Consider the following 53838-nt stretch of genomic DNA (forward strand, 5'->3'; position numbering starts at 1 on the left):
CTAACTCGAAAGTCAGTATTTCTGTCGCCTTCTTTCAGTGATCGGTCAACTAAGATTTGGAGAGGAAAAGGGACATGCTGAGGGTGGTTCTAGGAGTGTGTTATTTCATTCTGTCTTCACAACAACCCCACATCAATAGCAAGAGGTGGAGGAGCTAAAGCACGCAGATTAAGGTTAAGGAACTTGCCTAGCCGGGCATGGTGGCTCACGCCTATAATCCCAGCACTTTGGGAGGGCGGGGCAGGTGGATCACCTGGGGTCAGGAGTTCGAGACCAGTCTGGCCATGGTGAAACCCCGTCTCTACTAAAAATAGAAAATTAGCCAGGCATGGTGGTGTGTGCCTGTAATCCCAGCTACTTGGGAGGCTGAGGCAGGAGAATCACTTGAACCCGAGAGGCAGAGGGCTCACTGAGCCGAGATAGTGCCACTGCACTCCACCCTGGGCAACAGAGTGAGACTCTGTCTCAAAAAAAAGGCCAGGTGCAGTGGCTCATGACCATAATCCCAGCACTTTGGGAGGCCGAGGCAGGTAGATCACCTGAGGTCAGGAGTTCGAGGCCAGCGTGGCCAACGTGGCAAAACCTCGTCTTTACTAAAAATAGAAAAGTTAGCCAGGTGTGGTGGTGTGTGCCTATAATCCTAGCTACTTGGGAGGCTGAGGCAGGAGAATCGCTTAAACCCAGGAGGTGGAGGTTGCAGTGAGCCGAGATCGCGCCATTGCACTCTAGCCTGGGTAAGAAGACGGAAACTCCGTCTCAAAAAGAAAAAAAAAGGAAACTGCCTGTACTCACATTCAGTTACTAAGAGTTGGAGCCCGAGCTGAGCCTGCGCCATTGGGCTCCAGGGCCCTAGTACTTCATGTCACCTCCATGCCATAGCTCCTGTTCCCGGCTATGATGCTGGAATGTGGATTGGAGCCAGGTCATAAAGAAACTTGGAGTTTGGATTTACCCTGTAGACAGAGAGAGGCCCTTAATGGGTCCTTAAGCATCAAAGCTGGGTTTTGCAGAGATGTTTCTGGAGGACGGGCCTGAGGGAGACAGGAAACAGGGAGGCGAGCTGGGAAATGCAACATACAGATAATGCGATCGACAAAGAGGGCTCGCACAGATGCACACGTGCCTGTGGTTGTGGGAAGCGGGCAGTTGGGAACACTGAGGGTCTCAGAGGCCTCCCACCATGCCCTCTTCACTGAGCAAAGGCCATTTTTATCTGCTACACGTCAGGCAAAACCTGCGTCAACTGCCAAAGCCTCCACCTCAAATCTAGCAAATAAGAGAGAGGACGGTATGGATTACGTTATATTTAAAACAAGCCCACACAATGCCTGTAATTTTTTATTCTGACTCCGTAATTATAGCTCAAGACCAGTCAGATCATAGTTATCCCCACACCGACCTGCTGTTGGGACACATGGAATTAAAGGCTTTGCTCCCTTCAAATTCTATTTTGGAGGCCGAGCACTGGCAGGTAATGGGCCTTTCTCAAGGCCCGTCTTGTTGGAGCCCCTCCCAGCGCAGCCTCCACGAAGGCCAAGTCAGCAGCAGGGTTTCGGGAAGACCACGGATGGCGTGGGAGCAGTTGGGATGCTACCGCTTTGCCTGACCTGAGCCCTGGGCCTCAGGGCTGAGCCAGGGACCCGGAAGTGGAGGTGAACACCGTCCTTGGACCAGACCTTGGGCAGGCCTATCCCAGAGCATCTGCACCCTCGAAGATTCCCAAATGCTGCTCTCCCCTGGCCCTGACCAGGGTCCCAGGGTCTGATGGGCCAAGCCCTGGTTGTTTGGCACACGTGTCACAGACAGGCTGGTATTGCCCAAAGGGGCCTAAATTCAGAGAAGAAGAAGAAGAAGGAAAAGAAGAAAGGAGAAGAAGAAAAGAAAAGGAAGGAGGAGAAGTAGAAAAGAAGAAGAGGAAAAGAAAGGAAGGAAGAAGAAGAAAAAGGAAGGAAGAAGGAAGAAGGGAGAAGGAAGAGGAAGAAGGAAGAGGAAGAGGAAGAAGAAGAAGAAGAAGAAAGAAGAAAAAGAAGAAGAAGAAGAAGAAAGAAGAAGAAGAAGAAGAAGGAGGAGGAGGAAAAGCTTGGCTTATCAAGGTGTAATGAAGGGAGAATGAGGAAGCTTATGGACAGCCTAATATGAATGAATAACTCAGGTTCCTTCCAGTGGGAGCACCACCTCTCATCCCCATGATGGCACCCCAGACAGAGCCAGAGTGGGACGGGGTCCCTGCTCGTGGACCTGGGTTACCAGCAGGAGTCAGGAAGGCCAACTGCCCTTTCTCCACACAGCCCTCCCAGGCCCAGTCCTGCCTCCCCATAGCCTTGCCGGGGAGGCAGAACAGCACCCATTCATCCAGGTGCTGCAGGACCCGCTCTATCCAAGCCCTTCACGTACCATCTCATTTACTCCTTCCGTCACTCTGCCCCGGGGGTGTGGTTAGTGCTATCACAATTTCCAGTTGAGACATGAACAGATAGAGCTCAGAGAGGTGGCATGCGTAGCTCGAGGCCACTCAGGTCATAAGTGAGGGGGTCAGAGCTGGGACTGAGTCGTCCTAACACCCCTGGACCACACAGCGCTTCCACAGGCAACTGGCCCGAGACCACCAGGCCTGCTCCTGGCTGTGCCTCAGTGACCTCTTGGTGGACCCACACCCTTGGGCAACTTGCTGAGCCCTTAGGCCTACGGAAGCTCAGGCCCAGTGCCTGTCTCCCAGCCCCCTCTTCTCCTGGTGCACACTGCACTGCTCTCTTGCCTCAGTCACACCAGAGGACAAACCCACTCCCTACACAGGTCCTTGTTCTCACATCCCCACATGGATGGTTCCCTCTTCCAGCCAATGGTACATCTTACCCATGCTTCTGTTTTAACCCTCAAGTCATTGTACTGTCACTATTCTTATCACTGTCTCCTGCTAGACTTCTCAAGGGCAGGACCTGTGTCCTGTCTCTTTGTTGCTAGTTTTATGCATAGCATGCAGTAGGTGCTCAGTAACTGTTCTTGCAAGAAAAAAAGGAAGAATCTAGAAAACTCCTATTTGTCTTTAAAACTCTGCCTAAAATAGATCCAATGAAGACTTTGCTGATTCACACAGACCAAGCTAACCCTGTTTACTAGGCTGTATCCTCAAGGACAGGGACAGAGCCTGATTCTTTTCGGTGACCCCATCTCTCAGCACAGAAGAAGCATCTACCAAGGGTCAGTAAATGTAGAACTGAATTGCTCTTTGCAGTTGCAAACACACACACACACACACACCTGCGTGCGCGTGCATGCACGCACACACACACATACCACACACTGCTTCAGCCCCAGATTAAGGGCACCATGACCTGAACCAGCCAAGTGCCCATGTTACTGGGCCGAAACCACCCCGGGCTGGCATGCCAGAGATGTTTGCTAAGGAAGAAAGCACTGAAATCCTTACTTCAAAAAAAGAAACACTGTGAATAGGTGTTCTATTTATATGAAAATCAGGTCTGTTTTTAGGTAACAGCCCTCCCTTCTCACCTCCCTAAGGTGGGTCCTGCCCTTGCACCAGTTCCTTCTACGCCCTACCCAGTAATCATGGCCCTACCTGCTCCACCTCCCCTCCCCTGTTTGCTCTCTGGGGTTTCCCTCGATTGCAGGGTTTGAGCTTTCAGACATTACAGGGGCCTGTCTCAGACTGGCCCCTTCCCTCCCTCCCTGATGCTGGAGTTAGTGAGAAGCAGGCCAGAGCCAGGGCCCTATGAGAGGAGAGGGGGCAGGTAGGGAGTCAGTCTGTCGCAGGATCTGTCGCTTACCTGATCCAAAGCACAGAAGATGCATGGCTGGTGCACAGGAGCCAAGCCCTGCTTCTCCCAGGCCTCTGTCAAGCCAGCAGGGTCCCACTCCCTAGCTCGGATCATGCACGGGGGCGCCCCATGGTGCAGTGCAAACAGCAGAGGCTTTTGTATCAGGGTTCCGGTCCTGGTCCTGGCTCCTGCATTTAGACAAATCCCTCCAAGCCTCAGAGTCCTCAGCGGCCAAAGTCATCACCTGCAAAGAGTGATGACTACATCACTCTCAGAGTCATCACCTGCAGAGAGAACCCACCAAGTCACACCATGAGGCAGGGATGGCACAGGACCAGCCACTCCAGCAGAGGAACTGTTTGTGAAACCCAGCAGGGAAAGAAATTCCAGTTTGAGAGCAGCAGCTTTGGCAACTTAGAAATCATTCGGAGGCTGCCTGTGCACACATCAAACCTCAAGCTCCAGGTAGCCTAGCCCTGCTTCTGTAAGCGGCCAGATAGGCCCACCTGGGCTCTTGCCAGCAGGGGAGGAGCTGGTGGCTCTGAAGACAGCACTGGCTGTGGCACCACAGGGGCCAAGAAGACTTTGTCACCTGGCTCCTGCCCTTTCTCTAGCCTCAGGACTCCTTCACCTCCTCCGACCATCCCCTTGCCTTCAGGAGTCCCACTACGGCCTGAGGAGCACCCCGCTCTCTGGCAAGGTTCCTGCGCTTGCTGGAACACCAGATTACAGCAGGGGTGCCGGGAGCCCCTCAACATGCTGACGGCTCCCTCCAGCCTCAGTCAGGTTCTAGGAAGAGACCCGGGCAAGCCTGAAGCTGCGGGCTGGGCCTCACTGTCCTGGGAAAATCCTGAGCCTCCCTCACAGCTCAGCGCTCAGGCAGGCACCCAACAAACCACAGCTGCGGTTTCCAGAGAGCCAGGCCTCCCACCGCAGGGACAGTAAGCTGAGAAGCACTGTAGCTATAAATGTGAAGTGGCGAACCGCGGGACACTGCCGCAGCCCAGCAGCGGGCAGGAGCCTGCTCCCAGCCTCCCTGCAGGGCCAGCCCACTAAGCTTCAGACCTGCCCTGCCCACGGGGTCTCGGAGCTCTGGGCTCTGAGCAGATCTGTTGTCTACACCCCAGCCGGTAATCTCCCATGGGGCCAGATGGAGGGGGTCCCAGAGACAGTGCAGGGAGAGGGGCAGGCAGGGCCCTAGACAGCATTTTCTCCACAGTCAGTGGTGCTGGTCTCCTCACAAGCATAGTCTTGTTTTCCATTGACTTGTGCAAGAAGGGGTGGGGGCCATATAATCATTTGGGTGCTTGGTGCTTCTAAAAGTCTTACTCCTTTCCTGGGAGGCACGAGCTCACAGCTACAGCCCCATCTGGAGGTTGCCTTGGGGTGGACCTGGGACTCTTGTGGTCCTGGTGGGCATCCTTAGAAGCACTGCAGAGAAGGAGAGCCTGGGGAGCAGCCGCAGTGGCTGACATGAGCCCCCAGAAGCTCAGAAGGCACATTATGCCCATTTCACAGGCAAAGAACTACACCCAGCGAGGAGAGCCCGGAGCTCAGTGATGCCTCCCGGTCTCCCAGACACTCCTGCGCTGTGGACAGGGGTGACCCATGTGAAAGAGTCAGGAAACAGAGGAAGGAAAGGAGAGCCGAGCCTTTTCCCCCTCTGTCCTCTCAGAGTCTGCCAAGGAACGGTCTTTCCTCCAACATCCTCCTCCACTGGACTGTGTAGGGAAAACATCACGGGTTGAGGGGTCATCTGGTATGGCCCTTCCCGTTAGGCTGGTAAGCTGGCCAGGTAAGGTAAGGTCATCTAAGCCTGTGTGTCGCCAGCCCATGGGAGAACTCAAAGATGAGATCAACCCTCTTCTTATGGGAAAGAGCCCAGAGCTGTTCCAAGGAGCCCCTTCCCAGATCCTGACCCTCTGGGGTTGGTAACAGGAGTGCACAAAACAGAAAAAAAATCCCTCTCCTCAGAGGGCTTACGTTCTTACAGAGGTGGGAGAGACAGACCAAATAAAAAGTAAATTGCATAGTATGTCAGAAGATGAAAAGTGCAATAGAGAAAAGTCAAGGAGGCTGTAGAGAGAGAGTGTGGAGCAGGTGAGGGAGTTGTCATCTGAACTAGGCTGAGAATGGACCACTGAGCAAAGACTGGAGCAGCGGGGGAGCAGGAGGAGAGCCCGCATGCTCTAGACAGCAGGGACCAGGGTTCTAGGTCAGAGTGAGTCAGTGGCTCTCAACCACAGGCAATTCTGCCCTCCAGGGGACATTTGGCAATGTCTACAGACATTTTTCACTGTTACAGCCGGACGGGGAGAGGGTGGATATTGGCACCTACTAAATATTAATAGAAGCTAGGATTCTGTGCGCCGTGCACAGAACAGCCTCTTACAACAAAGGAGTATTCGGTTCAACATGTCAATATTGCTGAAGTCAGGAAATCCTGGAGTGAGTGAGAGGAAGAGAAATAGGAGAGAGAGCCAGGGAGATAAATGCCAACCCATTTTTTTTTTCTTTCTCTCTTTTTGGAACTGAAGAAGCTGACTTAGAAATTCTTATGGAAAAATATGTGAAAATAGCTAGGCAAAAATAATGAAAAAGAAGAATAAACAAAGTAGCCTCAGCAGATCTTCACATATATTATAAAAATCCCTATGATAGCCAAATGACTAATTTCTTAAATAGGTAAAGAATTCTTACGAATTAATTAAAAAGGACTTTTTAAAAAAAAAAAACTCTTGGGGCTGGGCGCGGCGGCTTATGCCTGTAATCCCAGCACTTTGGGAGGCCAAGGTAGGTGAATCATTTGACGTCAGGAGTTCAAGTCCAGCCTGGCCAACGTAGTGAAACCCTGTCTCTGCTAAAAATGCAAAAGTTAGCTGGGAGTGGTGGCAGGTACCTGTAATTGCAGCTACTCGGGAGGCTGAGGCAGGACAATCACTTAAACTAGGGAGAGGTTGCAGTGAACCGAGATTGTACCACTGTACTCTAGCCTGGGCGACAGAGCAAGACTCTGTCTCAAATAAAAAAAAAAAAAAAACAACTCTTGGAAAAAAATAGGCAAAAGACAGGGAAGTCATGGAAAAAGATACAAATCAATTATAAACATGAGAAACAATATTCAATGTTACTTGCAATTTAAAGAACTGCAAATAGAAGTCATGAGATGGCTTTTTCAGCTATCGGATTAGCAAAGGTTGCTGGGGGTTTGTGAGAGCAAGTCTCATGAGCAGATCTCGAGAAAGTGTATTGGAACAGCCTCCTGGAGGGCAGGGTAGTATCGGTCTCAGATTTAAATACACATCCCTTGACTGAGCGTGTCATTCTAGGGAACTTTTTTTGTTTTTTTTTTTTTTTGAGGTGGAGTCTCGCTCTGTCGCCCAGGCTGGAGTGCAGTGACGCGATCTCAGCTCACTGCAACCTCCACCTCCTGGGTTCAAGGGATTCTCCTGCCTCAGCCTCTCAAGTAGCTGGGACTAAAGGTGCGTGCCTCTACACCCAGCTAATTTTTTGTATTTTTAGTAGAGATGGGGTTTCACCATGTTAGCCAGGATGGTCTTGATCTCCTGACCTTGTGATCCACCCGCCTCAGCCTCCTAAAGTGCTGCGATTACAGGCGTAAGCCACCACATCTGGCCAGAAACTATTCTGACATAAATACACAAAGATGTACGTACAGATATGTTTATTACAGCATTAGCAATCCCCTGGAAACAACCCCACGCCCATCAATAGGGGACTTGATTATTCTGTGACACATACTTACAATAGAAAACCTTGCAGCTTTTCACGCCTGTAATCCCAGCACTTTGGGAGGCCGAGGCTGGTGGATCATGAGGTCAGGAGATCGAGACCATCCTGGCTAACATGGTGAAACCCCGTCTCTACTAAAAATACAGAAAAAGTTAGCTGGGCATGGTGGCGGGCGCCTGTAGTCCCAGCTACGTGGGAGGCTGAGGCAGGAGAACGGTGGGAACCCGGGAGGCAGAGCTTGCAGTGAGCCAACATCGTGGCACTGCACTCCAGCCTGGGCGACAGAGCGAGACTCTATCTCAAAAAAAAGAAAAAGAAAAAGAAAACCTTGCAGCTTTTAAAAAGACAGGGGCTCACTCTTAGGTATGCCTCAGGATAAGTGAAAACATATGCTCACAAAAGAAACTTGTACAGAAATGTTTATAATGGCCTTATTTATAATAGCCCCAAATTGGAACAACCCACATGTCCAACAGAAGACTACACAAATTGTGGTATATTTGTACAATGGTGCACTATTTAGCAACAACAATAAAATGAACAGATATACAACAACAGGAATGAATTTCAGAAGGATTTCATTAAACAAAATAAGTCAGACGCAAGAGTACGTATTGTATGATTCCATTTATATGAAGTTCAACGGACACAACCCATCCATGGTGACAGAAGTCAGAATGTGGTTGCCTGCAGGAAGTGTTACTTGAAAGGGCAGAGAGAACTTTGGGTAGAGGCTTATGGAATTTGGATGTTGTTTACAAGATGTAAGCATTTGTCAAAATCATTGGATGGTACACTGAAGATCTGTGCAGTTTTCCAAATTTAATCTCGCCTCACTTTATTTATTTATTTAGAAACGGAGTCTCACTCTGTGCAATGGTGCGATCTCTGCTCACTGCAAGCTCTGTCTCCCGGGTTCAAGGGATTTTCCTGCTGCAGCTTCCCGAGTAGCTGGGACCGCAGGTGCGCGCCACCATGCCCAGCTAATTTTTTGTATTTTAGTAGAGACGGGGTTTCACCACGTTGGACAGGATGGTCTCAATCTCCTGACCTTGTGATCCACCCGCCTCAGCCTCCCAAAGTGCTGACATTACAGGTGTGAGCCACTGCGCTTAGCCTAATCTTACCTCAGTTTAAAACTAACATTAACTATTGAATAAAAAAATTTAGCCAAACTTAATATGTCCTGAAATAGAATGATCTGCAAATAAATTCTTAATTGGTGGAGGGGGATGTGGAAACAAGAACAGAAAACGTGTATAGTATGCTCCCATATGTAATACAGTTAATGGGTATCTATTACATAATCTTTCTGGATTATGTAATATTTCTAGAAGGATGTGTAACAAACTGTAGACAGCAGTTCCCTTTCGGTGAAGTTGGTTTGGGGACTCAAGGTCTGAAGTGAGAGGCAAATGTCTCAATACATTTTGTGCCACTGGAATTTCTTTTACTGTGTTCATATTAATTTTTTACTATAAAAAGTAGTTTAAAAATTTCTTGACCAGATAACAGGGTGTTCTGAGATTGAACTTTAATATTTCTCTGCCCTCGAAGCAGGGACACCCCTGCCGGCCATTGGTGGCCTGTGGCTCTGAGGCTGGAAGCGGGTATTTGTACAAGCGATCAGGGAAGCTGCTGGAAGATGCTCCTGGAGCAGGCAAGAGAGTCCTGGCTTAGGAAGCCAAGTGAAATAAATGGAATCTCGATTGCAGAGATTTCAGCCTGAAGTCACAAACTTCCGGTTGAGAAATATGAAAGCCCATCCTGTGGTATGGAGGATTTATCTTGATAAAACTTGTGTGTGTGCGTGTGTGTGTGTGTGTGAATAGATTTTTAAAAAGTATCTGGTAGGTTGGGACACAAAGGCTTTTCAGAGGCTGTGTAACTAGGGGGAGAAAGTACCTGGAAGAAGGGATTCTGGGCTAAGAATAGGACAGACAGCTGTAGTTAGTTAGTTAGTTAGTTAGTTTGTTTGTTTGTTTGTTTGTTTGTTTTTGAAATGGAGTCTCGCTCTGTCACCCACCCTGGGGTGCAGCGGTGCGACCTCGGCACACTGCAACCTCCGCCTCCCAGGTTCAAGCAATTCTCTGCCTCAGTCTCCCGAGTAGCTGGGATTACAGGCGCCCACTCCCATGCCCAGCTAGTATTTTTGTATTTTTAGTAGACACGGGGTTTCACCATCTTGGCCAGGCTGTTCTTGAACTCCTGACCTCGTGATCCACCTGCCTCAGCCTCCCAAAGTGTTGGGATTACAGGCGTGAGCCACCCGCCTGGCTGCCAGCTGTAGTTTTTAACTGGACAATACAGCTTTTGGGCTCTGTTTCCACAGACAAGAACATGCCATTACAGGTCTCACCCAAGAACATCCTGATTTGTTCATCTCAAGGACTGGGCTTTGTGCTAGTGAGCTGGTATCCTGCTTGGAACCCAGAGCAAAGACTTGTTTCGTTTATGCGCAAGAGATGGTGGGGAGGAGAGAAAACTTCACCTGTCCCAGGTAAATGCCAGACGGGGAGACCCCGGTCCTTCTCCAAGAAAGCTCTCAGCTCATGATGAACAGGGGAGGAGACCTGTGTCCTGCCCTCAGGAGCATCTCATTCAGAGGTCAGAGGCTACGGAGCCCAGGGACTTAATTTTGGAATGCAAAGAATCTTTGTGGAGCCGTAAGTCCCTGCCAAAAAAAATTACGAAAGCAATCCTGGTCAAAATTGTGTGTTCAGCTAACCTCAAGCCCAGATGTCTGATCCAAGCACTAAGAAGAGAGAACTCAAAGGCCTAGGGTGGAGCCTCTTTACAAAATGTCAGAGGCAACATATAGATGGGGGAAAGGCCTGAGATGGCCTTCAGTGAAGCCCCTAGGGAAGCAGGCAGTGGGACCTCGGACAGGCTCCAAGATGAGACAACATGGGAGATTGGGATGGGGGTGCTGCATCTGGCCCAAGCAGAGGGAGGGTCAACTAGGGTAAGAGGATCCGTGACTCTGGGAAAAGCCCTTAGAGACCCTCTGGTCCAGCGCCTTCATGAAGAAAACTGAGACCCAGAGTGCAGCATGACTTATTCAGTGTCAGATGTTAGGACGGAGCTCCATCTGTGGCTCAGACTCTAGCCTCCCAATCCACAGGACCCCTGCAGAGGGCCTACCTGTTGGGAATTGGAGGCATTGTTGAAGCTCTTGACCAGACAACCATGTACTCACTTCCTACCTAGCAACACGCTTCTACTGAATTCTGCGGAAAGAGGGTCATTCAGATCTCATGGAGTGATCACGCTGGACACTTATCATCGCCTACCCAACACCTCCTCCCACCGTTTTTTCCTGCCAGAGCCCAGATTTTGTAGTGGGTGGAAATAGCTCAATTTGGGGAAACATAGGCTAATTCCCCAACCCCAAGAGATGAGTCTTAATTGGTCACAGTATTCCAAGGGGGCTCCGATTCCCCTTTGTGAATGGTGGGTCTAAGGGTAGGCGTGTGACCCACTTATGGCCCGTAAGACATAAAGGGAAGTCTGCATGGGGCTTCTGAGGAAGCTTTTACTTTCCTAGTCAAAGAGAAAGATGCAGCTGACACCATCATGCCCTCACCCCCATCCACCTTTCTGCCTTGAAGGAAAGCAGCTGTGTATGTAGCCTGGGGATCAAGCGTGGGGGTAAAAGTGTGACGGCTTTAAGATGACAGAGTGGACTATGGAGCCCAAGTCCTTGGAGGCTGAAATGAGCTGTTGGGCCAATGCCAGCAACCACCTACCTACAGACTTCCCGAAAAGCAAACATTAAATGACCTTCTGGTTTAAGCCACTGTTTGCTGGGCCTTCTCTTATTTGCCATCCGAAGCAAATAAGAGAGCATGTATGGCCAAGTTAAGCATTCAAAACCACAAGTCAAGTTAGTGGCAGTTACAATTCCAACCTAGATCTTCCAACTCCATGCCCGCTGCTCCTTCCACTAGACATGAAGGGCCTTGGCCTCATAGGGCTTGTAGGGAAAGGTGAGTGACCAAGAGCAAGTCATGCCAAGGGAAGATCTCCGAATATGGGTCCCTCTCTGTTGCCTCCCCTGAGATAGGCTCAGGACAGTGATCAATGAGACAGAGTGGTCCTTACCATAAGAAGCAAAGTGTTTGGTTGGGGAGACCATACGTGTTAGTGCAACTCCAGCCAACTCCTAGAGAAGTTATTTAGAATTGGCCTCTGGTCAGCCTCTTCAGGTGGGAGCTTGGTACTCTGGAAGCCCTCCACCTAGCTTTCTGTCAGCCCTCAACCACATGGTGTCTGGAAGAGTTCTCCACCCACCCACCAGTTCCTCCCCCATTACCCCTGGCCATTCTACTCATCCTTCAATGCCTACCTTGGATGACCTTCATTGACCTTGCCTACTACCACCAGCTTGCACCTAACGGACCACACTGACCAATCATTTATTTATCCATCATACTAACTATACAGCCTGCCCTGGGTCAGTCATACTGCTGACACTACACTCGGTGGGCAGTCAGAGCCCTCAGTCTGGTGGGGCAGGCCAGTCAACAGCAGCAGCATGGAAGGCAGTGACAGAGGGCTGGGGAGGAAGAACAGTTGTACCTTGGTAGGGGGAGGTGGCAGCCTTTTCCCTACTTCCCTCCCCAACCAAACACTTTGCTTCTTAGGGCAAGGACCACCCCATCTCATTGATCACTTGTCCTGTGCCTATCTCAAGGGAGGCAACAGACAGGGACTCATGTTTTGGATCTTCCCTTGGCATGGACTTGCTCTTGGCCACTCACCTTTCCCTACAAGCCCCATAAGGTCAAAGCCCTTCATGGCTAGCAGAGGAGCAGGGGGTATGGAGTTGGAAGCTCTAGGTTGGAACTGTAACTGCCAGTAACTTGATGTGTGACTTCGGACACTTCCCTTGGCCTCTCTGAACCTCACTTTTTTTTTGACAGACAAAGCAGGATAATAACACTTTCCTATCTCACAGTGTTGCTGCAAAGATCGAATGAGATGGCTAGTGGATTCAAAAGGGACAGGGAGGCCTGACACCCAGTCGGTGAGCAGGGAGTAACCGTTCATTCATCCGCCTCCCTGGGTTCCCCACACTGCAGAAAACCAGAGACAAGTCAGGAGCACAGTGGAGCTTTCCATGGGAGACAGAGCATTTAATGAGAGCAAGAGCTGGACAGTGTGGTCAGGAATCATCCCACCCAAGAAACCAGACACATACTCGGTCCTTGATGGGGTTTCCTGAGGCTCTCATACTTTCTCCTGCCCTGGAAAATGCCATCCAGGAGCCCATCTCTTTGCTACTGCCCCTCTTCCAGAGCAGCACAAGAAGGAAATAAAACGGACTTGCGGGGAAAAGAAGGTGCTTGTCTCTCATGTCCGTCTCTTACAGGGGGGTTCTGAAGATTCCCACAGCCACTCTGGAGTTGTTGCCCCACTTTGGGGTCTTTGTCCAAGTAACTTCAAGTAGATTGGCCCACAGGCAGGGGTTGTTTGCTGAGAGATCAGCAATCCTGTTGGTCACCAGCCATGGCTGTGAAGACCAGTCAACAAAGGAAAGGCTTTCCCCAGAGGAGCTCAAACTCTGGCATGGAAGACTCTGAAGTGGCGTAGCCAGTGGAAATTAACAGCTGTGTCCACTCTGGGCCTCAGGTGGGGGAGGACCTAGATAGCCCACTGTGGCCCCCAGAGCACCATCACTGCCCATACTTGGAGTGTGATCCTAGCTATTTGGGGATGGCAGGGGAAGCATCTCCCAGAAAAGATGACCTGCCTGGGAGAAAAGGGGGACCCCCAGAGAGTGCCAGCCAGGGCAACTCGGCAAATGCTGGTCCAGACAACAGGGGACCAAGGAGTTGAAGGAGGCTCACTGGAGAGGTGGGACAGGGGTCCAGTCGATTAAAACAGAACAAGGTGACAAAGGGAGTAGGTCGGCCTGTGGTGCGCTGTGGGTGGGAAGCCAGGTGTCATCCTGAAGTTAGCAACTCAGATTCCTCATCCTTTGGTGGTGGCCACACGAGGAGTTCCCAGAGGCTCCAGAAGGTTCTGATTCCCACTCTCGCAGCAGGAGGTTGTGCAAGACCAGGCATTCTGTCCCTGGCTGGGGTGTCCCTTTCAGAGTGACAGAGATGATCTGAGGCTGCTCAAGGAGAGCCGGAAGGGGCATGGGCAAGGGTGGGTGGTTGTCTTACCTCTCAACCAGGGGGTCTGATTCCCATTTAAACTACCTAGGACGAAGCGAGTGAAAACCAGAGCCCCGTGTGGGGGATGCTTGAGGCAGAGCGGGTACAGGAGCCTGCATCTGATCCCTTAGCTACCTGCCCTCCCTCACAGAGATAATGGCAAGGCTTGGGAAAGATGGGTCCAGCACGCCACTGAGGGGTTCCCTTCATTTCTGAGCCTGCCCTCCAGCTGCCCATGACCATCTCTGCATCCGAGCCTGGAAGAAGAGGTGGCCCATTGGCTGGGTTTTGGTGGTGTGTGGACATCATTGGGTCGCTTTGGGGTGTGAATCCCAAAACTCTGTACAAGGTGTGCCAGAAGGTTCGGTAGTCCTGAGGAGGGCGAGGGCTGTGTGCGTGGTCTTGTGGCTCTTCCTAAGTCTCAATATGTGTCACATTAGCCCAGTCAGGGAAATGATCCAAGTCAAATATGGCCCGTCCCCAGGTGTTGACAGCCAAAAACACACAGAAGACTCCAATTATGTTCATTATGACTCCTGTTTTCACCTGGAAAAGAGACAGTGTCAGAGTCAGCACCCTGAGGCCTGCTGGGAACTAGTGCCCTCAAAGAGGAGGACAAAGCATTGGCTCACTGGACCTCAGTGTCCCCGTGCCATGCTCTGTCCCTGGCTGGGGTGTCCCGACCCTCAGGACAGAGCGACTTCATGTCCCCCAGGTATCCTCAGTGCTCAAGGCATCCCTGGGAAGTAGGCACAACAGATGGGTTCTCTATACCCGTGAGCATTTGGAAAATGACCTCAGAGAGGTGACAGGAGGCAACAGCTTAGGCCATTCAGGGAAACAGTGACAGAGCCCAGTGTGTGAGTCCAAGTTCGTTGCTCACCCCAATGCCTTAACCATCCTACAAGGATGTGCCAGCTTCCCCGTGGACCTCCTCAGGCTCTTTCTGATGCCCGCTCTGCAATCTTCCCTCATGATCACTAACCGTTGCTTCACTAGCCTGTTGTAGATATTTTACTGGGGACTGCAATCAAGTTTGCAGTTCATGGTTTCTGGGACCCACCCTATTTATGAAAACATTCCTTGGAGTCCCCGAGATACCCAGCCGAGGTTCTGAGATAACGAACATCAAATGTCCAAGGGACATTTCTGGCCTCCTGGGCTCATACACTTGCCCCTTTCCCAGCCCAGAGCTGCAAAGCTGCCCTTCTCCCAGCAAAGGCGACAGAGCCAAGCCAGGCATGAAGAGTTCTACTCCCAAGCAGTGGTCTCTCTCTTCCTCTCCCTGCTTCTGCCTCTTCAGACACCCCTACCAATCTCTGTGACTGTCACTAGCATCCCCTGCTGCCTAAGCCTGCCCTGCCTATCTTCATGGTTCTTGCTAATTTGTCAAGTCCATCCTTGGCCATGTGAGTCCCTCAGCCCCATCTTCACCCCTTCCAAGGACTCCCCTGGTGCCTGCATTGGCTTCTCCAGGTGGGAGAGTCTATAACCCACCTCAGAGAAAGAACAGTGTGTGAGGCTTGAGATCATCTCAAAAAAAGAAGAAAAGCTCCATTATAAATATCAGCAACGGCTACGGGTCTGGATGCTCCGCGGTATTCCCAAATCACGTGACATCGTTTCGAAACTCTGTCATTCATAAATGGGGCATCCCTTATGACAACAGCATTATAGTCCGATGGGAGTAAATAAAAACAGCTGTTACCATGTCAGCAACCTTGAGGTGCCCGTAGGTGAACACGATGGCATTCGGAGGGGTGGCCACAGGCAACATGAAGGCAAAGGAGGCGCTCAGGGTACAGGGCAGCATGACGTACAGAGGATTGAGGCCGATGGAGCGAGACTGCGGAAAAACACAGCACTGCAACATCACCGTACAGAACACAGAAGCTCTTGGGGACGCGATTCTGAAAAGGATTCTCTGAATGTGCCGGGTACGTTTGAACCTCTGGGCCTCTGTCTTGATTCCTCTCCCTTTTGCCACGTCTCTAGCAGATAATTCCACCTACAGAGCACTGAAGGCTGCGCTTAGAGGTTACCTGCCCTGGAAGCCCTTACCCCCTCAATTCATTCCACATGTATTTCTTGGGCACCTACTATGTGCCAGAGACCATGCTGAGTACTTAGACTGTGCTCAACCTTACAGTGCCACGTGTACTTGTCTGTCTGTCCTGCCACAGACTGAGACAGCCTAGAGGCCAGTGACCACATCTTCTCTGCTGCATATAAATCTGTGGATGTGTGTGTTTTTATACATGCGTGGGGTCATTTTGCACATGGAATTTGGTAGCCCACCTTTTAAATTCTACACTTTAAAATTTAGCCACATCTAACAGCATCTATCAGAGAGTAGGCACTCGTTAAATAGTTGTTGAGTGTATGAAAGAATGATGTAATTCCTAAAATCTATCAAATCAATCATGTATCATGCAGCTTTACATGCACATGAGGGCAGACACATGCAAACATGTTTCTTGCAACAATGTAATGGCAAAATGCAGGAAGCCAACTCAATGGTCATTAATAGCGGGATGATTAAATAAAATATGACACATACAAATGATGGAATAGTATGCAGCTGTAAAGAATTGGATTGGTTTTTTGTGTCAATAAGGAAAGATCTCCAAGACCGATGGTTAGATTTTTTAAAAATTAAGATGTATGGCCAGGCGCAGTGGCTCATGCCTATAATCCCAGCACTTTGGGAGGCCGAGGTGGGCGGATCACCTGAAGTCAGGAATTTGAGACCAGCCTGACCAACGTGCTGAAATCCCATCTCTACTAAAAATACAAAAATTAGCCCGGTAAGGTGGCGGGTGCCTGTAATCCCAGCTACTCGGGAAGCTGAGGCAGGAGAATCGCTTGAACCCAGGAGATGGAGGTTGCAGTGAGCCGAGATCACACCATTGTACTCCAGCCTGGGTGACAAGAGTGAAACTCTGTCTCAAAAAAAAAAATAAAATAAAATAAAAATAAGATGTGTAATGACTATAGAATGATACCCTTTATTTAAAAAGAATGTGTGTGTGTGTGTAAAATATCCAGAAAGATACCTGAGAAATTAATAACAGAGGTCATCTCTAGGGAGGAGGCTAGAGGATTAAGGTCTGTATACATCTTTGCATTATTAGCCACTTTTAGCCATATATCATCTGCAATTTTAAAAAACTATACTATGAGCATATTCCCATTTTATTACTCTTTGAAACTGTGAGTTTTAATGGCCTGATAGTGTTACATTACATGAATATATGATAATTTATTTTAGCAAACCCCCTTTTACTATGGATATATTTGTATAATAATTCTGTCATACATCATCATAACATATGTTGGTAGGGATCTCTGATTACTTTCCTAAGATATATTCCCAGACACGAAATTGCTGAGTCAATGGGTCTGAGCAGGTTTAATGTTTTGGTTCCCCGACCATCCTCATTTTCCTGGCTGTGGGTACCTCATGGTGTCTGCACCCCACACTCCTCTGCAGCCCAGCCCAAGGACCATCACCTTTTCCTTTCTCATAGGTGGGCGTGAGACAGGAGTGTGATGGGCCTTAGAGGTAGCTGGGGGAAATTTTACTTGGGGTTCCTGGTTCTAGAAAAGCTTGTTTTCAAAGAGCCCGTTAGGGCCTGCATTTTCCTGGTTGGGGCCCTCGGTGCTCCCAGTTAGGGCTGGAGATGACAAAGCCAGGGTCTGTGCTAGGAGAGAGGAGGCATCACCACCACGTGCCTTGCCTAGCATCAAGGGTGCTCCTCCTACCGGGCATCTGTTTGGACAGTCTGCTTAGGAGAAGAGGAGACAGACCACTTCGTTATTTTTAACACTTTCACCTCCTTGCTATTTTTAACACTTTCATCTTCACTTGGAAGAGAAAAAAAAAAAAAAAAAACACTTAGGTTTACTTTTTATACACACAGACACCCAGGCAGCTGAATGGAAATTCACCACCTTCAATCCTGTGTCCAGGCCCTCTGGAAATCTGTCTCCTAATTCCAGAATAATGACAGCGTCTCCCATGCTCATTTTGTAGTCTACAGAGGCTTTTCACAGCCCTCATCTTACGTGGCCATCAGCACAGCTCTCAGAGGAGAGAACTGAAGGGCCATGTTCAGAGATCCCACATCTTGAACTCGGGTCTTCTGACTGCGAGACCAGGGATCTTTCCATACTACCCTGAAGCTGGTGTGTCTTTGCAATGGATGACAGAAGGAAATGCAAAAAAAAAAAAAAAAAGCCACTGATTTTCCTATAAGCTCTCCTTTCTTCTCAATCCCAACCCAAAAACATGCTTGTCCATAGAACAGAACACTTTAGCCTGGCACTCAGCAGCTTTTCCCACGACCAACAGCTACCCCTCTCAATTCTCCGGGATCCCTTATCCCTGTGCTCACCAAGCAAGGCTTCCAGGAGTCCTCGGTCCTGTGCACCATTGCCTTTACTTGTGCTGCTCCATCTTCCCAGAATTCTCTCTCCCCTCCTACCTACGCCCAAGTCCCCACTCCTCCAAGGCCTCTTCCTGGGGGGTTCCAGCCAGTGGTGCTCCTGTTCTGCAGTCCTCCCGCACACCTGTGCTACATGCTCAGAGACCATGGCACTGGCCTGCTCCTCCTTAGCCCAAGTCCTGTCTCCCCAGCTTGAAAAACAATCCAGTTAGATTTATAAAATAAACTTGAGCACTTGGTCCATGGTTGGTGCTTTGGTCAGCACGAGGGGTACAAAGAGGAGTGGCAAAGCAGCAGAGGCCTCAGGGGCAGAGGCATCCAGGGTGCACAAATCCATGTCACAGCCAGACCCAGGTCTCCAAAGCCTGGTCTGACTCTGGCCTGGATATCGCTGCCTCGTCAGGGACCCACAACATGGCCATGGGTTGGCAGCTTCCTGTGAAGTGGAAGGGCCCCTCCCCACCATCAGGTTACTTACCATGGAGGCAAAGATGGGCAGGAACAAGGTGGTGGTGGCCACATTGCTTGTGCACTCAGTGAACACGGCAACAAGCAAGGATAAGATCAAGGTGATGGCTGCTGCGGGCACTGCATGCAAGGGCTCCATCTGCTTCCCCATCCACACGGACAGCCCCGAGGCCTGGGAAGCACCAGGAGGGCAGTCATCTGAGGGCTCCCAGCTTGCAGTTCCTTCAGGGCCAGAGCAAGCTTGGCCCGTCCTCCCCTCCCCACCCTGTTTCTCTACACCTCATAGGTGACCTCATCCATTCCCACCATTTTCATTCCCATCCTCACTCTGCTGTCTCCTAAATCTGTATTTCCAGCCAGCTGGCCTACTATGTGGATTTACATACCCCTACGCCTTCTGGAAGTGTCCACCCAGATGTCCCAAGAGCACAATAGACTCAAATGCTCCACCCTGCATTCATCCTCCATAGACCGGAATCTGCTTCTTTCTCTGGGCCTCCCAGTCTGGTGAAGGGACTCACCATTCACCAGCCATCCAGCCCAGTAGGCTGGGAGTCATGCTGCTGGTCTCTGTTCCCCTCCTTCCTTAAACCCAGTCAGTCACCAAGTCACCCAAACGTCTCACATCCATCTCCTCCTCAGCCCTCCACAGTTTTGGAAGCTCAGAAGAATGATTTCGGCCAGAAATTGAGGGTTTAGATTTAGGGCTTTAGGCTGAGAAGAGATTGTCCAGGGAGAGAATGAAGTGTGAAAAGAGGAGAGGCCAAGGACAGAGCCTGGGCAGACACTCTTATTTCAGGGAGAACAGAGGAGAAGTCAGCAATGAAGGCTGAGCAGGAAGAGTCCGAGTCCGAAGTAAAGCTGGAGACTGTGCTGAGCTGGAGGCCAGAGGAGGAGAGAAAGTCCACAGAGTCCAAAGTTCTGAGCTTGAGTGAGATGAAGGCTGCAGAGTCTCCGCTAGCTCTCCTCCAAGCCCTGACCATCCCAGGCCCCCACTCCAGACATCAGAGTGATTTCCTCATGTGCAGATCTGACCAACTCACCCCCTGGCCTCAGTCCTTCAGTGGATGTCTACTGCCTTCACAATCAAGTCCACACCCCCCTATCTTGGGGCCCTCAGAGAAGTGGTTTCTGGTAGCCTCACCAGCCTCCTCTTCTACTTCTTCTCAGCTAAATACCTCACATTTTTCCCTCGTTCATGTGCCACTTCCTGAAATGCCCTTCCACATATGTGCCCCTCCCTAGTCTGTGAAGTCTGTCACTAACAGGGACCATATCTCAATCTCCTCTGTAATCTCTGTGCCTGGCCTAACACTAGAGACATAATAGGAATGTTGGATGGATGGATGGATGGATGGATGGATGGATGGATGGATGGGCGGATGGACGGATGGCCGAAACGAGGGATGGACAGATTGTGACGTGGATGGATTTTATCGATGGATGATGGATGGGATGGATGGAAGGATGGATGGATGGATAGGATGAAAATGAAATGGATGGATGACGATGAATATGGATGGATGGATGGATGGGTGGATGGATAGATGGGTGGATGGATGGATGGTTGAATGGGTGGATGGATAGATAGATGGGTGGATGGGTGGATGGATGGATGAACAGATGGATGGATGGATGGATGGATGGATGGATGGATGGGACGGATGGATGGATGGATGGATAGATGGGTGGATGGATGGATGGTTGAATGAGTGGATGGATAGATAGATGGATGGATGGATGGATAGATGGATGGATGGATGGATGAAGACATGAATAGATGCATGGATGAATGGATGGAGAGGTGACTAGATAGATGGATTTGTTCACCCCCACAAAAACTTAGCACCCACTAGGCACCAGGCTGTGTCCTAGATATTGAAGAAACAGCAATAATAAGACCAAGTCTGTCTATTACACTCCTGGATGGCTGGGCGGATAGATGGTTGGTTGGAGGACAGCAGCAGCAAGCTGGCTCATCTCTCCTTCTGGTTCATTTCTATCCCCAGGAGGAATGGAAGGAGGTAAAGAAAGTTATATTTTTGTGTATTTTCCAACATGTTCTTCTCTTCCTATGCTGCTACATACTTAGCTAAAGAAAAATTTTGAAGTAGCTACCATGTTAACAAAGAGTTCAGCCAGTAGAAGGACCAAAGGTAGTAGCAAACAATATTGACAAGGACTGGAAAGAAAGATTTCCCTCAGACAAATCAAAGCAAAGATTATTGTGATCAAACCCCAGAGGGTACCTGACAGTGTCCTCTGCCTCTCTTGGCTAACCATGGTCACTCATTCCCTCATTCCTGCAATCGCTCAAAGGTTACTTTCTGTCTTCCAGGCCCTATGTGTGGCATAGAGTTCTTAGATTACAAGACAGAATCCATGTCCTCAAGGAATGTGCGATTATACGAAGGATGCAGGCATAGAAACACACAAGCCCATGGATGGAAGGGAGGAGAAACGCCACCCTCTTGACCAAGAAGAGGGCTCTGGGCAGCCTGTGGCTGGAGAAGTTACCTCGGATCCTTTAGCCAGAGCAAATCCGCCCCCTAGTAGCAGCACGATGCCCCAGGGCACTTTCTCCTGGGTTACCTTCCAGTCCAGCAGGGGAGGGGGATAAAATGGAGTTTTCCTTTCTGGGAAGAAAAATAAACACACACACATACACATACACACACACACACACACACACACACACACACACAAGAGCATCATTAGGAGACAAAAGAAATCCAATCAAGGGAGAATAAAGCCGTTAAGGACAATGAGGTACCATCTCCTACCTATAAATTAGCTAAAGTTTACAATAATATATACATTGCTGGTGAGGATATGGTGAAACTATTACACACTTTCCTAATAGCATCATAAATTGGTATAACCTTTTTGAGAAGCAATTTGGCCATACATTTTAAGGGCCATTAAGACTTTATATTCTATCACCCCAGCAATGTTACTCCTAGAAGTTTATCCTAAAGAAAAAATACCCTTAAACGAAAAGCTATAGAGAAGAAAACATTAATTTATGAAAATAAATTCAAAACAGCCAAAATGTTCTATAACAGCAGAATGATTGCAACCCCTCGGTGCAATATAATGCCATTATTAGAGAAAATATATCTGAAGACTGTAGCAATAGTAGGCAATGTTTATAGTGTAATATCAATCAAAAGCGGAAGAAGAAACAACAAAGAAATAGGATTCAAACGGTGTGTGTTTTGATTATAATGTAATAGATAGGCATATTAGCAAAGACTGAGAGGAAGAGAGAAAACAAAAAATTGCTGAATGGAAATCAGTGTTATGGAAAATTTGAAACATTTTCTGTTCCTGTTGTAATGTAGATAAAATTTCTTTTTTTTTTTTTTTTTTTTGTTGAGACGGGAGTCTTGCTCTGTCGCCCAGGCTGGAGTGCAGTGGCGCGATCTCGGCTCACTGCAAGCTCCGCCTCCCGGGTTCCCGCCATTCTCCTGCCTCAGCCTCCCGAGTAGCTGGGACTACAGGCGCCCGCCACCACAGCCGGCTAGTTTTTTGTATTTTTTTAGTAGAGACGGGGTTTCACCGTGTCAGCCAGGATGGTCTCGATCTCCTGACCTCGTGATCCGCCCGTCTCGGCCTCCCAAAGTGCTGGGATTACAGGCTTGAGCCACCGCGCCCGGCCAATAGATAAAATTTCAAATGTTAAATTCAAATGTTAAAAAGCAAAAAAAGAGATTTTGCACTAAATAATACCACCGGTAGCTTGAAAGCCACTGTTTCCCAGGCTTTATCTGGGAGGCACTGTCTCCTTCTAGGGCCCAGGGAATCCCATAATGACCCTTTGCTTCCAGGGCTCCAGTCCCGATGACTGGGCCATCAGAACAGGAGACTTACCTTCCTCAGTCTGGCTGCAGAAGTTAAACTTGGGCTTCTGTGAAGGCACAATGAATAGCAGGGTGGCCACAAAGATGGCCACAGTGGCATCAGAGACATACCTAGGTGGGGAAAAGCACAGCTCAGCTGCCGCAGAGACAGTCACTCAACAAACCCATCCGAACTCCGGCAGTTCTGTGTCCAAATGCTCCTATGCAAAGAAACAGGCTCACATAGCCCTAAAAGTCAAGGTCAAGAGTGGTGGCTGGGTGCGGTGGCTCACGCCTGTAGTCCCAGCACTTTGGGAGGCTGAGGCTGGTGGATCATGAGGTCAGGAGTTCAAGACCAGCCTGGCCAGCATAGTGAAACCCCGTCTCTACTAAAAATACAAAAAAGTAGCCGGACATGGTGATGGGCGCCTGTAATACCAGCTACTCGGGAGACTGAGGCAGGAGAAATGCCAGGAGGCGGAGGTTGCTGTGAGTCGAGATCATGCTATTGCACTCCAGGCTGGGTGACAGTGTGAGACTCTGTCTCAAAAAAAAAAAAAGAAAAAGAAAAGAATGATGTGGTAGACTGAATCCTGACTGGAAATCAAAATGCCCACACTCTTGACCACCAACTTTGGGTGATTCTAAGCAGCCTAACTCCCCCTCTCAGCACGCATTCTCCATAGGTGTATTTCAGGACCTCTTCTTGACCAGCTTCTCCAGAATTCTGGGTTCACCAGGATGACCACGAAGACTCTGGTGCTGACCCAAGCCTACCTTCCAAACGAAATGGCCATCATAGGCAGCAACTCCCTGCCCACATCTTCTGCCTTTTCTAGGATGTACATGTTTCTCATCCTTTCTTACATTCTGACAATGTCTTAGCCAGGAAAGAAACCACATGTACCCCCTTTGCCAAGTCTCTGTCTACGAAGCTCCCTAGATGTGTGTCTTTGGAGGGATTTGACCAGATGTGAAGATAAGAAAGGGAAGATGGCAGAGCAGAGATTTGGAAACCAAAGCTCTGGGAGCCCTACTCCCAGCCCAAGAAATCTCTCGCATCACAGCTCTGGACACCCCTGCCTGGCCAAGGATTTTCTGCTCAGCCTACTCAGGGAGGAGAGGAACACAGTTCCACAGGAACACAGTTGGGGTCTTATTGTGAAGCTTGGTCAGAAAACAAAAATAAGTCATGAAACCACAAAGTGCTCTCTGAAACCCAGCTCCCAAAAAAGGAGAAGTCTTGACCAAGCATGAGTGCCTGGCCCACATTCCTCTTGCCACCTGTAGCCGAGAACAGCAGCATTTAGGCACCAGTGCACTAAGCCAGTGATGTGGGTTTTTTAAAAAATTTTATTTTTATTTATTTATTTTTTTGAGACAGAGTCTGTCTGTGTCGCCCAGGCTGGAGTGCAGTGGTGTGATCTCGGCTCACTGCAACCTCCGCCTCCTAGGTTCAAGCGATTCTCTTGCCTCAGCCTCCTGAGTAGCTGGGACTACAGGCACCTGCCACCACGCCTGGCTAATTTTTTGTATTTTTAGTAGAGATGGGGTTTCACCTTGTTAGCCAGGATGGTCTCTATCTCCTGACCTCAGGTGACCCACCCACCTCGGCCTCCCAAAGTGCTGGGATTACAGGTATGAGCCACCGCACCTGGCCCTAAGCCAGTGATTTCTATTGAATCAAAGACTTACTTTGTCTCACCCTCCACCCAGGCGACTGTCAGCCAGCCGGGCATGAAGCCGGGGTCTCGGGAGAACCACAGGACGACCAGCAGGAAGAAGCAGATCAGGACGTTGATCTCCGCGAAGGACATGGGCCCCAGCTTCCGGTATTCCTCCTGCAGCACCTTGAGGGCAGCCTTCTCGTTTTTCTTGCTCTCTAGCCCGCAGCCCCAGGACTTTTTTAAACTGGAGAATGCAAAGATGAGAGAAGGGCAGGGCAGACTGGTTGGCTCAGGTGCTGGTCAGATGGAGCCTAAATGTTCTACAGCGGAATGTAGCAAAAAGACACATAATGCTGTCCTCGCCGGCTATGGGGCCTGGAGAAAGGCCCTTCCTGCCTCTTTCCTCCTCCCGTTCCTCCATCCCAGAATGTAGTAGGGAAAAGTCTCTGTAGAGAGGCTAGAGGGTCTTGGCAGGTGCCCAGCCACCTGGAGACTGGCTGCTCCAGGGTCACTTGGGGGAAGGCCATAAGAAGTTCCAGAGCCTGTGCAAGGTGGGATCAGGGCTCCCTCACATGCTCCCCAAGTCTTCCTCCTTCCACCTCAGCGTGGAGCTGCCTTCGATGGTGTTGGGATGCCAACCGCCATCACCAAGGTGGCTCAGGGAGACGCAGGAAGTGAGTATGAACCCTGGAAGACAGAGCTAGTCAGGGGCAGAATGGTCCTTGCGTTCCCTGGAGCTGGAGGTGCAGGATTAGGGATCCAGGAGACCCTGGGGTTAGCAGCAGGCATGGCTAGGGCAGGAAGGAAGCCAGCCCAGGATGGGTGCCCCCATCCTGGATGGGACCCTTGGGACTAGTATCCATTGTCCAGGGTGCCCTGCAGGGCCTCCCCTAAGGTGGTGTTGGCATGGGGAGGCAGGGAGGAGAGGAGGTTCTTGGAGGAGGTGTAGAGGGGAGCTCAGCTGTGGACAGGGGATAACTGGGGCCACTGTGCACAGGACAAAGGCCTTAAGGTATGCTGAAGAGTCCATTCACACATTCCAGTTCCAGCCACTGTTGGTTTGAAGGGGTGGGCAAGGCCAGGAGTATTGTCCTGGAGAGCCCTCCCTTGTGAGAGCCCTCCTGGGGGCCCTGAGACATAATCAGAGGAGGGCAGGGATTGATGGAATAGGATCTCATTCCTGGAGCCGGTGCTGGATGTGAACAGCCTTGGAGAGTGTGAGGGCCAAGTGTTGGTGTGATGGTGGCTTGGCCTGGTACATGGGGGCACCAGGACATCAGGTCACAGCTTTCTGGGGTGCTCAGGGGTCAGAAAAGGAGGCAACACTGATGGGATCTCAGGTCTGCACCGCTGGCTATCATTTCCCTGCTGGGCAAGGGGGCAAGGCTGTGTGTCCTGAGAGCCACCCGCTAGGGACACTCTCCCGACATCGGGCATGGGGATGGCTCCGCTGTGTAAGACGGGGCCTCTCTGCGGTCACGCCCTTGGCTTGGTAAAGTTTGTGCTCTACCAAGCACCTATCTGCTGCCACCTGTCGTCCTAGAGACTGTGGGGCTCAGCCAGGGGCTTCAGGTTTCCAGCATAAGGGGTGACCTTGGTATTACTAGTGGCCCAGGAGCCAGAGCCTACATTTGGTGCTGGCGGCTCATCCCCAGCACCACAGTAGCTGTAGACTCAGGGGCTGCATGGAGTATGTAACCGTCCAGTGCTGGTGCCCCACAGTGGGACCGCTAAGCCTTCAGAGCCTCTCGTGCTAAGCAGCTTTGCTCTCAGTCTCTGGGTTAATTTCATCTGGTGATGACCAGGCTGGCATGAGATGCAAGTGAATTGATCCAGTTGGCCTGTGAGAGGCCTAGGTCAGGGTCAGGGGGTGGGGACCACAGTGTCCTTCTGCAGCAGAACAGCCTTCACCATGATGCACCATGGTAAACTTGGACTGAAGGTGCTGTAGAGCCAAGAAGAGGGGAGAGATCCTTGAGCTTTGCATGCCTCCGCCCTGGCAGGGGTCCCAAAGAACCCTCATCGCTATTACAGGAGGTGAGCCTGGTTGGGACAGTTACATACAACCAGTAATAATATCCCATGTAGTTCTTGGGGGACCTGGGGTGGGGTCTGGCCCTTTTGGCTACATATAGCCTAGGAGGCTACACGAGGCTCCTCAGCAAGGTAGTTTTTCTGAATTAGGCTAGAGGCAAAGACCTTAACCCCGTTCTCCACAATCGTTCAGATGAGGAACTCAAGTGAGGGCAGAGCCGACAGTGGAGCTGCTTCCTGCAGCTGAGACAGGTGCTCCCTGGGCTCAGGTGGGGAGGCCCATGAGGCCACAAAGCCAGGCAGGGACTACCAGGTCCTAGTTTGTGGCAGGACGTGGCTTGGGCCAGAGCACTGCTCCCATTACTCAAACCGAATGTAAAAGCTGTCCTCTACCTTCCAGATCTGGAACCAAAACAAAACTCCTGTGAGCCACCCCGGCCAGCCACACTGCGTGTGTCCAAACCAGAGTGGCCCGTCGGGAAGGGGTGGGACTGGACTGCAGCCACGCACCCCACCACGAGCATGCTCAGAAGACCCCTGTGCAGACACTCTCAGGCTCCCCTGCCAGTCAATGAGAGCTGATGAAGGCCGTGCCAGGCTGGGTGGACTCAGCTTTAGGTTCTTGGCTGCGAGTCTCCAGGGGCCTGACATCCGCCTCTGGCCAGACAAGAAGCGGATGGTGCCCTTTTGGCCCCAGCGCCACGCTGTCTCCCTCCTCTTTCTCAGCAGGCCTTGGGGTTCTAGGGCAGCCTCGGGCCCCAACTAGTGCTTGTGACACCTGGTCATGCTTAGGTCTGGAGGCAACTAAGGGCAGCAACCCTCAGCCTCCCCAAAAGCAGATGCCATGCGCAGTGGAAGCCAAAATGCCTGGGTTTAAGTCTCAGTCCCCCTGCTTCCCTGTGACACACCCCTGTGTCGACTACATAACCTCTCCATGCCTCAGCGGCCTTGTCTGTAAATTGGGAATAATAATAATAGTGCTGACCTCACAGGTTGTTGTGAAAATTAAGTTTAAGAGTGCTTGGGCCAGGCGAGGTGGCTCACATCTGTAATGCCAGCAATTTGGGAGGCCAAGGAGGGCAGATCACCTGAGGTTAGGAGTTCAAGACCAGCCTGGTCAACATGGCAAAACCCCGTCTCTACTAAAAAATACAAAAATTAGCCAGGCGTGTTGGTGGGTTCCTGTAATTCCAGCTACTTGGGTGGCTGAGGCAGGGGGAATTGCTTGAACCCAGGAGGTGGAGGTTGCAGCGAGCTGAGATTGCACCACTGCACTCCAGCCTGGGCGACAGAGCAAGACTCTGTCTCAAAAAAAAAAAAAAAAAGAAAAGAAAGAAAAAGAGCACTCGAACATTCGAAATCGTGTCTGGCACATAATGAGGACTCAATAAATGTTTGTCATTATTTTTCTATTGCCCCATGAGGAGATATACATGGTCACCTGCAGCAGGTCCAGGACCATCTCCTGAGCGACCTGTTTGATGGATGTGAGCAAATGAACAGGACTTTGGCCCTGGTGCAGATCCAAGAGGCAGGGCAAAGACAGCTACTGTCAAAGTCAAACTGGGTGGCCAGGCAGCCATGAGAACAGTTTCCCCTGCCCCGTCCACGGGCAGGACAGAGTAGGGTTTGGGCAATGATCATTAATATTGTTATTCTTACTATCATTATTATGATTGTTTTGAATGTATATAGCAACTTTTTTTTTTTTTTTTTTTTTTTTTTGAGACAGAGTCTTGCTCTGTCGCCCAGGCTGGAGTGCAGTGGCATGATCGTGGCTCACTGCAACCTCCACCTCCCGGCTTCAAGCAATTCTCCTGCCTCAGCGTCCCGAGTAGCTGGGGTTACAGGCGTGCACCACCACGCCAACTTTTGTATTTTTAGTAGAGACGGGGTTTCACCATGTTGGCCAGGCTGGTTACAAACTCCTGACCTCAGGTGATCTGCCCACCTCGGCCTCTCAAAATGTTGGGATTACAGGTGTGAGCCATCGCGCCCGGCCTGTATAGCAACTTTTTAATAGGAGTTTTCAGAACAGTTCCTCCTTCAGAAGAAAACTTAGGAAAATTCCTTATTTTCCCCATGAAATCACGGGTTTCCGTGGGCACTTTTGCCTTGCAGCTCTGGTCACACATTCCCCTGGTTTGACTTGACTCGAACTCCCTGTGGACGGAGGCACAGAGCACATGCACTTAACTCAGAGCTGAGTACTTTCCATCCTGCTGTGGTCTCATCACCTTTGCACCACAGATAAATTTGTGTGTTTTAGAAAAACAATAACTTTTTTTTAAGCTATTTGTCAGCCACAGGTCATGGTTTCTGTCCAAAGTCTGGCTGCCTTCAAAGGTGACCCCTGATGAACTTGCCTGTGTGCTAGGAACAGGAAGGTAAACTTTCTAGGACCTGTACACTACTGGGAACATCAGACGTATTCCGTAAATGTCTGGGTTTGGATGGATTTGGTTGTAATCACTCCTGGTTTTACTCGACTTAAACTTCCCGTGCAGTGAGGCACAGAGCATATGCGCTTAGCTCGGAGCTAAGTCACAGGTTTGCCGTGACCTGGCCTGATGAACCCACACGGCCAAGAGGAAGCTCATCCAGCAATGTCGAACTGGCACATGGGGACCAGCTTATCTTTAATTGCTTTAACCTGCCTGCTCTTGCACCCTGTGCTGGGAGTTGTGTGGGGTGTCTGGCATCAGAGTGGCTCTGGAGGAATTCAGTCACTGGAACCCGAATGCAGATACTAAAGGACAGGTCTATGATATGCCCAGGGGCCACTCAGAGATGGAATGGGGGTTGGAGGGAAAGTCAGGGAAGCAGCGTTTGAGCTAGCCTCGAAGGCTGAGGAGGTGGGAAGGTAGAGAATGGCATTCCAGGAAGAGGGGACCACGTGTGCGCAAAGCTCAGCGAGCAGCCTGGGGTGGAAGGAACAGGAGGGCAGACTAGCAGGAGACGGGGCTGGAGAAAGATCAGGGTCAGACGCAGAGGACTTTGTAAACCTGCCTATTGAGTCTGAAGGCTCTTCTGCAGCTTGGAGGCATAATTAGGTATAATGAGGCCGTGAGCGGCTCAAACTTACTTGAATCTCATGTAAGCAAACAGGAGCCACAGCCAGGCGAACAGCAGCATCACCAGCATGTTGGGAAAGGCGAATGCAAACCAGGAGGCAAAGTTCACGAGGTCCTTGCTGTCGGGAAACAACCTGCAAGGAGACACCAGTCCCCACCTCAGATGCTGAGCCGTGGGGAGCCAGCCCAGCTCTGTGCGTGGGGGCGGAGCAGCAGCTGGGCCCTGAGAGGCGGGACTGTGTGGGGGCCATGTCCTCCTGAGGTCTAGCCTGTGGCCGGGCGCAGTGGCTCACACCGGTAATTCCAGGACTCTGGGAGGCTGAGGTAGGTGGATCATAAGGTCAGGAGTTTGAGACTAGCCTGGCCAACATGGTGAAACCCTGTCTCCACTAAAAATACAAAAATTACCCAGGCGTGGTGGCGGGCGCCTGTAATCCCAGCTACTCGGGAGGCTGAAGCAGGAGAATCACTTGAACCTGGGAGGCAGAAGTTGCAGTGAGCCAAGATCGTGCCACTGCACTCCAGCCTGGGCAACAAAGCGAGACTCTGTCTCAAAAAAAAAAAAAGAAAAGAAAAATACACCTTTTATACACATGCGTGTAATTTGACTGATAGCTCTGGGGATCCACAGAGCCCTCAGCAATCTCACCCTGTGGGTTTCTGCAAAGGATGGTCCCCTGACTTAGCAAAGCAAATCTCAAAAGCTTCCCAGAGTGGAGGCTGGAGGAGGGCCACTTCCGCTGCAGGCCCCGTCTCCCATCGGCTGCCCCTTTTAGCTCAAGAGTGTCAAAGCAGACGCAGAGCTTTCCCCACTCAGCCCAGACAGGCTGCTCTTCCCAAAGAAAGTTACTGGAGAACTGTAAGGATATCATTACAGAAAACACTCCCGAAATTAAAACAAACGGGTTGTTGAACCTCAAGTTTCTGCCCAGCCAGGCTCCAGACCTGTCCTTTCCACCTCTCAGCTCCTGTACCCACTGCCCTCCCCACCCCTGTCCAGGCTCCTGTCTACAAAGGATGGCACCACCTTGTTTTTGTTCCTGCCCACTGCAGTTAGTACATACCTCCATTAATACGTTCATTTACCAGACGTGCCTGGAAGCCCCAGGCACCTTGCTACCCTCAACAGACCATGACTACCGCGCGGCAGGGTCCAGGTTTCTCTCCCTCTTGTGATCCCAGCCCCACCCAGCAGGAGGCCAGGTACAGAAATGGGGTCCTCATGGCCTGCATCCCTTTGTGGCCAAGGCTGGAAAGTTCCAAACCACCCCATGGTTCACCTGTACACCTCACAAGGGGACCTGTCACCTCAAAGGCAATCAGTGGGACTATAAGGAAGCAGTGAGGCAGTGAATGACCCAACCCCAGCCCTTCATACCATCTGTAGACCTCAGATATCACGGCACCATCACCATTAGCCACCAAAGGCAGTGAGCCAAGGGAGTGGTGGGGAGTCTTTTAGAGGTGTCTGTTTTCTACAAGTTTCAACCAAGGACCCAGCGTCTGGAAGTACATTGTCATCTGCCATGCCTTTAGCTCAGCGTTCGATCCACACTCTCTCCCTGAGCCACAATCCCTGAGCCCAGGGCAGGTGGTGGGTCTTGCGTCATAGCAGAAAGCAGACTTGGATGTTGGCTCCCCTGGCATCAGTAGGGGTGCCAGGACACAGAGGCTGGATGGGGCCACATCTTTCCACCCCTGCCAGGCTCCCAGGCCAGGTCTGGCTGCCCCGAGCTCCACGACTGTGCGGAGGGGCAGAGAGAGATGGGCAGGTCCCTCCAGCCCCGGTACCCACTTTGTAGTCCCCAGAAGGTGTGACCAAGGACTCACTCGTTCATCTGGCCCAGGAGCACCACGTTGGGTCCCGTCCCAGTCAGGGTGGCAGTTCCCCCGATGCTGGCCGCGTAGCAGATGCACAGGGTCATGGCCTTGCACAACCTATTCCAGTCTTGGTCCTCCTGCTGCCCCAGAGCGGGGCCTTCAAAAACCACTTGGCTCCCTGTGGTGGGCACAGTGCTGTCAGCTGAGCTGGTCATGGGGGCTGCCTGCCCAGCCCCGGCTCCTGACTCTGCTGCTGACCTGAGGATTGGGAGATCCCAGCTCTGCTGATTTAGCTGCCCCACTGGGCTCCATAAGAGTTGTTGGCAGGGATGTGCCCAATTCCTCTCTGTAAGCCCCAGGACCTTGCCCTGGGTCTGGCAATCAGGCCGTCAGCCACAGACCCTGAGTCTACTGCTCTGGGCTGGGGATGGTAAGGGGACATGGCAGACGGCATGGCAGATGCTGACTTGCCTTCCTCAGCTTGGCACCTAGCAGAGAAGCAAGCATGGGACACCAAGTCCAAGACCTATGGGAGCAGAGAGCGGAAGGATTTGAGCTGCTCAAGGAGGTCAGAGAAGGCCTCCTTGAGGATGAGCAGGAGTAGCAAGGAGAGAGGGGCACCCGTAAGTGCTTGAAAGATGTCCAAATGAATAATCAGGTGAACACACTGATTTCTGCAACTGATGGGAACCAAGGGTGGGACTTTGTTCAAAGCTCTATTAAAGGATCTAACTTTTATGCAATAATTCCCTTCCTAAAACTTACGACAACAGTAGTTTCTATTTTTTTTTTTCTCTATGCGTGTTTAAAGGAGGGTTCCAGGAAGCAGACAGGGAGAAGGGGGTGGCCAAAGCATGTGCCAGCAGAGGGAGGGGAAGGCTGCTATTGTGGCCTGGCAGTGCCCTGGCCAGGGGCTCACCTGGCAGCTCACTGGCCTTGCCCTTGTCCACCAGCTCCAGGCCGGCCTCGGTGGCTGTGCTCGTGGCTTCCATCTGCTGCAATATGGCCTCCACAATGGGCACCATCATGGCCGTGGTTGCCGTGTTACTGATCCACATGGACAGGAAGGCGGTGACGCCCATAAAGCCCAGCATCAACCTGCAGAGGAGGGGCAGGGAGGAAAGCCAGAGAATCCCCACCCCACCCCCATACTTCCTGGGAAGCAGCTGGGGACTGGGTCCACCCCTGCAGGGATGCACAGGTGTTGAGGCCAATTCAAGATCGGATATTCGAATAGGAATGACAGTTTGAGAGCCTCCCCTCCCTCCCTCCTTCCCTTCTTTGCCTCCTCCATTCCTCTCTCCCTCCCGCCTCTCCCACACACATTCCTGATGTCTACTCTGCTTGCTTCTGGGGTTACCAAGAGGCCTCAGATCCAGTCATGGTTGTAAGGAGCACCCCTGCTCCACCATCTAGCAGGGGAAGCCCAGGCATCCAGCTGGTGCCAACTCAATATGAGCTTGCCCTGGGGTATGCCGGAATACTGCCACGTGCAGGCAGCCCCAGCTTCCTACTTCTGGCTAGGAAATTCCCACCCACTCCCAAACCCTGCCTCACCTCTCAGAAGTTCAGAAGGGCTAAGCAGAGTAGGGGTAAGGTGAGCTGGGGAGGGAGCTTGGGAAAGTGTGACTCTTCTCCCGCTGCCACTCCGTCCCCTCCATCTCCCCTCCGCCCCCGCATATACACTTTGACCCCTCCATGCTGCAGTGGAACTGATCACACAAACAGTATTCAGAAAATACACTCCCTTTGCTTATAACCCCTGCTCCCTTCTCTGCCGTCTATCAGGAAGACTCCTCATGGTCCTTCAGAGCCTGCCCAAGCAACGTCCCTCGCCCGGGACCACCCTCTCAGTGTGCATCAGGTGGGGCTGGTCTGGCCGTTCTCAATCCTCCCGCTTACTCTCATCATCGCTGTGCTGGGTTCAAAGCACCTGTTTCCACGTCTGCTCTCTCCTTAGGCTGTGAGTAGGGCAGGGCCTGACTCTGCTCTGTGGCTCCACACGCCCCAGCTGTCCAAGGCTAGGGGCAGAAGGAGCTTGACTACTCTCAGCCTGCGGGCCCTGTTGCAGCCAGGCTCCTCCTCAGGGCTCCTAGTTCACCCGGGGGTAGGAGCAGGGGCAGGGATAGGAGCCTGAAGAAGGGACCTAGAAGCTGTTCTGCACCAGGGCCCAAGCTGCTGTCCTCACAGGCGGACATTATGGACCCATTAAAAAAAAAAAAAAGAAAAAAAGCCTGGGACCCAGGCTAGGAGGAGGGGGAGAGTTTGCTTGAATGGAGTTGTCTTAGAAGAACCAAGGCTTCTACATGCTATTTCAAGGCACCAAGGGTGCCTCACATACAGGTGACCCGCAGGACAGCCAGTGCCTTGGACAACTGGAGACCATGCTCAGAGGAGCCAGGTGGCAGGAAGGAGAGAGAAGCATGTATGAACTTGGGTTTGGAAGTGGAAGCTCTCCAACGTGCTCCAGAATGAACCCCACTGGAGTGGCCTCCCACCCAAGCTGGCCACTCAAGGGGGCCAAGAAAAAGAATTCTGAGGGCCCCGAGGTCCCCTTTCCTGGGGTCTCTCGTTTCTAGAAAATACGATGGCTTTCGATTTGACGCTAAACCAGTCACTAGAAGGAATCAATGCCAGGATGTGTAACAGAGATCAGAGAGCCACAAAGACCCCTGCTCAGGGGAGTCTGAGGCACCCAGGGAGCCCCGGGCATGGGTCGCCTGCAGGGCAGGCCAGCGTCTGTGTGTGCTCGGGGTCTAGCGCAGTCCCCGGCACAGGGGCGCCTCAGGAGGAATTTACCGTGAACTGACCAGGAGCTGACTCCCAAGGGCTGGGCCTGGGACATGGCATCATTGAGGGGACACATTGCCTCAAAAGGAAGATGTGCCCTGAGTTTCTGATTAGAGAGGACACAGACCTTATCAGAGAAGCTGAGTTCAATCCCCGTGTGTCCATGAGCAAATCACTTTACCCCTCTCTGCCTCCAATTCCTCATCCACAGAATGTGGGCGGTAAGAAGAATCCTCAGCTCTCAGAGTTGTGAGAATTAAATGAGGCAATGAATAAGCTTCTGGCATCATGCCTGGGGCCTTGTAGACACTCAATATACGCATTATGATCATGATTGATTATGGCTATGATTGTGGTTATATTGACTCCATGGCTTGGCTGGAAATGGCCAGCTAGATTGGCAGGGGAGATCTTGAAAATGGAGAGAGAAGCTGGGGTACTGAGTGATGTCAGGGAGATAAGTTAAGAAGCTTCTTTGCAGTGGGAATAGATGCTCCAGCTTGGAGAGAGGACCTTTCTGTTTCCCCATGAGCTGGGTGGTTGAGCCACTTCTGGCCTGCTTCCCCTACCCCATTAGACACAGCTTGATCCAGCCTCTATCCAATTTGTTCCCTGTGGAACCCTGCAGCTAGCTGCCTCCCCCAGGAAGCCTTCCAAGCCTGCAAGGACTCTTGCTGACCCACCTCCTCTGGATTCAGAGGACCCTTACTTACTGCTGCTCACCATGTGCCACCACCACGCATGCATCTGGTCTCTCCAGCTAAAGCTATAATGTGCCCCACCCAGCCAAGTCCAGGTAAGCCCATGGCCAGCCCTCACCAGTGGGCGGCCCGGTGTGTGCCACCCTCCACCCCCTTGCAGCCCTGGGGCTCATGCAGAGCCACGTGGCAAGAGAGAGAAGGCGTAATTACTGTGCAGGCTTGGCCCCCACCCAGAGGAGCGTGCGCAGGGCTATCCTCTTGTGCAGGTTCCAGCGCTCCACAGCCACGGCCACGATGAGGCCGCCCAGGAACAGCATGTTGGTGTCCTTCATGTACTGGACACACACCTGGAGCGTGGCACGAAGGCCCCATCAGGGCTGCCCCTTGCCACACACTAGAGCCACCCAAGTCCCAGATGCTGACTTCAGGGACCGCTTGGAGTGGGGATGCAGGCCCGAGTGGTGTCTCCCTGCCAGGGAGAACCCACAATGGAGAGTTTTCCGGTCACCCCCAGGCCTGTGCGGCTCACAGAGAGGACCACAGAAAAAGATAAGGGGAGAACCAGGAAGTCACCAGGATCCCCTCGGTCTGCTTACCTGCTTGGAGTCCAGAATCCGGAAGAGTGGGAAAAGCAAGACAGGCATGAGAGAGGTGACAGCCAGAGGGATGACTTCTGTGCACCAGTAAATGGCCATGAGGATGATGACGTAGGCGCACCTGACAAACTGAAGAGACAGTCCTGAGGCTTCGGCATGTGGCCGCCTCACTCTCCCTACCCCCAGAACCCTCCGGACGGCAGCTGGCGTGGATTGTCAAGATGCAGGGGTGATCTCAGAGGGAATCCACTCAAAGTCATCCTGTTCCCCAGCCCTAGTCAGCACAGCTTTCTGGGGTCAGGCTGGGGAGGCAGGCATAGCATCTATCCTCAAAGGACTGCTGCCCCATTCCCACCCCTCCTCCCTGCCTCCCTCCTTTCCAGAGGTGTGGTTCTAGGCACGTTCTTTGATCTTCTCAAACCTTGGATTAGCTACCTCTCAAAAGAAAAGATCAAGAATAGGACAAGGAAGAAAAGGAAAAAGGAGGAGAAGGAGGAGGAAGGGATAGAAGAAAGAGAGGAAGGGGGACAGAGGAGGAAGAAAAGAAAGGATGAAGAGGAGAAGGAAAAGAAGATTAAAATATCTGTTACTTTCTTTTTTTTTTTTTAAGATGGAGTTTTGCTCTTGCCACCTAAGAGGCCATTATTCTAAGAGAAGTGACTCAGGAATGGAAAGCCAAATCCTGCATGTTCTCACTTATAAGTGGGAGCTAAACTATGGGTACCCAAAGGTATATAGCGTGGTAGAATGGATACTGGAGACTTAGAAGCAGGGAGGGTGGGAGGGGAGTGAGGGATTGAAAAACTACATATTGGGTACCACATATACTACTTGGGTGATGGGTGCACTAAAATCTCAGACTTCACCACTATACAATTCATCCATGTAACCAAAAACTACATGTACCCCTAAAGCTATTGAAATAAAAATAATAATTATTATATAATAAAACTAGCCACCTCCCTAGGTTGTTTTATCTTTCATTGGCTTTTTTTTTTTTTTTTTTTTTTTTTTTTATGAGACAGAGTTTCAATCCTATTGCCCAGGCTGGAGTGCAACGGCACGATCTCAGCTCACTGCAACCTCCACCTCCTGGGTTCAAGCGATTCTCCTGCCTCAGCCTCTGGAGTTGGCATTACAGACGTGCGCCACCACACCAGGCTAATTTTTGTATTTTTAGTAGAGACGGGGTTTTGCCATGTTGGTCAGGCTGATCTCGAACTCTTGACCTCATGATCCGCCCACCTCAGTCTCCCAAAGTGCTGGGATTACAGGCGTGAGCCACTACGCCCAACCTCAGAGTTCCTTCTTAGATGTCTCCCTGCCCCCCCTCCACAGTCTGGTTTGCGCCCTTCTTCTAAGTACCCTCCCCAGCCATTAGCATATGGGGTTGTCACTGTTTCCTCAACTGTCCTTCTACCACCACAACCAGTGCGTGACTCGAGAGCACAAACAGCACAGTGAGTCCTCACTTAACATCATTGATTGGTTTTTGGAAACTGCAATGTGTAAGCGAAACAACGTAAGCCAATATTCCCATAGGCAAATTGCTAGAAACAACAGTTAAATTTCTATAGCGTATTTCTGCTCACAAAAACATCACAGAGATCCTAAATAAGGACCAAAACACTTCCAGTATTAAACACGGAAAGGAATGTGAGCTATACATATGCTTAAGAAACATTAATAAAAACAAGTTAGATAATTATCCAGTTACGGCAGGTCAGGGTCTTGGGTGGCCAGAGCCTGTCCTGGCAGCTCAGGGTACAAGGTAGATACCAGCCCTGGATAAGATGCCATCCCATTGCAGAATGCACAATGAACCCACACCCACATTCATTTAGATGGGGACCCTGCAGACACTCTAATTCACCTAACGTGCACAGGTTTGGGATGTGGAAGGAAACCACAGTAGCTGGAGAAAACCAATGCAGACAACGAGGATAACGTGCAAACTCCACACAGACAGTGGCCCCAGCTGGCAATCATTTTCTTTTCTTTCTCTCTCGCTCTTTTTTCTTTTTTTTTTTTTTTTTTGAGACAGTGTCTCGCTCTGTTGTCCAGGCGGGAGTGCTATGGCACAATCACAGCTCACTACAGCCTCCACCTCCTGGGCTCAAGGGATCCTTCCTTTCCCCTCCTCCTCCCATCAACATTATAATGAAATGATGTTGAATGAATCGACATTATTCAAGAACCTGCTGTATTTGTAGATCACTGTCCTCGGCATCCAGAACAGGTTTAACACTTATGATATATTTACAAATGCTTATTTATTTATTTATTTATTTATTTATTTATTTTTGAGCCAGAGTCTTGCTCTGTCCCCAGGCTGGAGTGCAGTGGTGCGATCTAGGCTCACTGCAGCCTCTGCCTCCTGGGTTCAAGTAATTCTCCTGCCTCAGTCTCCTGAGTAACTGGGATTACAGACAAGTGCCATCACGCCCAGCTAACTTTTGTATTTTTAGTAGAGACGGGATTTCACCATGTTGGCCAGGATGGTCTCCATCTCCTAGCCTGATTATCCACCTGTCTTGGCCTCCCAAAGTGCTGGGATTACAGGCGTGAGCCACCGCGCCCGGCCATCTTTGCAAATGCTTATTAAAGGAATCAATAGCATTCATCTGAGTTTAACTCTGACAACGCTGCGGAAGAACAGATGCACCTGTACACAATCCCTGCTTCTCATCACCCAGAAGAGCGTATGCATTATTTGCACGAAACATTGCAGGAAGACTTAGAAATTCTTTGTCGGGGTTGTGTTATCAGCCACAAGAAATACATCTTTTTCAGCATCCCACAAGCAACCCAGGGCACCTCCCTACTGGCAAGGCAGGGTTACTCAGCCTCGGCACACTGACATTTTGGATTAAATGATTCTTTGTTGTGGGGGCTGTGTACTGCAGGATGTTTAGAGCACCGCTGGCTTCCACCTGTGAGATGCCAGTAAGACTGTCTCCATTTGGGACGGCAAAAAATGTCTATGTACTTTGCCAAAGGTCCCCTGTTGTGGGGCAGGGTGAGGGCAGGAGAAAGGATCAATGCTGGCTGACAGCCACTGAACTAAAGGCGGAACAGCAGCGTCACTGGAAACCCAGGCTTTGACACCAGACAGATATGATTGGCGCCCACTGTCAGCCACTGTCTGGCCTTTGGCAGCCACTAACTTCTTTGGGCCTTGGTGTCAGGGGTGTACCACTGGGCAGGCCATGAGAATGATCCCCTCCAGGGGCAGACAACAAGAGGGCACATCGGAGAGAATTTTAAAACAATAATATTAGCTAAACATTAGTTTGCTTCTTACTATCATCAGGTGATAGCAATTCTAAACAATGTAGCTCGTAAATTACTCCTCCTGCTCCCAATCCTGGCCCCTATCCCCTCTTGTTTCATGTCTTCATCTGCAAATGGTGGATTTAAGAGTCCTCGTTCTTCCCATATGGCGCACAAAGTCCTCGGTAACTTTTGATTCTCTAAACTTAGAAGCAGTAGGTGGCGTGCGTCACCAGTGTACACTGTGTGTTCCTGGAGGAGTCAAACAGACCCACTAGGAAAGAGGATGAGACACAAGGTTAACGGCCCCCTCACCTCCATGCCACTATTTGGAAGCCCAGGAGGTGCCTCATCCCTGAAGTCAACAGGCTTGATCCCCCTAGTCTAGAATGCCCCCACAGTGTCAAGGGAGAGGGCAGGATGGGAAGCAGATGTTAGAAAAGTTTAACACTAACAAGTCAGGGTTTCCTGACACACCACTTAATGAAAAAATGCAGGCAAAACCTACTCTGTGTGTGTGTGTATTTGTGTGTGTGTGTGTGTGTGTGTGTGTGTGTTTGGGAAGAGAGAGAAGAGATTGGTTTCTGGAAAGATGTTCATCAAAATATGAGTAACTTATGGGATTTGAGGGTATTTTAATTTTTATTTTATACCTTACAGATTTGTTAAAAAAAAACTTTTACATTTTAATAAAATAAATGATACAATAAATTTATCATTTATTGTATTAAATTTTTTTTTAATAAAAAAGGACCCAGAGAAAGGATAGAGAAAGCGGAGCAGAGATGAGACCAGGAGGGAGTCCAGGTAGAGACAGGAGAACTGGAGACAGCCGGTGAGGAGAGGGGCCTGGGTGTTGGGAGAGGGTGGTGTGCCCTGGGAGTCACCTCCTGGCAAGGACTGTGTTGCTCAGGCTGCCAAGGTCCTGCCAGCTTCTCACCAGCTTCCCAGCTGCCCTGCCTGTGCTGTGTACCCTCTGGGTTTCCTTGCACAATGGGGTGGCCGTGGAGGGTGGACGCATGGTGACCGAAACAGGCACAAAGGGAAAAAACAAGAAGACAATGTCCAGGGTCCTCACCCAACCCCGTCAGAAGGAAAGCTCATGAAGGCAGCCTTTGGAAGGACTCTCCCTGAGTTCTCTGCTTCCCTTCCCTGGTCCTCATTCACAGGACAGCTTAATCTCTCTCTCTCTCTCTCTCTCTCTCTCACACACACACACACACACACACACACACACACACTGAGTTGCGGTTTCCAGCTCAGGGTGTGTGTGTGTGCTTGTGTGTTTTTGTGTGTGTGTGTTTTTGTGTGTGTTTGTGTGTCTGTGTGTGTTTTGTGTGTTTGTGTATGTTTGTGTGTGTGTGTTTTTGTGTGTTTTGTGTGTGCGTTTGTGTCTGTGTTTGTGTGTTTGCACGTCTGTGTTTGTGTGTTTTATGTATTTGTGTGTGTTTTCTGTTTGTGTGTCTGTGTGTTTGTGTGTTTGTGTGTTTGTGTTTTGTGTGTTTGTGTTTTGTGTGTTTGTGTGTCTGTGTGTTTGTGTGTGTGTTTGTGTTTGTGAGTGTGTGTGTGTGTGTGTGAGAGTGGGGTCTCCTGGGGCAGGAAGGTCAGCCAAGCTACTACAATCATTTCCAGGGAAGGTCACTCCCTACCAGCAGAGGTGAAGTCGCAGCTCTCCTGCCTGGCTCCTTCCCCTGGACAATAACAGCCCCAAACTTCTTGCTAGGGAGGAAGTGTGGCTGCTCACAGGTGGTGCGGCAACTGCAGAGCCTCCACAGTTGGATCTGCTGTCCTTGACCCATCCAGGGCCTGTGCTAGGCCCACCCAAGGGCTCTTCCCAGTCTCCCCCTCCCCCATCCTAGGAACTGACGTTAATCCCTTTTGATTCCCAAAGCCTTAAAGTGTCAGAACCAAACCGCCTAGCCCCATTGTACAGATGAGAACACCAAGGCCCAGAGAGCACAGGCACTTGGCTAAAGTCACACAGATGAGAGAATGGTGGAAGTCCAGTTCTCTTGCAGGTTGGCTTCCTGACACCCCAGTGCACTCCCTTCCTCTAGAGCTCCCCCCAGAGCATCCCCTGAAGAGCTCCTCTGTTTCCCAAACCTGCCTGGGGAGGGGAGCGGGGGAGCTGGAGGTTTCCTGTCTGGGCCGAGAGTGAAAGGGCTGAAAGAAGGAACGAGGAAGGAGCAGCCAGCAGCCACAAAAGGCTTCAAAGGGCTCGGGCCTCTGCCAAACTGGCTGTGCACAGCCCAGTGGAGCCTGCCCCCACCCTGCGGCCAAGGCCATTCATTCTCTGTCTCCCTCACAGAAGCATTAGGAGACTAGGGCCTGGGAGGAAGCTTCCCTGCGACTCCAGGTCCTGCCACCCAAGGCGTGAGCTCTGGGAATGTGTCCCGCCTCCTGCTACAGCCCCAGCAGGCAGCAGGCAAAGCAGGCCAACCCCGACCTGCCTGCAGCCTGGGGCAGGATTATGAATCAGATGTGGCGCTTCAGGTTGGAAGAAATGTGGATCACAGATAGAGACACTAAGGCCCAAGGAAGGACCAGAGAGTGGCAAAGACAGCGCAGGATCCACGTGGGTGATGATTTTTTTCCTATAGGTCCCTCCTGACGGCGGAAGTCACCTACAGCTTGAAGTCTTCTGTGGCGAAGGGAAAAGACAGGAGAGAGAGAGGGAAAGGCAAGCTCCCAGGTTCCCTGTTGGCGCAGGTGGCATTTTGGGAGGAAACGGGGTTATGCACTGTGGGGAGATTTAATTCGGAGCCAGGGGCTGAGCCTAAGGCTGGGATCTGTGTGACTGAGATCTGTGCTCACTTCGAGGTTTCTGTGCTTGCCTGGACGGCTCTTGCGCCCTGGGATCTGTAAACCCCAAGGGTGGTGCGCCCTGGGGTCGCCATGCCCCTCGGATTCTTTACAGGGCACCTCCCATCTGGCACCTGGAGCTCCTGAGTGCGCGCGCCCCGGGAGAGCTGTGCCCCCGGTAAAATCCGTGCGCTCCAGCTCAGGGCTCCCGGATTCGGTGCCCCTTAGTGGGCACCGGGCGCCCGGTGTCCGAAGGGCTGCCTGGAGATGCAACTGACCTTGGCGGGCATCAGAATGACGAGTGGCAGCAGCAGGAGCGGGGTGACGAACAAGATCACGAAGGACTTGAACTTGGAGACATAGCTCAGCGCCGAGGCCATCGCGCGGGAGGGAGACTGGCGGGCGAGACGAGTGAGGGGCAGCTAGAAGCGCCGCGGGCTTAAGAAGGGGCCGCAGTCCCTGGGGATTGGGGAGGGGGCGGTGACAACTCCGCCCCGCACGGGGGCGCCTCCCCACGGCCCTGGGGCGGGGCCACCCCTCGGGGTCGGTGGGACGCGCCTGCCCCCAGTTCTGCCACCCGGCGGCGGCGGGAGGCGTCTTTGGACTCTAACGCTTCGGGCCAGCCCTCTAGGGGCAGCCTGGGCCCTACCACCTCTCGCTCTCCAAGCCTCTGCTGCGCTACCCGGGCAGAGGTGCGTCCCGGGGCTGCCAAGCGGGGCGTGTTTAGGTCCCTGGTGCTACCCGCTTTGGCGTGAGGCGCCCTCCCGCGTCCGCACCTGCTCTTTCCTGGGCTCTGAAGGGTCCCGGATGAAAATCTCTGCAGGCCTCTGGGTCTCTCAGGTCCATCTCCCCGATCTCCCTCTCCTTTCCATCTCCTTACTTCCGCCCCCACCATGTCTCTCCGGGAGGTGTCCCCGCACACCCCGCGCCCTCTGCACCGCGGGCCTCCCTGGCTTCCTCGCCACATACGCCCCGCTCTGGGTGCAGGACCCCCTTTCCCCGCTCGCACTCTCTGCCCCTGAGCTCCTGGGCGATCGCAGGGGGAGGCCAGGCCACTGTCCTCCGCGGTCCCAGGGGCTCTCGCGCTCCAGTGGACACTGCGCCCCGCGGACACCCGGCGGGCAGATGCGGACGCGCGTCTTGGAGGGGCCCCACCGAGCCCCAGCAACCACAGCTGCCCACCCGACCCAGGTCAGAGGGAAACGGAGGTCTAGAGAGGAAGGGGCACAATTAAGGCGACACTGAGACAGTCGCCCATGTATTCATTCAGCCCGCCAGGCAACAGATGGGTACTGAGCACCTCTTCTCCGCGACGCCCTGTTTTGGGCACTGCAGATACACGGATGCAAAGACATCCCCACCTCTGTGATTTTCCTCTTTCCTCTCTTCTGCCTGCCTCTCACTCTGCAGCTTCCTTTCCGGGAGTCTCTTCCATGCTGGTGGCTTAACCACAGCCTGCTCCTTAGTGATTACCATCCTGTGCCTTCAACCCAGCCATGATGCCAGAGTCCCAGATTTCCCTATGTCCAACCTTCCGCAGACTGGAGGTGTCTGGGGCCGAAAATTCAACACATCCTGAATCAAGCTCATGAGTTCCTTTCTGTGACCTGCACCCAAGGACATGCATTCCCCCAAGCCCATCCGTAATTGCCCTCCTCCTGTCCTCCTCTCTTTGTGATTCTCATTTATATAGCCCTAGGTTTTCCCGCCTTTCCTCTTGTCCCCAGGGCACTTCGCACAATTTGTACCTCTTATATTTATTGGTGTAACTTTTATTTTTTACTTTTTATTTTTTAAGTGTTATTTCATTTTTCATTGACAAATCATTGCCTATATTTACAGGGCACCGCGTGATTTTTCAATGTATGTATAATTGTGGTGTGTTCAAATCAGGCTAATGAGCATAGTTATCACTCAAATATTTATCATTTCTCTTGTTTTTGTTTTTTGTTTGTTTGTTTGAGACAGAGTTTTGCTCTTGTCACCCAGGCTGGAGTGCAGTGGCGCGATCTTGGCTCACTACAACCTCTGCCTCCCAGGTTCAAGTGAATCTCCTGCCTCAGCCTCCCAAGTAGCTGGGATTACAGACATGCTCCACCATGCCTGGCTAATTTTTTGTATTTTTAGTAGAAACGGGGTTTTACCCTGTTAGCCAGGCTGGTCTCAAACTCCTGACCTCAGGTGATCCACCCATCTCAGTCTCCCAAAGTACTAGGATTACAGGTGTGAGCCACCGCACCTGGCCCAAATATTTGTCATTTCTTTGCGGTGAGAATATTTAAAATATCTTGTAGCTATTTTAAAATACATGATACATTATTATGATGTATTTTCTATTTACTGTCTGTTTTATTCATCACCACCTGTCTAGCTAGTGCCTTTCCCAGTACCTAATCCAGGGTGTGCACTCAAACCTTTTTTTCTGGGATGCATGAATGACAGCAAGTAAACAACTTCGGTTCTTTTTTCGTTTTTTTAAATTTTACTTTAAGTTCTGGGATACATGTGCAGAATGTGCAGGTTTGTTACATAGGTATACATGTGCCATGGTGGTTTGCTGCACCCATCAACCTGATATCTAGGGTTTAAGTCCCGCATTAGGGGCTTTGTAGGTATTTGTCCTAATGCTCTCCCTCCCCTTGCCCCACACCCCCCAACAGGTCTCAGCGTGTGATGTTCCCCTCCCTGTGTCCATGTGTTCTCATTGTTCAACTCTCACTTATGACTGAGAACATACGGTGTCTGGTTTTCTGTTCCTGGATTAGTTTGCTGAGAATGATGGCTTCCAGCTTCATCCGTGTCCCTGCAAAGGACATGGGCTCATTATTTTTTATGGCTGTATAGTATTCCATGGTATATATGTGCCACATTTTCTTTATCCAGTCTATCATTGATGGACATTTGGGTTGGTTTTAAGTCTTTGCTATTGTAAATAGTGTGCATGTGTCTTTATAGTAGCATGATTTATAATCCTTTGGGTATATACCCAGTAATGAGATTGCTGGGTCAAATGATATTTCTGGTTCTAGATCCTTGAGCAATCGCCACACTGTCTTCCACAATGGTTGAACTAATTTACACTCCCACCAACAGTGTAAAAGTACAACTTCCGTTCTTAATACAACTGCTTCCAAGGCGATTCACCAGAGCATGGACTCTGAGGCTAGAGTGCCTGGGCTTATATCCTGCCCTAGCTCATCCTGGCTGTGTGCCTCAGACAAGTTACCCTCTCTGAGCTTATCCTGTCATAAATGGAGATAATAGCACCAACTTTGATTTTAAACGGCTGTTTTGGAGATTATATGAGTTCATGCTCAGAGAGTGCTTAACTCAGTGCGTTGGCATATAGTCGGCTGTTAGTAAATATCTGTTCTTGCAATTGTATGCAAATTACCCTGGTTGGTGGGGCCTTAGGAGAAGGATCCACCAACTGAGCCTAAAGTAATGAAGGAAGGTTTCACAGAGGAGGTGGCATTTGAGCTAAGACTTAATGGCTAAGTAAAAATTTGCCAGGCAGCAGTGGAGGACAGTCAAAATTAGCACCAAATGAAAAAGAATGTTAAGATTGTTAAGAAAAATTCCAAGGTCAAAGTGCTACAAAAAGAACAACAAAAAGTCAAATGAATGGAGAGATTATACCAAGTTCATGGATAGGGAGACCAAACATTGTAGGACTATCCATTTCTCTAAAATTAACCCATAAATTCAATTCAATTCCAATTAAAATCCCAACAGGATTTTGGATTAACAAGCCTAAGATTCAGTTTAAATAGCAGGTAAGCCAAGAATAATTAAGACACTTCTGGAAAAACATAGGGGAAATCGTTATTTAGACTTGAAGAATGACTAAGTTGTAATACTCGATGTAATCATTAACTGTTGGCATGAGGTTAGGAAAATAGTAGAATAGAGCCTAGAAATAGACCCATGGTTGCCTGGAAACTTTATTTACAACAGAGATTGCATGATCTACCCAATGTGTATTCTCAGTTGCTGGATCAATTAGTTTTTAGCAATACAGACATTTTTCTTTCACTAAGTATGCTACACACATATAGGAGAAGTTTGAGCATAATTTCTAATAATAAAGTTATTTCTGATTTTTTTTTTTTTTTTTTTTTGAGATGGAGTCTCGCTCTGTCACCCAGGCTGGAGTGCAGTGGCACAATCTCGACTCACTGCAACCTCTGCCTCCTGGATTCAAGCAATTCTTCTGCCTCAGCCTCCCAAGTAGCTGGGACTACAGGCACGTGCCACCACGGCTGGCTAATTTTTTTTTGTATTTTTAGTAGAGATCATGTTTCACCATATTGGTCAGGCTAGTCTCGAATTCCTGACCTCGTGATCTGCCCACCTTGGCCCCCCAAAGTGCTGGGATTACAGGTGTGAGCCACTGTGCCCAGCTTATTTCCAATTTTTTAAATTTATGAGTCTTATTTAATTATTCCCAAGAGCTGAACATAAGAGTTCAATTTACGCACACAAATTTATTTACCAAAGGAAAGCCCTGCCTCTTGTCATACTCCTACTTCACAGATAACTTAAAATTTTAGCCACATACCACATTGCACTATAAAAAATGAAGTAATGAAAAAGAAAGTGCATCCAAATTTATATCTTGTATTGGTAACTTACCATAAAATGCATAAACTATATTAGGTCATGATAATTTTATCTTGATGTAGCTACTTTTAGTAACCTGTTAAGGGAGGAGACCACCCCCTCATATTGTCTTATGCCCAATTTCCGCCTTCAAAGAAAAAAGAAGTAAAAACTAAAAGGCAGAAATGAAATCCACAGGCAGACAGCCCAGCGCTGCGCCCTGGGCCCTGTAGTTAAAGATCGACCCCTGACCTAACTGGTTATGTTATCTATAGATTCCAGGCATTGTACAAATTCCTGTCCTGTTCTGTTTCATTCTGATTACCGGAGCATGCAGCCCCCAGTCACATACCCGCTGCTTGCTCAATCGATCACAACCCTCCCACGCAGACCCCCTTAGAATTGTGAGCCCTTAAAAGGGACAGGAATTGCTCACTTAGGGAGCTTGGCTCTTGAGATAGGAGTCTTGCTGATGCTCCTGGCCGAATAAACCCCTTCCTTCTTTAACTCGGTGTCTGAGGAGTTTTGTCTGTGGCTTGTCCTGCTACACTATCATCAGGTTGTGTTCTGAATCAGTATTTCTCAAAATATAAATCCAGACATTAGAATATGCTTCTTGAATACGAAAATAAATTATTCCCTGACTTAAAGTATGTTACTTACCTACATAAAACTATTTGGGAATAGTTAGTTATAATGGTATATAGTACATAATTGTGTGATGCAACTTTTTCCCCACTTGAATCATTTAATATAATTTTAATCTTAAAACTGAGATAGTAAACATTTACTTTTTGGTATAAAAATTCTAAAATGTGGTGTGTTACATTAATTTGACCTCAGGTTCATTTTGCAGTTACCGGAGAAATGGCACCCTCTGTACTGTTTTGTCACACCTCGTGAGTCAAACTATTTCAAAATAAAAAGCAGTTTTAATTCATGGCAAATAAAAAATATACCTCAGACTGATGAATCCAATTCTTTCCAACTTATTTTGATACTAATTTTTTATTTTTATTATTTTATTTTATATTTATTTATTTATTTTTGAGACGGAGCTTCGCTTTTTTGCCCAGACTGGAGTGCAGTGGTGTGATCTTGGCCCACTGCAATCTCCGCCTTCCAGTTTCAAGTGATTCTCCTGCCTCAGTCTCCCAAGTAGCTGGGATTACAGGCACCCGCCACCACCCCCAGCTAATTTTTGTATTTTTAGTAGAGATGGGGTTTCACCATGTTGGCTAGGCTGGTCTCGAACTCCTAATCTTGTGATCCACGAGCCTTGGCCTCCCAAAGTGCTGGGATTACATGCATGAGACACCACACCCGGCCCCTGCTCACATTTTATGACTGATGTGGGTAGCTAAGAAAATCGTGATACTAGGTAGGCTGGGTGCAGTGGATCACGCCTGTAATCCTAGCACTGTGGGAGGCCAAGGTGGGCGGATTGCCTGAGCTCAGGAGTTTGAGACCAGCCTGGGCAACAATGGTGAAACCCCATCTCCACTAAAATACAAAAAATTAGCCAGGCGTGGCAGCATGCACCTGTAGTCCCAGCTACTTGGGAGACTGAGGCAGGAGAATTGCTTGAACCCAGGAGGAGGAGGTTGCAGTGAGCCGAGATCACGCCACTGCACTCCAGCCTGGGCAACAGAGTGAGACTCCGTCTCCAAAACAAAACAAAAAGGAAAATTGTGATACTAGGCTAGGCACTGTGACTGGTGCCTGTAATCCCAGCACTTTGGGAGGCCAAGGCAGGCAGATCGCTTGAGTTCAGGGGTTTGAGACCAGCCTAGGCAACATGATGAGACCCCCATCTCTACTAAAAATACAAAAACTTAACCGGGTGTGGTGGGAGGGTCGCTTGAGCCCAGTGGGTGGAGGTTGCAATGAGCCGTGATCGCTCATTGTGATGAGATTGTGACATGCAGACAAGCCAAGAAGTGCAGTAGATTATTAGGATTTTCTTAGATTTTGGATGCTTTCATTTGTATCTTACTTATTTAAACTTACTTAAATAAGTTTATTTACACTTACTTGGGCATGGTATGTGAGTATTTCTATGGACAGAGCTGCTCCATTGGTCAGTAGAGTAGCCTTATCAGTTCCCCCCCCCCCCACATTTTAACTTGGGAACACTGTTTTATTTATAAACAAGCTTTGATTGCTAAAAAGGCAGGTCCTGAATGTTGTCAATAGAAGAGTATTGGTCAGCGTTCCCTGGGTTAGACTTACAACTAACTATATTTTGGGGGGTGCCGCAAGTCAGCTGGGAGAGTATGGTTTGGCAACTCTGCTCCAGGCTGTAGGTAGATGGTGGACGACTCCATGGTCCTCTCATTCCGTGCTGTGGAGGGGCTTCACCCAGATTGAGGAAGCAGAGGTTCTTGGGGACATGTTCTCATCACAGGAGCCAAGAGTGCTGGTGGGAATTTGCAGTACCTCTAAAAGCTTCTGCTCAGGTACAGCATACTCACCTCTTTCACCTTCTGCTAGCCAATGCAAGTCTCATGGCCAAGTCCAAAATCAATGGAGTTGGGGAAATATACTGTGTCTATAGGGAGGGGTGGCAAAAGTGGGGGGAATTAATCATTGTGAACAAATAATATAATCTACCACCCACAGTAAATATTATTAAGTCCAGTGTCTCTCTCTTTAAAGCGTGTGGAAATGGTATAAACTTATGTGAGTTAGAAGAGCTCAGTTCTATGAGTTATATAAATTCGAAGATGGTTGGCACAGGGATGATAATTAACATATATATTCAAACTGGAAAATGAAATCAGACTCTTTTGGGGGGCCGGAATTAAGTCTGATTCGGGTGATTAATTTGACAGTCAAGACTAACTTTGCCAATTAGGGTTTACAAAGGATGCTTCCCATAACCAGCTGAGCTAAATTTGTAGCTCCGAGGTTTTGACAAAAGTATATTTAAAACACATGCTACCGGAAAATCATTTTCTATCATGTTGGCCAACGTGTGTTGAAATTAACATTTTTATTACCCAAGAGCTTTCTGAGTATACTGAGTCTTAAAAGATGCTTCTCGGCCGGGCGCAGTGGCTCACGCCTGTAATCCTAGCACTTTGGGAGGCTGAGGCAGGCGGATCATGAGGTCAGCAGATCGAGACCATCCTGGCCAACATGATGAAACCCCGTCTCTACTAAAAATACAAAAAATTAGCCTGGCATGGTGGTGGGCGCCTGTAGTCCCAGCTACTCAGGAGGCTGACGCAGGAGAATGGCGTGAACCCGGAAGGCATCGCGAGAATGCCGTGAATTCAGGAGGCATCATGAGAATGGCGCGAACCCGGGAGGCATCGCGAGAATGCCGTGAATCCAGGAGGCATCGCGAGAATGGCGTGAACCCGGGAAGCATCCCGTCACTGCACTCCAGCCTGGGCGACAGAGCGAGACTCCGTCTCAAAAACAAACAAAAAAAAGATGCTTCTCACAAGGATCACTTGAACGCAGGAGTTCAAAGGTACCGTGAGCTATGATCATGCCACTGCTCTTCAGCCTGGGAGACACAGCAAGACCCTGTCTCTAAAAAAAAGAAACAAAAGGAATATAGGGATAAATAAACCCCAAATTTAGTTTAGCTTTAATCTGTTGGCAGGGGGCATGTGATTAAAGAGTGTGATGCTTCGGCTGTATCTGAAGTGTTTTATTATTTGTAACTGGCTATGATACAGAGATATTATATCATCCTTTATTCTTTTAAAAATATTTTAAAGATGGCATCATAAACATTTCTAACATTTTAAAAGGGACTCAACGTGCATTTAATACTAGAAATGTATTCATGAGGTGCAACGTATAAGATAAAGAAAAAAAATATTTCCGACAGAATAAGGAGAGCTGATGTCCCACTTACTGAAAATGTAGTCCCCTCCAACACGATCGTTTTTTTCTGGAGGCAAGGGTTGTTAGGTTGGACACAGAGAGCAGCAGCCCGGGATGGAAAGGCTGTACTGTGTGTTTTTTACTTACGCAAATTTCTTTTTATCACTGTGTGTATAAATGACGTCTGAATTAAAATGCAAACTTTGATCTCTTTCCAGATTGATGCTGGGTCCAAAGTTGTGTGTCACTGTAGTATTAGTAGCCTTGAATTCCACAGTTTCCTTCGGGTTGAGTGAGGTTTCACATTTTCTCCTTCACTCTCTTTAGTTCCTTTTTTTTGCTGAATGGCATGCAATTCTTTAGTCCTTTCTCCCTCCTCCAGATGCATTCATCAATAGAAAAGATGAAAATATTTGTGTTGGGGGGATATCTTTCCATCAGTAAAATGTGTACTTTATTTTTATTTTTATTTTTATTTTTTTTGAGACTGAGTCTCGCTCTGTCGCCAGGCTGGAGTGCAGTGATTTCGGTTCACTGCAACCTCCGCCTCCCGGGTTCAAGCGATTCTTCTGCCTCAGCCTCCCGAGTAGCTGGGACTACAGGCACCCGCCACCACACCCGGCTAATTTTTGTATTTTTACTAGAGACGAGGTTTCACCATATTGGCCAGGATGATCTCCATCTCTTGACCTCGTGATCCATCCACCTGGGCCTCCCAAAGTCCTGGGGTTACAGGCATGAGCCACCGCACCCGGCCAAATGTGTACATTTTTATGGCACGTTGCATATCATTGTTAAAGATGCCATATAAAGTTTACCCTCTGAATTAAATTAGACGATGATTTCTTTTTTAAAGAAAGTTGTCAGAATCCCAAAGAAGACATCTGTGTTGGGAATGGAAGGAGAGGATTAGTGTGAGATATTTCAGAAAAAGACTCTGTAGGACAAATGTTTCCTCTCTACTGGAAGATTCTCAACAGTGTACACACATCTGGTAACGTCTATCTCAGCAAAACCCTCTCTTCCTTACACGCCGGTCCCTCACCTGTTTTTCTCGTGGCCTTGGTGGCAAAGCTCCTGGGAAGGGTTGTTTATACTCACTGTCTTCACTTTTTCTCCGCCCATTCTCCACTGAACCCATTCCAGTCAGGATTGTGTAACTCCATTCAGACCGTCTGTCAAGGTCAGCAGTCACCTCCAAATCACTGATCTCATGGCCACCTTTCAGTCTTTACCTCTCTCCCCCTTGGCAGCATCTGTTACTACAGAGCCTTCTCTCTTACAACACTTTCTCGACTTGCCTCCCAGACACCACACTCCCTGGTTTTCCTTTCACCTTCTCAGTGACTTCTTCTCAGTCTCTTTTGCGAGTCAAGTTCTTCTGAAACTCCAAACATTGGAGTGTCCCAGGGTTCAGCTCCTCCCTGATTTCATCCAGTCTCACGGCTTTCAACACCATCACACGTAGACAGCTCCCAAATGGATGTTTCCAGGCCAGCCCCAGCCTCTCTCCTAACTCCACATTTGCGTCTCTGGCAGCCTACTTGACAACTCTACTTGAATTTCTAATGGGCATCTCACACATAACACATCCAAAATCACTCCAGAATACCATTCCCCAGCCCAAACTGGAATCTTTCCCATCTTAGTAAATAGAAAGTCCGTTTTTTTCCAATTGCTCAGGCCAAAAGCACTTGGATTGGGCCAGGAGTATACCTGTAATCCCAGCACTTTGAGAAGCCGAAGTGGGTGAATCACTTGAGGTCAGGAATTCAAAACCATCCTGGCCAACATGGCAAAACCCCATCTCTACTAAAAATACAAAAATTAGCTGGGTGTGGTGGCACGTGCCTGTAATCCCAACCACTTGGGAGGCTGAGGCAGGAGAATTGCTTGAACCCGGGAGGCAGAGGTTGCAGTGAGCCAAGATCACGCCACTGCCCTCCAGCCTGCGTGACAGAGTGAGACTTTGTCTTCCCCTAAAAAAGCACTTGGATTATTCTTGACTTTCTTTCACACCCAGACTTCCAACCCAGTCCTCTGGGCTCTAACTTCTAAATATATCTATCATGCAATTATTCTCCTCACCTCCATGGGAGCCAACCTGATCTAGCCCTCATGCCTAGATTTCTAACTAATCTCCCTGCCTTCATACTTACCTCTGTTCAGTCTATTCTCAGAACAGCCCCCAGAGATAACCTTTTAAATCATAATTCTGATCATGTCACTTCTGTGCTCAAAACCCTCCACTGACTTTCCACCTCACTCACCATAAACTCAAGGCCTTCAAAATGGTCATGTGTGTATTAGTCCATTTTCGCATTGCTATAAAGAGATACCTGAGACTGGGTAATTTATAAAGAAAGGAGGTTTAATTGGCTCACAGTTCTGCAGGCTGTCCAGGAAGCATGATGCTGGAATCTACTTGGCTTCTGGGGAGGCCTCAGAAAAATTTCACTCATGGTGAAAGGCAAAGCAGGAGCAAGCATCTTCAAATGGCTGGAGCAAGAGGAAGAGAGAGAGAGCAGGGGGAGGCACTACACACGTTTTGTTGTTGTTGTTGTTGTTTGTTTTTTTAGATGGAGTCTCACTCCATCACCCAGGCTGGAGTGCAATGGCGCGATTTCGGCTCACTGCAACCTCTGCCTCCCAGGTTCAAGTGATTCTCCTGCCTCAGCCTCCCAAGTAGCTGGGATTACAGGCGCCTGCCACTATGCCCAGTAAAAGTGGATAGATATGAACAGACACTCTCAAAAGAAGACATTTATGCAGCCAACAGACACATGAAAAAATGCTCATCATCACTGGTCATCAGAGAAATGCAAATCAAAGCCACAATGAGATACCAATGAGACACCAGATAGAATGGTGATCATTAAAAAGTCAGGAAACAACAGATGCTGGAGAGGATGTGGAGAAATAGGAAAGCTTTTACACTGTTGGTGGGAGTGTAAACTAGTTCAACCGTTGTGGAAGACAGTGTGGCAATTCCTCAAGGATCTAGAACTAGAAATACCATTTGACGCAGCCATCCCAGTACTGGGTATATACCCAAAGGATTATAAATCATGCTACTATAAGACACCTGCACATGTATGTTTATTGTGGCACTATTCACAATAGCAAAGGCTAGGAACCAACCCAGATGCCCATCAATGATAGACTGGATTAAGAAATGTGGCACATACACACCATGGAATACTATGCAGCCATAAAAAAGGATGAGTTCATGTCCTTTGTAAGGACATGGATGAAGCTGGAAACTATCATTCTCAGCAGACTACCACAAGGACAGAAAACCAACACCACATGTTCTCACTCAGAGGTGGGAATTGAACAATGAGAACACTTGGGCACAGGGCGGGGAACATCACACCCCGGGGCTTGTCATGGAGAGGGGGGCAAGGGGAGGGATAGCATTAGGAGAAATACCTAATGTAAATGATGAGCTAATGGGTGCAGCAAACCAACATGGCACATGTATACATATGTAACAAACCTGCACGTTGTGCACATGTACCCTAGAACTTAAAGTATAATAATTTTAAAAAAAAAACCTTTTCTGCTCACCCCACACAAGTAGCAGTCCCAAGCATAATTCACAACTGCCTTTCATGCTTTGTTTATTTTCACCACCTGATAGAGCATAACTATTTTGTTTGAATCTTCTCTTCCCTAATAGAAGTAAGCTCTATTAGACCAGAGACCGTCTGTTCTGTTCAATGCCATAGCACCCATCACCTGGAATTTTCTCTTCCATGGTCGGTGCTCAACAAACACTTGTTGAACAAATGAAGGTGGGAAGAAGAGGGACAGGCTAGTGTGACTTCCAGGTTTCTGGCTTGGGTGGCGGGTGGCTGGTGATGTCATTTACGAAGATAGGGATATTTCAGCAGAATGGAGGTGGATGGAGGTGGGGAGGGCAAGCTAGTGAAGTTTTATTTTTGCCTGGTTGGATTGGAGTCATCTGCTGTCTGGAAGGCAGAGAAGTAATTTAGATTTCAGGGGAGTGGTCCTGCTGGAAATGGAGAGTTGGAAGCCATCTGACAGTGATTTCCCCAGAGAGAAGATTTTACCCTGCAAAAAAAGAAAGGGCTCTGCCAGAACTCTGGGAGACACCAGACTTTAGCAAATGAAAGGAAGAAAAGATGCTGATGGAGAGGACAAAAAAGGTGCACCAATGG

The 53838-nt window shown here is 49.7% G+C and overlaps 1 protein-coding gene across 1 annotated transcript; it reads right to left on the reverse strand.

The window, feature by feature from the left end:
• Window positions 1-12646: 12646 nt before the first annotated feature.
• On the reverse strand, window positions 12647-41672 carry SLC13A5 (solute carrier family 13 member 5). The gene is made up of 12 exons (XM_003912201.3): window positions 41488-41672; window positions 35135-35263; window positions 34749-34885; window positions 31967-32145; window positions 31057-31225; window positions 29238-29360; window positions 24147-24362; window positions 22483-22583; window positions 21127-21245; window positions 18620-18781; window positions 15402-15539; window positions 12647-14239 (listed from the first exon to the last, which is right to left on the reverse strand). Exons 1-12 carry the CDS (start codon window positions 41587-41589, stop codon window positions 14108-14110), a joined length of 1707 nt encoding a protein of 568 aa, XP_003912250.1. The 5' UTR covers window positions 41590-41672; the 3' UTR covers window positions 12647-14107.
• Window positions 41673-53838: the final 12166 nt, after the last annotated feature.

This window comes from Papio anubis, chromosome 17, assembly GCF_008728515.1.
Source record: "Papio anubis isolate 15944 chromosome 17, Panubis1.0, whole genome shotgun sequence".
Lineage (NCBI taxonomy): Eukaryota > Metazoa > Chordata > Mammalia > Primates > Cercopithecidae > Papio > Papio anubis.

Excerpts from the sequence above, each read along its gene's own strand:
- SLC13A5 (XM_003912201.3), bottom strand. The coding sequence starts at position 41,589 with ATGGCCTCGGCGCTGAGCTATGTCTCCAAGTTCAAGTCCTTCGTGATC. Across the intron at positions 34,886-35,134 it reads GGATTCTGGACTCCAAGCAG|GTGTGTGTCCAGTACATGAA; the intron begins GTAAGCAGACCG and ends GCCACGCTCCAG. Across the intron at positions 18,782-21,126 it reads CTCTGGCTAAAGGATCCGAG|GCCTCGGGGCTGTCCGTGTG; the intron begins GTAACTTCTCCA and ends GGTGCTTCCCAG.